The sequence below is a fragment of the Echiichthys vipera genome (assembly GCF_963691815.1).
Source record: "Echiichthys vipera genome assembly, chromosome: X".
Classification (NCBI taxonomy): Eukaryota; Metazoa; Chordata; class Actinopteri; order Perciformes; family Trachinidae; genus Echiichthys; species Echiichthys vipera.
In genome coordinates this window covers 9931607-10003695 of record NC_139825.1, presented here as the reverse complement: position 1 = coordinate 10003695, position 72089 = coordinate 9931607, and the positions used below count along the sequence as shown (strand labels likewise).

At 42.7% G+C, this 72089-nt stretch overlaps 2 protein-coding genes across 3 annotated transcripts in view; both read right to left on the bottom strand.

Moving 5' to 3' along the window:
* LOC310965085 (Krueppel-like factor 15) overlaps nt 1-3167 on the bottom strand; it is a 10680-nt gene extending 7513 nt beyond the window's left edge. For both annotated transcript variants that reach the window (XM_083938493.1, XM_083938494.1), the window contains exons 1-2: nt 3031-3167; nt 1-375 (exon numbers count right to left, since the gene is read on the bottom strand). The exon at nt 1-375 is cut by the window's left edge and continues 778 nt beyond it. In XM_083938493.1, the coding sequence (XP_083794619.1) occupies nt 1-304 (304 nt within the window). In that variant the 5' untranslated portion in view covers nt 305-375; nt 3031-3167. The remainder of the gene's footprint in view (nt 376-3030) is intronic.
* Nucleotides 3168-19350: 16183 nt separating this feature from the next.
* On the bottom strand, nt 19351-45240 carry nucks1a (nuclear casein kinase and cyclin-dependent kinase substrate 1a). The gene is made up of 8 exons (XM_083938746.1): nt 44978-45240; nt 37062-37111; nt 34698-34788; nt 32179-32225; nt 31901-32053; nt 25400-25549; nt 23252-23404; nt 19351-20869 (listed from the first exon to the last, which is right to left on the bottom strand). The coding sequence occupies exons 1-8, from the start codon at nt 44992-44994 to the stop codon at nt 20616-20618; spliced, it is 915 nt and encodes a 304-aa protein (XP_083794872.1). The 5' UTR covers nt 44995-45240; the 3' UTR covers nt 19351-20615.
* Nucleotides 45241-72089: the final 26849 nt, after the last annotated feature.

Sequence of the window (72089 nt, the reverse complement as noted above, 5' to 3'; positions counted from 1 at the left end):
GGAAAGGGAATTCTGGGAGCTTAGGCTCCTGACTCGCAGATTCCTCTTCTCCCTCTGCTCCTAAAAAAATATGCAGGCTGGCCCCCTCATCTTCATCTTCGTCCTCCTCCTCATCTTCATCCTCTTCAGGGCTGCAGCTGTGCATAGCCCCCAGATCCCCAGCATCGGGGCTGTCACAGGAGGCTAAACTTCCCCCCTCACTGCAGGCTCCTTCTCCCAGGCTGAGGGAGAACAGGCTGCTGCTGCTGCTGTCCCTGAAAAGGTCATTGTCCAAACTCAGCGTTCTGCTGCTGAGAGACACCATTGATCCAGGCCCGATGTAGAGGAGAGGATGTGGAGGAAACACTATCCACAAGTGGGATCACCCACAACAACCTGCAAAGGTAACACTGAGATTAGATTTTATTACCCATCAGAAATTAAAATTACACAAACGGCTATTTACTCAATGCCCAGATTTTAAACTTAAACCATAAATGAGGGCTGAGTGATAGGGTTAAAATCACAATATTAAAGAGAAAATGTGGCAATACCATTAAATTCCACCTAGAACACATTATAATGTAGAAATTGTTGGCAATCACATGCAGAACCTGTCAGGATAACAAATTTTGCTCAGCGCTAAATTATCCCAAATTATTACGTTAAGCGATAATATTGCCGTTTTGAGACCATTTTCAACTTATATAATGATAATGGCATAATAATGCAAGTACAACATTTTAAATATCCAAAATAAATAAATAAAACAACCAAAAACAATAAATAAAATGGACTCAAATAAATAAAACAACCAAAAACAATAAATAAAATGGACTCTTAGTTGGCAAGTTTAGTTGCAACTGTTTTAAAACAAATGCAACAACTGCTCGCTCAGGTGAAGTGGTTCACCGCGGTCATTCGGTTTGAACATGAAGTGCTCCCACACAGCAGCTGTGGTGTTTGGCATTGAAACCAACTCCATCTTTGTTTTTCTACCTCCAAATCTCAACTAGCGTGTCCTCTAACCTGCTTCTCACAGGGCTCTCCTGCTGCACTCTGGGTAACTCCAGGGGTCCACCTCCCCACACAGAGACCATGCAGCTGACAAGTGACTGACACGACAAGAGACGAGGGCTAACGCATCATTACACTGAAAAACCAAAGGGGTCAATTGAAACAGATGCACCGGAGTGAAAACTCCAGTCTCTTTGATAGAGGGACACGAGGAAAACGGGAAAATGGAAATTATTGCAGCTGGCAAAGTAATCGAGCTCATTAAAAGTTATCATGTGATCCATGGATTTATTGCTTATTTCGACAGGCCTAGACATGTAAAATATTCATGTCAATGCTCAATGCTGCTAACAGTGTTCCACTGCTATGCGTTACAAAACGAACCCTTCACTCGTGTACAACAAGAACCTAACATTAGCTCTATTTATATGGGGGACCTGGGGCGAAAAGTTGCTGTGGGGCCCCTGCTGAGCAGTCACCTCCAAGATCCGATATAGTTCCGTGCAATGACTACTCCTGCACTGCACTACTTTAGTGGTGCACATTCTTTAAGAAATGTGCAATTTATCGGATACCATCACAAACTGACATGAGAACCAGGAGCTTTTGTGGCCCTGAGAGGCTGGGGGCTAGGGCTGAACAATAATTTTATTTTTACCATCATTGCAATATCAACTTCTGCAATAAACACATCATAGAAGGCACTGAGTTAGTTGAAAGCTTATGAGGAGAAAACGGCATGGTAAAATGTAACTATTATTCTTTTCTTTATTATTCTGCATGTCTCCCCCTCTCTCTCTCACCCCAATCCCTGTTTGTCCTATATGATAAAGGCTTGGAAAACTTCCAACAGGAATCTGGAATCTGGTTAAAACTGAAATTGCGGACATATATTAAAATCAAGCATTACTATGGTCTGAATCTTAATTAGAAGCAAATTTAGCGAGAAATCAGAGATCTTTGGTTGCTCAGCTAAGAACAGAAATCCTTCCTCTGGCACTTGAAGTTGGCAGATTTAAAAACATCCCAGAGGAACACAGACTTTGTGATTTACCGCAAGAGAGGTAGAAAATGAAGCTCAGTTTATACCGTCCCTTTTTCATGAGGTGAGAATAGCTTTTTTTCAGTGAAATATTTGGTCAAAATCCTGGAATGTTTTAAAGCACTGCTGATGACAGGATGGAAGGGTTGTTCACTTGTATTGTTTATAAGTTCGCCTCTTTTGTTGCAAAAGCCTGGAGGAAACATCAGGATGGTTTATTTTGTTAGTATTAGTATTGTTAAGCATCTACTTCTGGTTTCTGGTCAGTCTTTGATTAATAATGGTGCCTTGTAAGCCCTTTTTGGCCGTATTCCCCCTGAACCTTCTTTAATAAACTTTACAAAAAAGAAAAGGCCATCTTCATCTGAGGGACGCAATCATCTATAAAATCTTATGCTCTTGTTCTATTTAGTACCACAAAAATATACATATGTATATTAGGTGAGGCATTGATAAAATATTTAAACTTTTTTTAAAATAATAGGAAAATTTACTTCTCTACTAAATCTACTATTCATTAAATATAATGCATAGTAGCCTAAAAGTTCATATTTAGTTAGCTGGGCGACCCCCTTCAGGTCCGCAGACCCCAATTTGAAACCATAGTCCAAACAGAGTGCTGAACTCCACACTGGCTTATGTAAAGGCTGTTAGCTGCTGCTGTCAGACCGTCAGGCACATGTTGCAGCAGGGCCTCATACTTAACACAGTGCACACTGCTGCTGGGTACACTCGGCCCACTGACGCGCCCATAACCGTGTTACGAGGAAAACCAACCGTGTTTACTCGGGGATCGGAGGCGGAAAAACACCTTTCTAGCCATTTCTAAAGGAAGAGCGGCCGAAAGCACGGCAATCCGCCTCAATGCAACTCCGGTCGATGAGGAATCCACGAGTCTCAAGTTCGACAGGGTCAAAAATGTTCTATTTATACTCCTCCGTCTCTCCGGATGAACCGAGCGGGAGCATCCCGGACATTTTGGCTCGACCTACCGTGTATAGTTCGGAGGAGGCTCGTTGGAGAAAAACAGCGCCGTCGACGGTTCTTCTATTTTCCCCTTTTCCCTTTTCCTTCGTCGTGTTATTGTCGTAGCACACTCACATCCCGTCCTTGCCACGGGTCCATGTTGGCATTCCTTTCCCAAGCGTCACGTGACAGCATTGCTGCACAACTCGGAGGCACGGGTCCTGTTCCGCGCCTTTGATTGGCTGAGTGCGGCGGAGGCTCGCCCTGAAAGGGGCGCTTTGATTGGCTGCCGTTCGATAAATTCTGACTGCCATGTGTTGATGAAGGAATCAGCAGCACAACATGTTACAATGTGACCTATTGATGGTGTGTGCAGAGGGGGTGGACACAATAATGGAAAAAACTATTATGTAACATTTACCCTTATCCTCCTGAATAGCTTCAGGTATCCTGAGAAGAACAATAATACATCATTTATTAATCCCAGAGGGGAAATTCAAATGTTTCATACTGTTGTTATAAAAGGTTACACACACACACTCACACACACACACACACACACACACACACACGCACGCACTCACACACACAAACAGACCTATACACATGCACAAATGGATAGATGTCAGAGTGAGGGGGCTGCCTATGAACAGTTGGCTTGGTTTGGTATCTTGCTCAAGAGTGACCTGGTCCAAGAGGCAAACTCAAGACTAGTGATGGTGGTGCTTTGGGAGTATGACACATGCACAGTAAAATCTGGTCTGCAATTGTCATGATGCTCAATAGGTGGTGCACTATCATAGAAAGAGAACAACGCAGCTCCAGTTCCACTGCGCATGTGTCATACCCCCAAAGCACCACTATCTTTGATTGGTGTCCATGCCTCCTTCCATAGCCTTGGGCGAACTGGCACTTCTTCAGCTACCAGTCCACTTCCATATTTGGTCCTGGAGGCATTTTCCAACTTCAGTTATAACAAGGGGTCATTTGCACCCTGGCACCGGATGTTTGCTATCTATTATGCTGAATAATGATCAGACTTGTTTAATGAGAGACTTCTCAGAAGATTAAATTAGAAGTATAATGGAGCACATAGCCGTAGAACGCCACAGTCTGAAAACATGCATCGGAGCAGTGATGTCTTCTAGTTTGCACAGTTTCAGGAGACCTGCAGCGGATTCAACCCGGTCCACTTGACATTGAGAAGGCTGTAGTCTGTTTTAATGTCTCATTCTGCTGCTGGTGTCTGTGGTGCACTTTCCTATCCTTAACGTAAACATTTACCTACTCAATAGACCTGCCCCGACGTGAAATGAAACCCCTTCAGGGTGATTCAAAACCTGCATCACCCTGTCAGGGTTCCATTCTCAATATGAAATGGTTTTATTGATTTATTGATTACTGGTCCTCCAGCGTCTATGATCACAATTGCATCCAAAGCATCTATATCAGACTGTTATGCCTTAATAGACCAATCAGAGGCTGTGTAATATCAGCATTCAATAATAATTGTGCACAGCTGTAAGAACATGGTTTGTCAACAATTATAACTTCTGGTTTGAAGACATATTTTAAATGATTACACCTGTTTTTTACTATATGGTCATTTATTATTGGTTTATACAACAGCCTCCACTTATCTGTTTCCACAGGAGGAGTTATAGTTAACAAATAGATTCATTAACACTTATATCTTCTTACAAGTACATTAAAGAGCATTTATTAAACATTCAGCTATTTCTTATACATGCTAAATAGGTGGAATTAGAGTAAGGTGTTTGGGGTCAAAATATTCTCATCACCAGGTTCATAAAATATCTTACAAATAGGACATTTTATTTAGCGCTGTGAAACAGTGACTGGTATCTGATGGTTAAGTTTAGCAGCAAAACAACTTGGTTAAAGTCCCTTTCCAGACACATGTTTAAGGGCACACTCACACTGTCCATCCGTACCGTGCCCCGTGCTTTAGGGTACTTGTCCCCCCCTCCCTTTTCCCCGCGCCCCAGGCCCGTTTGTACTCACACTACCTGGGCCTCGGTGAATGCTTCTTGCTGTCTTTGTTTGTATTACATTTTGATATTTATGAATTAAAACATTTTGACAGAGGAGCCCTCTTCAAAAAACCCAGGTAAGCACCTTTAATCAGTTGTCTGCCTGTTCAAAGGAAGTTTTTTTATTGCCACTGTGTGCACAAGATTGCTGGATAAATACTGTATATAGATATTATTATAAATATTATTATAGATATTGCGAAATGCTGCTCATGGGGGAATTGTTGGTAAGTCATAAATAAGTCGCAAAGCATGGTCTTGACCTAATCTATATGTAAAGTGTGTTGATAAGAGTGTGTGTTGTAAGATTTGGCACTGTAAATACAATTGTATTGAATTGAATTAATAAATGATACACAGTGAACCTGAGGTCTTTTGAGGTTTTGAGTGTCTGAGTCCATTAAAGATGAGTCAATGATGATGTTACAGCTATTTGACTAACAACAGCTTCTACAACACACATACAAAAATTGTTTTCTTCTATATAATTTACAGAATGGACAAACCAGTAAACATTATGGTAAGAAATGTCACACAAGATTTTTTCTTTTTTTTTTTCTTGCATAGCACGAAGGAACTACTGCATTTGGTTATTCAACCCAGTGTTGTACAATGACAATAACTGAACCTCTGAGCCTTGGCTTTTAGTTATTTATCCCAGTGGAACAGTTATCGTCTGATAAGTCCTCTGTAATTTACTTTCTGAGATGCAGGGTGAGACTACAGCTACAGCACACTCTGCTCTGTTCACCTTGACAATAGGACAAACAGTGACATGGCAATTCATGTTGGGACAAATGATGTCAGGGTAAAAGCTTATAGATGGATTGTGTGACCTGGAACGAGCAAAGCAATCATCTTCGAAAGAGTGTTCTTCTCCAAACAGGGATTATTATTAAAGAGAGATGTACTCTGGTGGATTGGAGTGTTTATTTTGTGTATACAAAAAGTACTTCATGAGTTGTCTATTGCCGGGACAACACAGAGAAAAATTAACAAGTAGGTGAAGCTTAATTAACCCTTTAATGTTCTCACTAAGAAAAAAAAGCAATGGACCATGTTTTTTATTATTAATAGACCCCACAGTTTTTTTCCAATATGGGCCTCTACCAAACACTTGCGATGTCTGTTCATGCACTATTGTAACGCTAATATGTTATCCCCAAAGCAATATCAGTCAAAAGCAACTGGATTTGTTTATTTGTCTAGGAAGACGTTTCACCTCTCATCCAAGAGGCTTCATCGGTTCATGTACGCATCTGGCCAGGCTGGGACTGCTTTGGGGATAACGATGACCTGGACAAATGAGAATATTCACAGGCTTATATATTAGTATACCAACATATGTCAATTTGTTACCATGGACTTAGTGGCATTACCAGTTCTAGAAGATTAGTATTTCAATATATTTATTCTTGTACTTGTACTCAGGAATGGTGAAGAAACATATTGATGTACTTTTTTTCCTCAAATATATAATGGACCCCTGTTATTAGTGGGAAGAATAGATACTGTGAGATGTGTATCATTGTACCAAATGTATAATTTTAACAATAACGAATGAAGTGGCCTTTCCATTACTCCAACCCATAAACAAAAAGTCACTACTATGGTGGCTGATATATACGATATTGACACGTGTATGGGTGCAATAACACCAATCCAAACCAAAGTCCAATGTTGCTTAAAGTTGATTCTCACCATAAACAAACTTAAATTCCAGCCCTGCATGTCATGCCATGGCACGATAAAAGACGTATAACACCTGTGGCTTGCTCATCTCGTCCAAATAACCCTGTCACATGTAGTGCCTTACATCACTTCCTTTCCCAGAGGAAGTGACCCCACCAACATAACAACTCAACATCAACATAACAACTCAACATCAAAATAAAACCCAAAATTTGCTCCTACAACGAATAATCAGAGGTCTTTTTTCCCAACAAATATTCAATTTTAATGACATTGGCTTAGGTTCACAACTTTAACTGTTAAAAGGACAGGGCAGGTAGACCATGTTTTTAGAAACCATGCTCAACATTATTAGACTTTTTGTTGTTGTATATAGTTACAAAGTAGGTAAGAACCCAGAAACTATAATATGTCAAAAAGATATTCCTATCTTTGTAATTTTCACCCCACAGAGCCCTCATGTCTGAATTGACTTTTTAGTTTCTAACATCCTGCAGAAGACGATCTATTTTACGACACAGCGGCATCTAGGGGATTTCTTTAGCATAACACACCTAAATTGAATGGTAGAGATGCTCAGATTTTAAATGAAATATAGTGACTAAAAATGTTCTCTGCCAAGCAGCTGAGAAAAATGTCAAAGGGGAGGTGAACAATTTTATTTATAGTGCCAATCATAACAAAATTTATCTCAAGACATTCTCCATAAAGGACAGCAACCACAAAAGAGACATCAACAACTATGAGAGTAATAATAGGACTCATAATAATAATGGCAGTGAATACTAGAAAGAAATGAACAGTAGAACTAATAGCTGTACTGATAATATAAATATGAATAATAATCATCATGACAGTAGATATGATAAAATGATATGAATAGTAGCAATATTATCAGTATCTTAAAGCACTATAAGTGTTGAATTTTTACAGTTTGAGAGGTTGTAATTCTTATTTTTCCTGCTCACAATTTGAACCAAGAGTCACACATAGAAAACTATAAAATATCAACAAAAAAAACCAAAAAAACAGTTGATCGGGATTGTCTCCACACAGCTCTCACAGAGAGTTCCTCAATAAGTGAACTAGCGTCATTTTTTTCACGACCACATGCACTGATATGCACACATGGCGGGACAATCTTTTAAAGCAAACAACAGAGAAACTCAGACTCCAACACACACACAGAGGGAGTGGCTTCATTCTCTGCTCAGAACGTCATTAGTCCACCCTATCTGCACATAGAAAATACTTGCAGCTGTTTGCTGCTTTGTTAATGTTCTTAATGTTGAGTGCCAAAAATTAATTATATTTGACAGTCTCCTTAAAATACAGAATGTGGACAAGATAAAAGCTGTAGACTAAAGCTGTGGAGATAGCAGCAGTAATACATCATCAACACTTCGAGCACGAATTGTGGCCCAATTGTTAAAAACCGTGTGCTAAAGTGCCCTCTTCAGTGGCGAGGATGCGCTATATGTGCCCTTTTTTCACCTGCGCCCCTGCGCTTCAAAAAAATCTGTGTACGCCACTGATCATCACCACTTTCATTTGGGGTAATGACCCATAAGCAAGCAAAATCCTTATCTCTATTATTTATACAAGTGCTACTATAATGAACTTTATTAAATACAAAGGTGCTTTAATAAATATCTTCACTAGTCTTGACTTGATGTCAATGCTGCTAATCTGCTGCACGAAGGGGCCCTCTGGTGGTCCAGCAGAGCCACATAGCGTCAGCAGACTCTTCACCAACAGGAGATGGGAAATAGAAAGAATTCAAAAATAACATGCACGTAAAAGTTACAGTTATCCTGAACTACAACGTACATTAACTTTTATGCCACACTTATAATTACGTTTAAACCTACAAGGTTCTGTAATTAAATGTGGGGATAGAATTGCACGTGTGTATCGGATCCAGTGCAATAACATTATTCTAGTGTTTGTATATTGAAACGCTTCAATTAATTTTTTTAAATCTATGCCAAAGTTAAAAAACACATTCATCCATGAATTGTTTTTTTGGGGGATTTTATAATTACTCGTGACACATTACAAGACTGAATATTGGATTATATGTACATTGATATATGCCACATAATATTACTCCTCATGTGAAATGGTTGAAAAAAGTCATCATACGTTTGTTGTCATGTTTTACGTATTGATTGATAAAGTTGCTGGAAATAAACCCTTTTAAAATGATGGATAAATATGTTGGTCAAGCTCAAAAACCAGACTTGGGCTACGTCCTTACAGGCATACATCAACATATTTGGAATATGCTTATTCATTTTAGTTACATAAGATCAAGGATTAGACAAACAAGATACACCTTGTCAAATACTGAGCTTTAGAGGCGTCTGTCAAGTTATTGTTATACAATTGTCTCATCAAATTCCCTGCAAGAAAGCCAAATTACAAACACGTTTCTGAAGTTGGAGCTAGGTTTACAGTTCTTGCTCAGTTTAACAGAAATTACTTACAAAGAATCTTCTGGACTGAAAAAGTGCTCCAATTCAAAAAGACATTTTTGAGTGAAGGTGTAATAAAATCTACTGTCTTGTATTTATTTGTTAATTGTTTTTCTAATAGATGTTGTCTGTATAATATTTGTTGTTTGTATATCTGGTTTTGTAGCAAAAATAATTTATTATTATTATTAAAGTATTTCTGATTTTGATTCTGATTCTGATACTGCCAGACAGTTATGTGATGTCAATAACACTGTTATAATTTGAAATATATAATATTTAAGGTGACACCATGCATGAACAGAACGATGTCTTCTACCATGTCGTTTCAGATTAGCGTGTTTTGGAATTAATTTGAACAGCGACAGCCCTTATATTCACTGAACAGACTTATTCCTCATTGCCCAGCAGAAGAAGAAGACATGCACCAGTACCAGTCTGCTTGTACAGAATATTATAAAACAAATGTCAGGTATTTTTCAGGTGCAGCATTGGCATGTAACTTTAATGAGAAAACATTACACATTTGAGAATCATTGGTTGGTGTCTGAGACTCACTCTAGAGAAGAAAATATCACAGATACATTGCAAACTTCTTTGAAATGTTAATATTGTCCCTGAGATGTTGATATATTATGGTGCCAGAGGTGGAACAATGAGACAGGGTGTGGAGAGATCGTTTTAAAAGGATATCATTGACCTAGATCATTAATCACAGAATAACCAATACAGCATTAAACAGGTGGGACGGCAGTCTGCAAAGGCAGCTTTGTTTTAAAGGTTGATTTCTATTTATGTATTCAGTTATTACATGCTGGCTGTGACTGATCCTCCATAGAAGCCAAACAAAGCACATGGATGAGAAGACTGCAGCATAATGCACCACATGAGGAGCCCAGTGTGGTTACTTAGCAACAGTACACAGCAGGATATCACTCCCTATCATGGCCTATCCAAGAATATTTAGAAAAAAAAGCACTTTTATACATGAACATAGCTTCTGGGTTGGATTTTACCCACTATAAATGGGTCAGACTGCAGTAAAACATTCATCCACAGCTCATTACTGACCCTGAGAATGTGCTGCTGTCTTAAACTGATGCCACATTTCACAAGTGCCATGTGTCTTGACCTTGCAATGACAATGCAACACAAGGATTGTTTTCTATTTGTCCCACAGTAAATCTGTGTCATCGGATTTTGAAATTAAAGAGCCATTTCATTTCTAGCACTGAATATTTATGCATTGAAATTATGTATCTGAATGTTTTGACTCAAATGAAAGGTTACAAAAATTCATGTTAAAATCTTCAATATACCAAATTCAGATGCAAAATAAAATGTATCCAAATCAATATTAAAAATTCAAAGCTAATAAAATTCAATGGTAAAAAACTCAGTGTTGATATCCGGGGAGCTAAGGAAGAGAAATTGATTGTAGATACTACTCACAGAGAGTTGTGACAAGAGTGGCTGCTAGTTGGCTAATTCCACCACGTACTATGAATCAGTGGCAGCTGCTGGTCTTTCAAGAAGGGCAAGCTCATTTTTTGGCCTACACCATAAATGTGTTTGTTTATTTCTATGTAAATTTTACCCTCTGTTCCTTTTCAAGAAAATGATCTGTGATCTTGTCGTACCAACTAGGCGTGTTCTCCTGGGACTTAACCAGTGTCCTCTCAATGGCCAGCAGAGCTAGGCTGCTTAAACGGCCTTGGCCCAGCTGGAGCTGCTGCGCCAGGCTACTGTGAAGTGTGACTGCCTGTGAGTGTGAGTGTGAGTGACGGGGGAGAAGCTCCGCAGCTGCCGCTGCGCGTTGGGGAAAGAAACCGCAGAGTGACAGAACAGAGTCTCCAAACACAACGCTAGTTGTTTTTAACAAGGACAAAGTCTCTGGGGATCGGTAAAGTGTTCGGATCAGTTCAGAACAACGGAGTGAAAAACTTGGAAAATGCTCCGCTGGATGTTTATTCTTCAAGGTCGCTGATTCGCTCATTTAGCTGTCAATCAAATAGGATTCCTCCTCAGACAGCTCATCCAATCATCATGCAGAAGCCAAACGTCCAGGCCAGCCCACTGCCCCATAGACCCCCAGAGACGCTTTGGTTACCTGTGATAAGTAGCTGATTCTGAACAAAAGAGGAAGGTTTTGTAGCGCGGATTTAGCCACTGAAATGTACACACAGCAGTACATGTTTCACCACTTTTTTTGGTGACATTTTAGGGGAAGCTGAGCTTCCCTTGCGATATTACAATCCACCATGCTTTTGTGCTACAATGGTTAGTTTCTGATTCAAAGTTAAGTTTAAAGTCCGAGTCAGTCTAACTGAACTCTGCCTCAAGCAGCCGGCTGTTGGTCTGGGGACCGGGGGAAGCGGGCTGGCGGCACATCGCCGCCAGACGCTCACAGCTGCCTCGGGTACTGTCATCAGTTATACCCCCAACTAACAGCAGCTGTGCTCAGCTTCTCTCATTAGATTCACAAACATCTTACAGATGATTTTCAAGCCACATCCATGTGTGAAAAGGGCTTTGGTCTGGTATAACCAATAGTTTATGACCCAATTTATGACATTCAACACTGTTTATGGACCCCAGTATGCAGAAATATTCAAATAGTCTATTTTAGAATAGATCAAAATAACATGTGTACTACATGAGAAAAACTGTATGTTTTTTTGCCACAAACTGCATTGGATTATCATAAAGTCTTTAAGTCTGTGTCAGAAAAGGGGAGACTTGTGGGTACCCATAGAAACCATTGTCATTCTGATATCTTGAGGTCAGAGGTCAAAGAACCTTCATAACAACCAACACATATTATGCACGTCATACGTTATATTTACTAAGGGTGTAACACTGCTCTATTTTATCTTGTTCACACTGGATTTGTTCAAATCTATTGACAGTGTAACTTGAACACCTCATTACATGACTGGTTTGTGAATGAAAACTAAGTCTTAGATCAGGACAGTAATTCATTCACAACTTTATTGATTGATTTACCTTGGGCACAACTTACAACAATTACATGGTGTAAATGTATGTCCGTCAGACGCACAGCTTCGGCAACCAGTGAGGGTGCTGTGGGGACATGAGCACAGCCAGGTGTAAGGCCTGTTGTATTACTGCAGGCCTAGTTAAACTCCCAGGCTCAGCATCCAGACAAATGACCAGTGACAACCAAAACAGCTTCACCACGAATCTCTAGCTGAGCCAATCATGGGTATAAAGATCCAACCCACATCTCAAAAGATCTTAGGGCTAAAAGTAGCCTTTATTGATAGTAGGAAAGACACATTTATTTCCAGACGTATTTTCCCACACTTCTTTTTTGTCTTTTGCTGCTTTCTTGACTCTGAGTTTTCCTTTAATAATGTCCTTCCTTTTATGCACAAGTTGGGCAAGAAGTAAAAGCTGTTGTTGTTTGCAACTCTCACTATACCCCTTGGTTATTGTAGTCTGATCGTGAGCTTCTTACATGGATACCTGCTAATTGTTAATGAGCTACCAGACATGCAAGAGGCAGCTTATATTACTCTTTGAGTCTGAACGACAGTCGTTGGGGGCCCGGGTGACCCCAACGACTGTCGTTCAGACTCAATAGAGCACTAACGACGTCGAAACCAACTGCCCACCACCGACTGTCACTCTAACGACGGGCGTGGGCACTTGGAGCACAAAGGGTTTCAGTGACATCATCGGCCTTTTGAGAGGTTAAATACCTGGATCTCCACACCAGTTAGTTGGACCAGTCCCAGCCTGGTCAGATGCGTACATGAACTGATGAAGCCTCTTGGATGAGAGGTGAAACGTCTTCCTAGACAAACAACCAGTCCAGTTGTTTTTGACTGAAATTGCTTTGAGGATAACGATGACCTGGACGAATGAGAACATTCACAGGCTCTTTGTTTCATTTAATTTCCAACCCTTTATTTGGATATGGACACATAGTTCCTACAGTATTTCTATCAAGAACTCACTGACAGAGACCCAAAACAGCCAGTCACAGTTTGATGAAACACAACATCGTCATCTCTATAATACAGTGTATGGTTTTGATTGAAAGACCCCTCGCAGTGATTTTCCACCATGGCTCATGGAGCTCTGCAACGGGATACTACTGACATTACATATTGGGGCAGCAAAAGGAGATGATTCTCAGGAAAATGAATAAAACCTTTCAGCTTCAGACAAAAGCAGGTATGAAAAATATATTTGCTGTAAGTGTTATCTAGGTGTTTTTGGCACAGTAACAATGATAGCTGTTAATTATCCTCCTTTATTTTCTGATCTGCTATTAGTTTTCTGTGTGGAAGAGAATATAACAACAACAGTAAGCCAGAGAGTCATTTCACATACTGAACATTACTTTATTACAACCCTCTCATGAGCTCTTGCTCTGACATTGGACAACCATGTGTTGTTAGGTTCAATTACTTATTAAACAAGATCCTGATGTTTCTGTTAAACATTCATTCTGCAATAAACTATAAAGCAATTTACCACAGAGAGGCTTCACTTGCCTCAAAAAAGCTCTCTGATAGCTCCACAAGGAACAAAGTGGTTGAAATGCAGCTCACTTAGGGCAATCACAGCTTCTAAAGCTCAGCAGTGTGTGGCAGTATGTGTGCGTGCTCCAGATGATGATGACGGTACACACTCTGATATTACATTTTTGAGTGGAGGCGATCTAGGGATAACCTGACTCATCAGATGGTTTTCTAAACTGAACCACAGAGAAGCCATCATTAGAAACTGACTGGGAAAGGGCTGTTTCAAAACATACCTGGCAGGTGATTGGATGAATTATCCGTCTATCAAACTCGAGAGAAAACTAGAACAAAAACAAGAGAAAACATCTTTTCAATCGAGAAAAGCTCTCACTGAGAGCCTCTCAATTAAGACAAACTCTGTCGTATCAAGGAGAGCTGTCACCTCTTATGTCGTCACCACCACCTCCTGTTTAAGTTTGATTGATGTTGCTGGATTTTTAAACATTTACACTTTTACCAAGATGCAACTTTATTGTTTTAGGATGATTCTGAAGACTGATCCAAGTCAGTTCCACACAGTGAGGCCTACAGCTTATTCATTAAATACTGCCATCGGATCAGTTCTTGATCAAGGTGGAGAAGGAAAGCCCAGGTAGCAGTATTGGGGTTGAAAAAGTCAGTTCCATGTACAGCCTATAGGGCTTAATGTGCTCCCCCCCTTTATGAACATCTTATACATTAGCTTTGTCTTATTTCACCACAATGAAATTAGATTTTTTGATTCGGATAATGATTTAAGAGGAAAAATTTCACTCATTATCAATATGGCGGCCAATATAATGCATTTTTGGGTTGACCTTTTCTATTTGGATTGTGCAAATATGATTTTGTAAAGGTGTTCAGAAGGCTGCTTTCCTTAACAAATAACATTTTACATTATATATTCAATGTTTTACATTGTCAACCAATTCTAGAAATGAACATTGAAAATAAAGAATAAATAAAAATAAAATAGATAACTAAATAAAGATCAGTACTGTATGTTCAGTATTAGTCAGTTGTTGATGATGCTCTGCCGGGAAAACTACGAAATAAGACCATTTCTAAATCCCCATTATAATCTGCGTTATTTTTCTATACATATCGGACCAGATATATGCTGATATCAAATAACTGTAATATACCAATATACAGTATTTATTGGTCTGGCTTTACTTAATTGATATGAGGCAGGTATACTACTCAACAACTCTGAAAATTGACTTGTCAGCAGCAGGAAGCGAAAGTTCCACCATCAGCTTGATGTGTGAAACACTAAAGGATACACTAAAGAAACCCTAAAACACAAAAGGCACACTCTAGCCATGATGCAATATGTTGTCTAAAGCGAGCACAAACCTTACAGCCATATCCTGCTAATACAAACCTACTGTGGAGGGAGATCATTGCAACCAAGCCAGGCTAAAAAACACAAGCTTTTCAATGAATAGAAGGAGAGAAAGCAGTGTGGTCAACAGGAATGACTGTGTTGGGACTGAACAGCAGATGGTGATGAATACAAAAAATGGGCATGATGACTGTGTTGCTGTCTGGTTTCAGGAAATGTGTCTGTCCTAAAATATAATTTAGCTTTGTGTGTGTGTGTGTGTGTGTGTGTGTGTGTGTGTGTGTGTGTGTGTGTGTGTGTGTGTGTGTGTGTGTGTATGTGAATAATACTCACAGTGAGGTGTTAACAAGCCAGCAATAATAAGTGCTGAGGAGCCGAGATATGCATACACAAGTCGTAGAAAAGGAAGCAGATAGGGCAGACATGTTCACGCCTTCAAACATGGACACATCATTGTTAGAAATGTGTAATTTGTTGGTGAGGTAATTCAAATGTGTTAAACTGCGGATGCCCCCATTTGTGATTCCAGATGGAGTCGTGTTTGCGGCCACCAGACAAGTGTACAGTTATGCTGTGTCTTCATTTGAATACTTCCGTTAGTACACTTGCATGTAGTTCACTGCGTTAAAGTCTCAGGGCCTGTCCACACGAAGAAAACGTTTGTTCTCGTAAACAGTGACCTCGAAACTTTGCAATACAGAATGAAGGCTGAGCAGCTGATATTTGGGGGGTTTTACTACAGAAATAGGAATATACTTATATACATAATATACATGATATTATGTATAAGTATACATAGGTATAGGTGCAGGGCTTGCAAGAACCGGGTCGTCAGAGGATTCGTCAGAGGCCATGGAGTGGACGGGCTGTCCAACAGGGCGGCATGCAACAGCCTCTCGATAGGGGACGTGTCACCGTGGCAACGAATGTTCAGCATCAAGGGTCACTTTCATTGAGAGCCCTAAATCTTCAGCTTTAAGCCAAAAAGAGTCTTTGTGGATCCTTCAGCTTCGGCAGCTCAGAGTTAGGGGGATGAGAGAGTCAGTTGGTCACTTTCAAGCTCCTGGTGAACACTGGACTCTGAAATAAACTTTAAAGGGTAACTTCACGCTGTTGACTAAACTGAACTTCGTTGAAGTTACTTATAAAAATAAATTTAAAAAAAACTAGCTACAGTTGAAACCAGAAGTTTACATACATTATGCAAAACGACACATAACACATTTTTTCTCACCATCCGAAAGTTAAATCAGACTAAACCTCTCCTGTTTCAGTTCATTTAGACAAATTACACAAAAAGTACTATGTCTTTAAACAACATTGGAAAGCCCAGATGATGATGTCACTGTTTAGGAACAACATGTGAGTTAATTGAAGGCACACCTGGGAATGTATTTTTAGGCCACACCTCAAACACTCTGCTTTCTTGTTTGAAATCATGGGCAAATAAAAAAAAAATCAGCCAAGAAATCAGAGAGAGAATTGTGGAACTCCACAAGTCTGGTTCATCCTTGGGTTTCCAGATGCTTGAAGGTGCCACGTTCATCTGTTCAAACAATTATACGTGAGTATAAACATTATGGGAATGTCCAGCCATCACACCGCTCAGGAAAGAGACGCGCTCTGTGTCCCAGAGATGAACGTGCTTTGGTCCGAAAGCTGCGAATCAACCCCAGAACAAAAGCTGAAGAGCTTGTGAAGATGCTCACAGTACCGTATTACCCGACTAGATGATGGTCTCTGCTGATCGTGGTGCTGCCTGCTGCCGTGGTCCTGCATGACGCTTCCTGCTACTATTATAATCTATCACCTTAGCTGTGCTTGTTTCTACTATTCTGCTGTATTAACTGCCATAACATATGAGTCATATTCACATTACTATAGATATTGTTATAGTTACTGGAAGTGTATCTGTCTCTGTGTCTGTCTTTATCTCTCTCTGTCCATCTGTCCGTCTTTTCTCTCTCCTTTTCTTCCTCCCCAACCGGTCAAGACAGATGGCCGTCCTCCACAGAGCTGGGTCTGTCAGACATTCCTGCCTGTAATAGGGAAGGTTTTCGTTGCCACCGTACTCTACGGGGGAATTGTTGGGTCTATGTAAATCATAAAGAAGTCATAGAGTGTGGTCTTTACCTTGTTTGTAAAGTGTCCTGAGATAACTTTTGTTATGATTTGGCACTATAAATAAAATTGAATTGGTGTAGTGGTCAGCACTGTCGCCTCACGGCGAGAAGGTTCCAGGTTCGCATCCCGGCCTGGCCCTTTCTGTGTGGAGTTTGCATGTTCTCCCCGTGTCTGCGTGGGTTTTCTCCGGGTACTTCGGTTTCCTCCCACAATCCAAAGACATGCACGTGTTAGGTTCATTGATGACTCTAAAATTGCCCGTAGGTGTGAATGGTTGTCTGTCTCTATGTGCCCTGCGATAGACTGGCGTCCTGTCCAGGGTGTACCCCACCTCACCCCCGATGTCAGCTGAGATCGGCTCCAGCACCCCCCGCAGCCCCGACCCCGGGATAAGCGGTTGAAGATGAATGAATGAATGAATTGATTTGGGTGTGTTATGCTAGTTGCGGCTAATGTAACCTGGAGCTTCCAGCTGAGCTGAGCTATGTGTAACTCAACACCCCCACATTATTTTCCACTGTCAAACATCCAGTGGAGATTGATTCATCACTTGAGGACATTTATCACACAGCTCCCTTGGAAGACACTAAAGGCGTTTTACCACTTCTGCCACATATGCAGTAGTACTCTATACACATGGAGACATTCTGATGTGTAAAATCCGTGTTCCCTCTAATTTTCGCCTCTTCTTTTTGTTTTAAGCATCTCTACTTTTCTGTCTCCTTATCTTATCATTTCCTTTATTTATACTCTGATGAAGGTGTCAGTAGATGTGTCTGTTCATTGGTTTTAAAATAAAATTCATCAAAATGATCAAGACGTTACAGGATTATTTCACTGTTTTACACCTTTGTAACATTCTTCTTACTGGTCAGGTCGTGCAGTGTATGAGCAATATGGTTTCTGAACAGATATAAAATGAGTGTCAGCAGTCAGAAAGCACAATATGCTGTTGTTGCAGAGCACCACTGAGTGGCAGACACTGAACACTGCAGATCATTATAAAACCAAAGCCACATTACACATTACATCCATATAAAAAGAAGGCTGCCTTTATTAGAAGCTGGGAAACCATAACATTATCAGCATCGTTGTGAATACTTTTTTTGCAAGACCCCAATATTGTCATTACCAGCATCATCACTTCACACTTTTTCCAAAACATGCAAAAGATTCAAGAGTTTGGCGTTTCCACACTACTGACAAAGGCTTCTCCACTTGGTCTCCTTTGGGAATCACAACTTGGCTTATATTAACAATGCCAGTACAACTTAAGGTAGATAGAAGAAAAAAATAACTCATCAAAAACAGTACAACAGAAGAAATCTCAGAATGGATGCAAGAGGAGAAATTCACAGCCTTATGCCATGTGCCTCCTGTGGGGTGATGGAAAGGAACCTTGTTCAAGCCCTCAGCGTTGTGAACTACAGGACACAATCTGATCCTACTGCTAACAGCTCTCTGAGCTTTGGATTTGTATAACAAACTTTTATTCCCTTACTCAGATCCAATTGTCTTGAAATGACATTAAGGATTTGGTGCCAATTGAGGACCTGAATGTAGAAAAACACACTAACCTGCTAAGGGTCTATACTGATTTCTATTGCAGCCTTGGGATCAATCTGAATTCCTCCTGGCAGACACCTAATTATGCTTTTATGATTATTATTTAATATCACAATGGCAACTTTTTCTCTTCTTTATTTATTTGACATCAAAACGCTACTTATCGAAAATCAGGACAATCTCACAAGTGCTACACCTGATCTTGGGAGTCACTAGTTTTGAGATCGTTTATGGCTTCGGATGGTCTGCTGATCATACAAATCGTTGACTTGTTCTACGTAAAATTTGCTGCTTGCAGCAAAGACCTTAAGTATGAAGACAGGTTACATTCTCAGGCATCCAAAAATATCAGAGCCACTAGTGAAACTGAACTCAATGGAAATTAAGGCATAAATAGACAAATGAATGCCTGGTATATACTGAGCTGCCTACTTCATTTCAATCTCTTTTGTACCTCATTACTGTATAACTCAAAAAAATCTATTTGCTAATGGGTAAAAAAAAAAAAGACTAAGAAAAAATGGATACTAACAGTAACTATTAAGCAGATGGGTCTGGGGGGAAGGTGAGTGAAAGGACAGGAGGAAGGAAGCGTCCAACCATCGGGCAGAACAGATTGGATTGATTCAACTTTTTTTCTTTAAAATCAAGATACATTTTATTTCTTTTCTTAAAAAACAAACATTACAAAAAAAATCTGAAGAGAGAATTCGAACAACAGGAGAAAAAACATTCATTTTTTGAACGAAAAAAAACAACAAAAAAAACATCTCTTCTTGCATTTCTTAAAAAAAAAAAAATATATATATATTTAGGGGTGCCTGGCACAAGGGGTTGAATGTTGAGTAGATGCTGAAGCCATGCAGGGAGGCCACAACTGTGTGTTCTGAAAGGGATGGGGTTGGGTCACGTAGCATGGTGCTTTGTTCGAAGGTTGAGCATACAGCAACAGAAGCCGATTAACAAAGGCAGGGGGAAAAAAACAAGCCAGACCCTCTGACAAGCATTTCATTTAAAAGTACATTAAAACATACATGCTGGCTTAAAATGTGTGATAGTGGCAGTTGGGCAGCTACAGACATTTAGCAGTGACCGACCACTTCACCAGTCTACACAACAAACCTTTATAACAGGGCACTAATAAAAAACAGGCAATATTTAAAATTATTAAATTAAAAGCTGCTTTGACTGAAAGAACAGTTTAGGCTTTTGAAACAACTACCTAACTAAACACTGCTCTGTTAAAACATGCTCCTGGTACGAAAGTACCAAAGAGAGGGTAAAGACATCAGCCCTGCGCGTGTTGACTTAGTGTCGTTTTGTAAATGCAGGGCTTCGGTAACTGATACTCTTAGCTCTGAACAATATCTCCAGTAATCGCAGATATCAGTAAAGTAAACTGAAAGAAGTGTGGGGCCAGTCATGTCAGATCACTGATAACAGGGAAGAAAAGAAAAAGTGAATTGTTTTGTTCACCCTCAGGACGGATACTCACTAGCACTGAGCTCTTGGAAAGACTGACACCTTTTGGGATTTTTACACTAAAATGCAGAATATAAATGATAGACAGGATGGTGGGTAAGGCTGAATGCTGTGACACCTTACATACACCGTATGATCACATTAGCACAATGTCTTGGGTGGAGGGGGGAGAAGCAAAACAAAAACAAAAGCACACCAAGTCCAAACCATTGAGCCAGGCCACCAGGAGAAGAAAAAAAACCCCTCTAAACATAGAGCAACAAAAGAAGAAAAACACTTTGAGAAGAGACGGAGAAAGAGACTTGGAGGATGGGCTTCAACGGGTACCATCTTCTAGTCTTCTCCAGAGGGTGCCTCCTCTTCTGAGCCATCCTCTTCCTCTTCATCTTCCTCCTCCTCCTCGTCTCCTCCTGTGGCCTCCTTTGTCGTCTTGGGGGCGGGGGAGGTCTCTTTCTTCTCTGCCTCCTCATCTTCTTCCTCCAGGGGACTCTCAGGGTCCTCCTCCTCCTCCTCTTTGGGTGAGCTCTTCTCCAGGGCCTTGGCGCTAGGACGCCCCTTCCCCTTACCTTTCACTGGGCTGGGGGTGACTGGGGAGATAAAGACAAATCCCTTAGTGTTTCCCTACCATTACTACCATTATATTACTTAATACAATTTCATTTTTATTTTCTATATATTGCCAGATCACAATAGAAGTAATTTAAGGATACCTTTTAAGGGGGGCACCAATCAACCGGACCCAATTGGCTTATTTTGCTGTGATCGAGCTCGGCCGGACTTCTCTACTAACATAGGTAATCCCCATGACAAAGCATTTAACGTGCATACAACTGCAGTTAAGTTACTGCCTATGCAAACTGAACATCATACTGCTGCAGCTTTACATTAAATGCTATTAACTGGCCAAACGTGAGTTAACTTTTATTATTAAGCAGATACAGGAAAGTAACGCGTTACAGTCTGGGTCAGTGAGTCAGCGTGTCTTCCATTGAGGGATTTCTACACCATAAAAGAAGAAAGAAAGAAAGTTTGCAATTTGCAAAACTTGCATAAATAAAATAAGCTGGAGAAAAAAATGCTGAAAAACACACAATACAATCTGACCAGCAGTTACCATTAGCTTGAAGCTGCACTTTTCCACACATCATGGTCACTGCCGTAGTCAGAGATGACAGAGAAACATTTAAGTCCTCCAGCTTCCCTGAAGCCATCGGTGTGGAAACATGTTTGCCTTCTACATTAATTATGTAAAAAACTTTATTCAGGCACACCTTTTGACCTGCTTTAAGCAGATTCCACAACAAGGATAAGCAGAAACAAAAAGGTGAGAAAAAGTCGCCTGTCGGGCAACAGAGCTGCTTCTCTTTGTAAAAAAAAAATCTACAATTAATGTTCAAGTGACTACATTAAGCCTCTGATGAAAACAACAACAACCACCTGTAGGTGCCTTCTTGTTCTACAGTTGCTGCTTTTCCCAGTTGCACCTTTTTTTTTTTGGAAAAGTACTGTAGTACAAATAATTTATTTTATATTTGGAGGTTGTTGTTTTTTCTCAAGAAAATCTGCAGTTCGTATCGGTCATTGGCTTAGGCTGATGGAAAAACACAAAATCAGTATCGGCCTCAGCCCTAAAAAAATCCATATCGGCCGATCCCTGATAGGTGCCTTCAGTTCTGCGTTGTTAATCTGTTATTTATTTTAGACTACCTCACCTGTTACATTTTAAAAACAATCATACTATTTTGTTTTACATATATTCTAGTATATTTAGTTTAAAGTTTGGTTCAATAAAAGAAAGAAAAGTACCACAAATGTTTCTGTATGCTATGCTAATGTAATTATAGATAAAGTAAAGTATAGTAAAAAAAAGTCGGGATCAGTCAGGAAAATTGCTATCCCCTATATTTATCATAATAACACGACAGCATGTCATTTCTGTCATTTTCTGCATTCATCTGATTATATTTTGATCACATGCATTTCCTACTCTCCACCATGACTTTTCCCTCTTCCCAGTTTCCAGCAGCATATACATGAGTTTGAAGTCATTGTTTTGCAATGTACAACTCTCAGAAAAACGTGCTGACATCAATAAAAGGAACTACTAAGCTCAGGGGAAGATGATTCCAGTGGAACTGTAGTGACTTCCTTAAGAGGTACTGTCACGTGACTTTGCCAGGACATTAAAAGAGAAGGTGCACAAAAGTAACACTTCCAAATGCCCTCTTCTTACAGCTAATTAATTTGAGTTTGACAACATTTTTTGCTTTAAAATCCATTTGGATGGAGCCTACAACTAGGGCTGGATGATATAGCCAAAATTTCTATCCTATTCTATAACGGTATATACAGAATATCACAATATAGCATGTTCTCTGGTAATTCAATATATAAATAGTCTATATGAAACAACCACATGATATAGTCTGGTGAGAAAAAGGGTTTGGACTGTACTTTTAAAACCATTCCATGTGAAAACGACAGCTTCAAGAGCTTTTCAAAGATGTGCATCTTTTTAGAATTTTAGAAAAATTAGATAAAAAGTGTAGCTCAAGTTTGACAGATCTCCCTGGCTGAGTAGCATCATGTGAGGTGATTTACAAGGAATGCAATTACTCGTGCCGGTTAAAATAGGAACGCTCTGTCACATTAAAATAATTCTCAGTAAGTTTTCAGCTATGGGTCAGGCTCTAGACAGGACAGTTTGTGGGTCCGGTCCAGGACCACGATCTGCCTATTACAGACCTTGGCATTAGAGCAACAGCTTTAGCCTGCTGGTCTTACACCACTTCTTTGTCACAGGCTCCGCTGCTGGAGCTCAAGATTCAGAACAATTAAGCTACTAAATTGAAATTATTTGCATAGTATTATTTATTTTTAAACTGAAATTATGACAGAAAGTCATCAAAAGTACATAAGCAGATTAACAACTGCAGGGTTTCTTCTTTCAGTCTGACTGGTCCTCTCACCTGTGGCCTTTAGTCGGGGCTTGGGGCTTTTTTTCTCCTTCTTGTCCGGCCGTCCCCGTCGAATCACCTTCTTGCCCTTCTTCTTGGAGCGACCATAGTCACTGTCATCATCATCCTCCACCATGAAGTCCTCATCGCTGCCGGACTCGTCAGCTGAACACAAACATGGGACACACAAAGAGCTTTTCAACACAGGAGCCTGTTTTCCTGTCCAGCAGACTAAAGCTGGTGAGTAACTCATGTGTCTAAAACTTCTTGTTAGACATACGATGATATAATTGACAGGTTCCAGACATGGTGCCTGAAGGGACAAAGTCAAGCATGAGGTAGCCTAAAGAGCCAATTCCAATAAAAACATCAAATGTGTTTGCTTAATACGGGTGGTAATCTTTGGGTCTAGCGATTTAATTACGATACTTGGGTGATTGTTCATGATTTAATTCAGAATCGAATATCGATTCAAAACTATTCTCGGTTCAAAATTGATTCTCTGTTCATAACGATTCAAAATCGATTTTTTAGTATAGGTTTCAGGATCTACTCCAGTTGTCTGTGAGCTAACAAAGGCAGTGTGGCAAATTATGGCATCAAAGCACAAGATTATATTTAAATTTTTAGAAAAGTATAAACTGAACTTATTCATGCTTAACTTGCACATTTTTTTAAGCATATCTCAATTCTCAGTGATTTCAAAATGTTAGTATTACTCAATTTCTCGCTGACTTCAACAATAACGGGTTCAAAAAATAAAAATATATTTTTCACTTTCTCCATCTCTTCAACATTACATCAAGTTGTATAAAAATTGTAGGTTGCTGCAACGGTGTTCTACGAAAGTCGCAAAGTGTGCATAGTGAGACAGGAAAAAGAGTTTGTATAAATTGATTTTTGGAAGTTATGAATCGATTTTGAATCTGTGGGCCTTTAAAATGTGACCTGAGCTGATGCACAACTTGGTTTGTTACACAGGACCATCAAAAGCCATTATTGGAAACTGTTAAAACATACTTGGCAGGTGATTAGATGAGCCATCTGTCTATCACATTTGAACATTTGACGGGCCAGGCACACTGGCCCTCATTTATCAAACGAACGTACGGCAGAAAAACGTGCGTACGACCATTTCCATGCAAACTTCGGCATATATTAATTTGGACGTGGGCTGGAGCTACGATCAAATCTCACGTCAGGTCTGAGATCGTGTACGCAAATTTCAGCCTGTGTATTTGCGGTGTAGCACAGCAAAATCTGGCTGAAAATAATGAACAAACCTCAGCTGCCATTAAGCATAAGCAGTCACATGTTAAGAACAGATCAAAACGGATTCTTAATAAAAAAAATAAATAAATTGTGGTTGGAGCAATTGATTGTACTCATGTGCGTCTGAAGGCACCATCCATGAATGATTACGCATTCATCAATCGCAAAAACTTCCGCTCAATAAATGTATAGGTGATTTGTGATGCAAAGCTATCGCTTTTAAACGTGGGGGGGGGGAGAGAGAGGGAGAGAGAGAGAGAGAGAGAGAGAGAGAGAGAGAGAGAGAGAGAGAACACACGATTCTTTTATATTTCAAAACAGCTCGGCTTCGGCCCCCCGCGACCCCGGCAGAGACAAGTGGTTGAAGATGAATGAATGTGTTGGCGCGCGGCTGCCGGAAAGCGCACTGCAGAGCCAAAGTCATCTCCTCGGTAAGTGGCTACCCTCAATAAATTGCATTAAATCAAACAAGGTATCAGATGATTAACATCTTGGTATGGTTCTTCTAGGTGACAAAGGTTATCCGCTATAGGAATACCTAATAACACGTTTGTCCTGTCGTACGACTAATTCTGAGGATTTATAACTGAGGGCCACTGTGTTTTACAAGAATAATTCAAAGAACATAAAGAAAAGCTGAAAAATAAACAGAATATTGATATTGAAATATATTTTCCTCTCGATTCCTTCAATCATCTGGGGGCCGTTCAGATTTTGGGAGGACCCATTTAGAAAGCTTAACCCCCAGGTTGGGAACCTCTAAATCATCTTTTATTGTGACAAGAATTTTAGACCTTTAATTAATCTTCTTTAAGAATCTGCAAACATGAGCTTACTGTAGCTTTCAGTTTTTATTGTTGTATCAGTGTACAGAACAGGTGTACATACGGTCCATGTAGGGTTCCTCTTGGTCTTCGTGCTCCTCATCCTCACTGCCTCCATCGCCGAGCAGGATCTCTCTCTGTTTGGACACAGCCTTTGAGGCCGCCTGGCGCACTGTACGCTTTCGACTTACTTCCTTTTCATCATCACTGTCATCTATGCAAAGAAGGCACACAATAATACAATAGTTCACAACACAACAGTAAACAGAAATAATAATGTTCCTAGGTATATATTGGGGATGGGCATGAATGCTTGAGTACACGATTTGCAGATCAGTATTTTCTCAACAGAGCATGTACGTTTTTTTGCTTCGTGCCCATATCTTACTATGATTTTTTACTTTGACAAGTGGCATGCGGCTACCAAGCTAATGCCAACAGTAATAAATAGATAATATAATAATGTTACAACAATGTTCAGCTCACTCAAACTTTTTTTAAGTATAATGGTTTTGACCACAGTGTTGGTAGTTGATTCAAGTAATGGTAAGTTAGCAGGTTTGCTAACTAGCACACCACACAGTCCCCCCACATCCCCTGCCGCTGGGAGACTTCGCCCGGAAGTGGGAGCTACTGGCAGGTCCTTAACATATGGACTGCTGGCTGAACATTAGCTAGCTAGCTTGCTTATTGCCCCATGCTTTACACTGGCTACAGAAAATGAGCCAAACAAAGCTGTCACCTATGTGCCTACCTAAAATGTGAAAAGAGTGTGTGAATGAAGCATTAAATGGTTATATTTCACTTATTTATCAGACCCCCTGGTGCTGGAGTTAGGGCACCCATCCCTCTTGGCACACGGTGTCTCACCGTTTAGGACTTTTTGGACTGAAAGCCCACTCTGCAGTAACCAAACCTCTCATCAGAAGAAAAAAAGGCTGAGATGGAGCAAGTTGTGCGGACAGAAACTGGTCCAGAGTGACTTCAGTGATGAGAGTATGTTCAAAGTATTTGGTACTGATGGGAAACATTATGTTGGGGTAGGACTGGGGAAAGACTGAACCCAAAATGTGTAAAGAAGTCAGTTAAATTTGGAGGAGGAAGTGTCATGGTTTGGGGATGTTTTCTTCAGCAGGAGTTGGCCTCTTGTACAGCTACATGGCAGGATGAATGCAAATGTTTATGTGAACTTCCTTCAGCAAAATGCAATACCTCCACTGCAATTTTTCCCAATCAGCTGCAATTTTCATGCAAGCCAATGCCCCCTGTCACACTGCAAAACAGGTGAAGCAGTTCCTTGAAGCTAAAAATATTGAAACAATGAAATGTCCAGCCTAGTCCAAGTCCAGATCTGAACCCCATAGAGAATCTCAGGAAAATCCTTGGCAACAATGTAATGTTTAAGAAACCCACTACAGTTAGTGAACTGTGGAAGAGACTGAAGAAGAATGGTCCAAGATCAAACCAGAGCAGTGTGAGAAACTAGTGATGTCCTGTGGGCGCAGATGTGCTGCTGTCATTCAAAGCTGTGGCTTCTACACTTCCTTTTTAATCCTATAGAAGAAAACATTGTTGAAATCTTCTTTTCTAACACAATGGTTACTGTTACTGATCACAAAAAAGGGTTTCTGCCTTGGTTATTTAAAAAACAACAACATGCCAGTACAGCAGTGGTATAGCCACAGCGGATATTCTATCACATTCTGAACAATAGGACCCATTTAGAAATATATCAGCCCTTTTAAATGGGCTTTTCAGGGCTTTGTATTTTAGTGCCTTTAAAGGAAACGTACACTACCATGATGTGTAATGAAAAGCCACAGTGAAACAGTCGTTTTTGCTGTATATGACATTTTAAGCTCCATACTACTAGGCCCATTGCAACTACGGAAAGCACAACTCCGTGCACAATCTTCATTAAATCGCCTGAAAACAACACCAGTCTGCTGCAGTAACATCCCACAGACCCTATAATGCCACTCCGACAGACATGCTAGTTGCACAGCGCTGCACTGTTTCAGTAGAATTAATAAATTAGCAGCTAATTAGTGCCAATTCTTCCCAACAGTATGGTGAATTTCAGCCTGCATGCACAAGATGCACAAAAACTCAGAGGTCTATGGAAAGATTTGGAAACAAAGCAAAGTCAATCAATGTGTGTGACGTGTTAAGGTGTGATGACGTATAGGCAGCAAGAAGCATTTACCAAGACCCAGGTAGTGTAGAGACGGGCCTGGGCCGCAGGGGGAGAGGGAGGGGGGACAAGTACCCTAAAGCACGGGGCGAGGTACGGATGGACAGTGTGAGTGCGCCCTTACATCGAGATGAAAATGAGTGACACTGTGCTGCAACAACAACAATTTTTTTAGAGGATTGTGTTATTAAAAAATTCAATCTTTGAATACCAAAATTCAAAACCAAATACCTACCCATAACAGATATGTGAATAGTCGGGTGTAGCCCTACCACCGAGCTCAAGTTAATTTAAATCTTCACGTGTCAAAAACATCAATATTGATGGCATCAATTCCACAACTGCGTCACTGTCTGGCCTTCCAAATACTGATTCAGTGGCTCTCTCAGGTAGAATATGTCATCTGGCTCCACAGAAATCCAAAGCCCCACCAGCTCAAACACTAACGTTGACTTCCTTCAGTAGATTTGTGTATATATATACACACACACACACACACACAAGGCGAAAATGGGCGAGATGTGAGAACTGTTGGAATGCTACAACATGCAGAGAATGTGGGATGAATGGTTACTTCAAAACCCACAGTCACGGTTGATCACAAAACAACTAGTAGCTCAGTGTTCCAACATCCTCAAACGGCAACTGCTATCACAACTTGAGATTGCAAGGGGGAGCCAGGGTGCGAGTTCAGAGGGGAGGAAACACCGAATCCCCAAACAGAGATTGGGTACATAGCCCCAATGGAACCAATAACGCTGAGCGAGGCAGCCACTGACCTGAAGGACAGAATCATGGCTAGAATGAGCACAAGGCAACCCCGAAACCGATTACGAGTGAAGTACCACCTGAAAGTCTCATGGAAAGTGGGAATGCACCGGTAAGAGCGATCCCAACCACAACGATCACAGAGACCAATGGGCTGGTTTACTCTTCAGCAGCAGTGATCCTAGAGATGCTGGGCTATAAGAGCAACCATGGGAGCCATGAGAAACAATACCCACCATGGAAAAGACTGTTGGAGGCTAAGATCAAGGTAACTCGGAGAGAAGTGAGTCAGCCTGTTCAGCCTGTTACTTCAGTTACTAGATACTTTACCAAGCTTACAAGTACTTATGAAACATTAGTTTATTCATCAACAACTGGACTGACAAAAATGAACGTAACATAACTGCAGAGTAGCATGATTTTTCTTATCCTCTTTACACACCGATATGGCTGCACAGTAAACACAGGCTTCACAGTGACAGAAACTAAAACGTCTCTGTCCATTCTCTGGTGAACTGGCGGTTTTCTGTGACAACCTCTCCTTTTTTCAGAGTAGAAAGAAACATTAATGTGATGATTTAACCACAGATTTAACCAGACAGAAACAATTGAGAACAACAACAGAGCGAAGCTTAGCGAGCTGTTGCCAAGAGGATTCAGAAACCCACGAAGAAGAGCGTGCGTTGTGGCCACGCGCCTACAGGGAACGCATGGAGCCAGTCTCCCAGCGCGCCGGTATTTGACGCGCTGAGATGAAAGGACAGCAGTCATGAAGGCTTGCACCTCATAAACCGAAAGGTACACAAGCAAATTTTTTGTTCCACCCCTTAAATAGATACAAGAACAAAAATACCTGACTAATGTGCAATAGAACAGATTGTCTTTAGTTAAGGTTTAAATGACAGAGAGGAGGTGACAGACTCTCCAACGGATGCATTGTATAGTTTAATGACCACAGGCAGGAAAGCTTTCCAGTGGTGCTCTGTGTTGCATCTGGGTGCGAGGAGTCCTCTGCTGAAGATGCTCCTCTGCTGGGCCAGTGTGGCGTAGAGAGGGTAGGAGACATTGTCCAGGACAGACCGGAGCCTGGACAGCATCCTCCTCTCTGCCAGGGTTGTCAGGGTGTCCAGCTCCTCCCCCACAACATCACCGGCGCTCCTGATCAGTTTGTTCAGTCTGTTGGTGTCTGCGACCTTTAGCCCACTGCCCCAGCATGTGACAGCGAAGAAGATCGCACTGGACACAACAAACTCATAAAACATCCTCACCATCGTCCGGCAGATGTTAAAGGACCTCAGCCTCCTCAGGAAGAAGAGTCCACTTTGGCCCTTTCTAGTCCAGTTAAACTTATTATTATTAAAGTACACCCCCAGGTACTTATACTCCTCTACAGTGTCACAAGGACCCCCTGCATGGAGACAGGGGTCAAAGGTGTTTTCACCCTCCTCAGATGACCATAGGCCTAAGCTGCTCCCGGACGAGTCTCTCCATGGTCTTCATGTGATATGGGATGTCAGGGCCACCGGTCTGTAGTCCTGAGAGCCACTGTCTTCCACAACACAGGGACTCTCTGGAGGTGCAGGTTTAGGCTGAAGACTTGACTCAGTACTCCACACAGCTGGGGGGCACAGGCTTTCAGCACCCTGGGAAAAACACCATCAGGGCCTGCCACTTTGCCAGAGTGGAGTCTTGTCAGCTGTCTTTTCACCAGGTCAGGCATGAAGGACACTGTAGAGGTGTCCGTTGGGGGAGGGCAGAGGTCATCAGGTTGTGGGGGACATGATGTAGAGCAGGGAGGAGGGATGGAATAGGTAGGTGTGAAATTAGGTGGTGAGTGGCAGACAAAGGGTCTGTATTACCCTGATTTTAAGTCTGAGAACCCCTTGCACTCTCCTCACGGTTGCCATCTCTGAACGCTTTCTTATTTTCATTCAGGATGGCCTTTATGTCCTTGGTGATCCAGGGTTTATTGTTGGCGTAGCAGGTTACAGTCTGAGCAGGGACATTGCAGTCCACACAAAAATGTATGTAGTCCGTGATGCAGCTCACGTACTGTTGGAAGGTAGCCAGAACTCTATCCAAAGTGACGTGGTTAAAGTCTCTCGACATGATGATGAGGGAACTGGGGTGTTGAGTGTGGAGTCTGGAGATAGTGGAGTGTATGATGCCACAGGCAGATGCCAGATTTGCAGAAAGAGGGATGTACAGAACAACAGTGATGGCATGCGGAATCTCTCTAGGCAGGTGGTATGGACGGAGTCCAACAGCCAACAGTTCAACATCGGGGCTACAGAGCTGTTCTATAACGGTGATATGACCATGATTACACCATCTGCTGTTTACTAGAACGGCAAGCCCCCCTCCTTTCTTCTTACTGCTCTCAGTGCAGTCCCAGTCAGCCCGAATGGTGTGGAAGCCATCTACGGAGACCTTCAGACTGCACTCAAGGTACTCCAGGTGGCTCCGCGTCAGCGCCATTAGTTCATCCATATTGTTGTAGAAAGACCTTACATTACCCATAACAACAAGGGGGAGACACGGCTTAAATGTTCTCCTCTCCATAAGCCCGCCCCGTCTCGATCCTCCTCTATTGCCCTTACGTTGCGTCCCACCTCTTCGTCCCCGGTGTGTTTGACTCCAGAGTTTGGGTGTAATATCAACTGGTCTGGCCGCTATGCCAGCCGGCATTAGTGCTATCAGCTGTTCTCCCGGGTAAACAAAGACAGTGTGTCCCGACGGAAGCGGCATTGATAAAAACAGCATGAGAAGAAACACGAAAACTAGCTAAAGTAACCTCATTGTAGAGGGTAGAACTTCACAGAAGTTAGGGCGAAGAAACAGAACGAACAAAGGAGAATAGAATTTGAGAAAGTTTAAAAAAAGTGAACTCAAAGCCTGGAGCACTAACAGGCAGCGTACATCTTTTGTGCATGCGGACTATATCTGTATCTATCATAAAAGCAAAACAAGCCCACAAAAAACAATCTTAAAATAAAAAGCCTGTCTGACAGCAAGGTCAGAAATTAATTGGGCCATTTTTAGGTTGCGGAAAGATGTTAAGCTGCTGCCTTTGTCCACTGCAGTACACTTCTTAACTTCTGGGTCTGTACTCATGTCTGCTTCCCTAAACTGGAAGCATGTTAACCATCATGTACTGTAGGTAACACACTGACTATGGATAAGTACCTCACACAACGCCATTTCAAAATAGACGAACATCCTTTTGATACTCATTTTGCAAGGGAGGTGTTGATCGTTATCCACACACAATTAAGAACAGCCTGCTTTATTAAAGTTTGAATAAATGCTGTTCTTCAAAAGAAATGTCATAAAATGGTTTACAATTGAACAGAAAAATTGATATTAAGATAATGAAGATATTTCACTTACATTGTTCAGCCCTCATTTGCACTTTTAATCATTTGTTGGAATTGTACTAATGGATTCCTATAAAAGTCTGCATGCGCAAATAACGTAACATCCTATATGCTGTGTATCAAAGTAGATGGACATAAACAAACAGAATACACTAAAATTCCTTTCACCAAACTCAAAAACAAAATGATCAGGTTAATATGTAGGAGGAAGAAACTGGATCGTTACCTGCAGCCCGTTTTCTCTTCGGCCCCCTCTTGCTGGGCTTCTCCACCTTGGCTTTCTTTCCCTTTTTGCCTTTTTTTTCTTCGTAGTCACTTCCTCCGTCTTCATCCTCCTCCCCTCCAAAGTCATTGTCTTCCTCATCGCTGCCAAAGTCATCTGCAGCAGAGTTACAGAGGGAAGTCAGTGAGCTGGCTACCAGTCTCCACTAATCAAATTCCACTTGTTTTCACAAAGTGCCTGAGCCAACTGTCTCATCTATATCAGATAATAGACTGACTTACCTGCTGAATCATTTTTGGGTTTAGAGAGCTTTTCATCAGACTCCTCACTGGAACAAAGATTAGGAAAACACAAAGCAATTTAGCAACTGGAGTAGGGATACAGAGGGAGATCATGAACAAGGCAGCTATTTTAATCTGCATGTCATTAGTCAAATAAATACTCAAAGAACAAGTGTAATGGTAAATTTGAATATTCCTTTTTCCTTGAGAAGCCTTTCAGACAGGCAGAACAGAAGGCTTTCCCCCCAAGATATCAGATCTCTTTTTCTTTTCTACCCATTTGTGTATTTTAATGTCTAGACCTTGTAATGGCATTTCAAGTTTCAGAGACAGTCAACCGCTCACTGTCTCATGATGTATTCAAACCCTTTTGCATTCTGAACTGTGTTGATCAGACCTCTTAATTATACGGCAGGATGTCTGTGCAAAGACAAGAGTGTGAACTGTGTTGACTAGACCTGTTGATCATACTACAGCATGGGTGTCAAAGTCAAGGCCCCCAGAATGAATTACCTTGGCCCCCGGGTTGATATTTGATTAGTATTAGATCCGGCCCGCACGCCACAGCCGCCTGCTGGTTTTTTTCACGCACCAAAACTACATTACCCACAATGCAACGGTAGCCTGCGAACTCACTGCAGCCGCCTCGGCTTCATTATTCATCAGCATTCAGGGCAGATGTCAACTTTCAGCAGCCCCCCCAATAATGGCTAAACGGAAGGTGGACGATGAGAACAGGGTGTTTCAAGCTACGTGGGAGGCAGAGCATATGTTCACGGAGGTAAAAGGCAAAGCTGTGCGTCTTTATCTTGATATTAAGGAACACATTTTATTTTTGAAGGACATTTTCTTTTTTGCTGTTTGTCTGTTGAAAATGTTTCCCTTGAAATAACTAAAGTCATAAGAAAATATTGCTTTATTCATTTAATGTACAGGACATGTGTTTTTTCTTTGAAGGAAGTTTGTTTTTGTCTGTGAGCCTGTTGGAAAATGTTTTCACTTGAAATTACTGACAGAGCCATACAAAAATATTGGATTATTCATTTAATTATTAAACAAAATACGGATCACTGTGTTAGGTCTTGGTTCTTGGTTATATGCAATCATTTTAATATTTTTTACTAAACATTGAACCAGTCCGGCCCTCGGCTTGTAGCAAATTTGTTTTTTTGGCCCTCTGATGTATTTGACTTTGACATCCCTGTACTACAGGATGTCTGGGCTGATCAACCCCACAGTAGACAAAGGATGTAATACACATTCAAGGGGTGGGCTTTCCCTCAGGTATAAATGTTCAAAGTTTCTTTATGCTCACTGTCTTTCTTCATTCGAACCGCTCGCATGTCGATTGACCTTTTCTTTGCAAAGAAAATAAAACGTTGTCGGCGGGCAAGAATTTGTTATTTCATTCTTCACCAAGAGCAGAAAATTTCCACGACACAAGCAATAGAGGATGGGTAGTGAACCCTACACATTTAAATATACATTCAAAATGTAATATTAGAAATTAAAAAATTGTAAAAAATTGCGGTTGTCTGCCTCTGCCAACCAGTCATGGTCCAGTTTACATCAAAACTATTCAGGCTTAAATAATATATGAAGTTAAGACTTTGGATAAATTTAATAAAAGGTATTAAGTGTATTTTTTTGTGATTCATACACATCTTCAAATGTCAAATGTGTCCTCTTTTGTTCCTGAGTTATGGTGTTGAATAAAGGCCAGAAACATTATGATGTCACAGTGAAGGTGACCTTTTGAATATAAAATGTTTTTAACTTCATCATTTTATCCTTTTAGATATTTGTGTGAAATGTTGTCATAATTAGTGTAGGAATTCTTGAGGTAGGAACCAATTTTTGCTTTTCACAGCGAATTTGAACTTTGACCTCCAAAATCCTAAAATATCGCATTTACAAGAATGGGCGGACAGATGGATTGTGGGAAGAAGAAAAAAGCATCGCTACAGCGGCTGTCTTCTAACACTCAGTTGGTTCAGCTGATCGTCCAGAGAGTTTATAGAGGATGAGTGGGGTTGTTTATGACGTTTCTAGCATGAGGCCTCAAAGGTTCTTTGTAATACTGGGAACATCTATTCCATTTGTTACTACTATTGTATTTACTAATGGAAGTCAATTCATCAGTTTCTTTCTACTAGGCATCATAATAAACAGTTGGTTTAAGTAGCAAGTAGCCAAAGTGGGAAAAAATAAACCATGCATAGAAATGGGGGAAAAAAAGAAATCATGTACGAAGATGCATTCATAATCGTTTCAGCATAGCATCATAGCCCTCTGACTCGGAATCTAATTTTGCCTAGAGATTCACACCCCTCGCAAAGCCATGAGAATCCTAAATATTTTTGGTCATACTGCCCAGCACTATATCAGTGAAACATAGGTCAAGGTTTAATGTGCCTGAGAAAACCAGAAATGTGAAATAATAATTAAAAAAGGCACAGCATTAAACATACTTAGAGACAATCTATACCAATCGCTACCAATCTATACCGAGAGCTCACCTCTCATCCTGGGAGTTCTTTGAGCGCTTGTGCTTGGGCTCACGAGGGGGTGCACGCACCTTCTTAGGCTTATTCTCACCATACTCCTCATCTACAGAGAAAGAACAAAATTTAAGGATTCCCCCCCCACATACAAGAACAGACAAAAGACATAAAATGATTACCATTAGAGACATTTGTGGGTCCTCTATATGCAAAAACCATCACAGCGGAAATGGCACAATAGTTATGCTGAGACCATAACATTGGATTTGCCAAACATGAAGTCTTGATCCAATTCAGGCTCTCCGTTAGTGTGTTAAGTTGACTCCACTGGGTCAAAGCATCAGGGATTTTTGTTAAACTAAAAATGTTTTATACAAAAGCAATGGTGAGTATACAGTAAAGTGTAGTGTATACGTATTCAGATCAAGAGATCAAAATTAAAGAAAAGATTATTAATAAATGATTGAAATAGATGATAGAATATCCACTGTGGCTATACTACTGCTGTCCTAGCATTTTTTTTAAATAACTAGGGCTGCCCAAACCAAGGATTATCTTGGTTGACCAGTGGTCGTTATTTAAAGCGATTAGTCGACTAATTGCGACATGTACATATCCATATATAGATATATATATACATACATCTATATCTATATATAGATATATCCCCAAGTATAGCCTCAGCGACTGAATAACATAATTCAACATAATTAATTAACAATATTTTACAAGTGCACACAGCTGCTGCTTCAGAATGTGTCAGAAAAAATCAGCAAGGAGACTGTCGGAACGGGCCGCCATGGGCAGGTGGCTAGGCTAACGTCCCTTACATGTTTAAGGTGGAAGGTAATGTTTGGAGTGATGGGCCAAGTTTTTCTTGCAAAGTTTGAATGTGACCTTCTTGGGGGTTATCCTTTCAAAATGATCCTATATTTTAGACGTCTCTCCCAACATGATTGGCTATTAACTGTTTATGGTCTAACCGTGATGTACAGCCAAGGAAGCTGCTGTGATAAAAAAAAACAAAAAAAAAAAACACTGACAATGAGTGAGCGTCACGACTTACTCTATCTGGCCCTTCAAATTAAAAGCCCTCCAGCCTTTTAGGCTGGCCGCTGGTCACAGATTTTCACTTAATTTTGACAAGAAACGGCTAGGCGGGGAGAACATCTGCTAACAATTCTTCGGTCGACTATTTGGGGGCAGCCCTATAAATAACCAAGGCACTTCAACAAAAACCTTTTTTTTGTGAAATAAACAGTATGCAAAATTAGAGAACACTTTCAGATCCCTCTTGGTTATTGGTGTTAATCTGTCACCTGGTGACAATTTACTTCTTTGTTGGACACACCCTATTTATGCACGTGAGGACAGGATTATACAAAGACTCTCACTGGGGAATCGGTTCAACACTGCAGCTGGAGTTGCTCACCAGTTCAGCTCTGAACAGGGCAGGGATCTGTCTCGGTACACAGTGTCTCACCGTTTAAGACTTTTTGGACTGAAAGCCCACTCTGCAGTGTCGTAACCTCTCATCAGCAGAAATAATAAAAAGGGTAGACTTGCCTTTGCTGAGGAGCATGTTGTGTGGACAGAGGAGAACTGGTCGAGAATGACTTTAGTGATGAGAGGACATTCAGTTTATTTGTGTTGTTGTTCAATTTGGAGGAGGAAGTGTCAGGGTTTGGGGGATGTTTCCTGCAGCAGGAGTTGGGCCTCTTGTACAGCTACATGGCAGGATGAATGCAAATGTTTATGTGAACTTCCTTCAGCAAAATGCAATACCTCCAGTGCAATTTTCATGCAAATCAATGCCCTCTATCACACTGCAAAACAGGTGAAGCAGTTCCTTGAAGCTAAGAATATTGAAACAATGAAATGTCCAGCCTAGTCCAAGTCCAGATCTAAACCCCATAGAGAATCTCTGGAAAATCCTTGGCAACAAAGTAACGTTTAAGAAACCCACTACAGTTAGTGAACTGTGGAAGAGACTGAAGAAGAATGGACCAAGATCAAACCAGAGCAGTGTGAGAAACTAGTGATGTCCTGTGGGTGCAGATGTGCTGAAGTCATTCAAACCTGGCTTCTACACTTCCTGTTCATTTTTGAATCCTATAGCCCGAAGAAACATTGTTGAAATCTTCTTTTCTGACACAATGGTTACTGTTCTCTAATTTTGATCACTGTTTTTTTTCACAAAATAAAGGTTTTTGTTGAAGTGCCTTAATTATTTAAAAAAAAACATGCCAGTACAGAGGTGGTATAGACACATTGGATATTCTATCAAATTCTGAACAATAAAAAATAACTGTATTTTAGAATAAATCAAGTATTAATATTTTTTTCTGCGTATATTCAAACACATAAAGGATATCCTACCTGCATCATCAGACTCGTTGAATTGTGAGTAGTTGACCACTTTCCTGTTTCTGTAAAGAAGTATACACATTGTATCACATTACATTTACACAACACACCGTTACTTCACTGCCCACACATGATATGTGTTATGTCTGGATTGTTTAATTTGGTATGAGAAGTCACAGGCTTCCACCTGGGGAAACTGAACTGGACCCTGGTCAGCCTTCTACAGTTCCCAAGGCTAATTTGCCAAAGTGTATGAGGGAAGCCTCAGGTGACAGCACCTCTAGAAGCTGTGTTGGTTCATCCCTATTCCTACTCAAACACAAGTGCTTTACATACTGTACTTCTTCTAAAAGAAAAAGCAAACAGGTCAAATTAAATAATCTTGGGCACTGGTCACAGATCTGAGGATCCTAACCAGGTAAAATAGCACACTGGAGAAACGTGTGTGTGTGTGTATGTGCGTGTGTGTGAGATTGTGGGAAAGGAAGGAGAAGGTTAACTAGGTGTGTTTGCACTATGGTCGACTACCCTGAATGAGGTGGGTCTATCTCGCCAAAACGCCCCTAATTTGAACGTGAGTCGCTCAGGGGGTCGTTTGACCGAGTAGAAAGAGGGCCTCTTTTGTTCCCTGAGATATACCCGATTGCTGATTGCATAACGCTAAGCGGGTTGTGTCGTGTGGTAGACCTTACTTTTTTCACCAGAAATTTTAGGGGCATGCACCCTAAATTAATAATAGATGCAGAAATTACAATGTGCTGTTTCAAATTCAGTGTCACATTTTTATTGTGCTCCTTTGAAGATGCAACATAGAAGGTAAACCGTCAGCACCATCACTGTCATGACAGTACAATATAAAAAATATACCATATATTCAGAATAAGGGTTGTTACAAGACCCTCAGCCCACGAGACAATACACGATAGAGTCCACGGGATGGGACAATGTTTCAAGACAATTTAAAAATTTCAGTATTATCTTTTTGTGAGGGGTTGATTTTAGCAGATAGCTGTGGTGGAGCTGCAGGTGTCTTTGCATAGTACTCGTGTTAGCCGTGGTGTAGCCTACGGGGGGGGGGGGGGGGGGGGGGGGATCTCGTTGTCTAAAAGAGCCCTGTCCCGCCTGACAACATATGGCACTGCTCCACAGAGCCAGACAGGATGCGGTGTGGAAACCGTCACTCGCTCATCTCACTTAATAAGTCGATCGACTCACGACTGAGTTTTCTCCTGCTGTATGCGTGTTTTAAACATATGAACGTGAATGTAGATACGCTACACTGACTGATCAGATCAGTCTGTGTGTCACCTGCTGCCTCACTCGCTACACTGTGAGTGTTGTAGAACGCACTGGCACGCACTTTACTGCATTACTGCTCCCTCTCTCCCATTTACTTACACACACACACACACACACACACACACACACACACACACACACACACACACACACACACACACACACACACACACACACACACACACACACACACACACACACACACACACACACACACACACACACACACACACACACACACACACACACACACACACACACACACACACACACACACACACACACACACACACACACACACACACACACACACACACACACACACACACACACACACACACACAAACGTTATTACTGCACGCGAGGTGATGGCCTCTCTGTCAACAAACACTTTCACAGCACCTCAAATCTTTAAGGTGGAGTGTGTTCTTTCATGTAATTTGTACATACGTTGACATTGTGAATCATACGGGTAAACTAAAATCAAACTACAACTAGTCTGTATTTCTCACTTTGAGGAAGCGGGTGCAGCACTGTATCACTGATCACCGGCGATCTAAACCCACTCAGAGAAATCCCTGTCAGGCTTTTTGTAATGGAAACACGGCGAGTTAACGGCCATTTGAGAGGGCGTGCCCTGAAACTTTCCGAGCAGACACTTCATAGGGCTAATGGAAACACGCCTACTGTGCCAGAAACTTTTAGTACTTATGCCATTGCCATGTAGGCTGGGGCGTAGGGGTTTCAAGATTATTTAAATCAGCAATTCCTTTAGAGCGTGCTCACATTGTCCTTTTGGCCGCGGCCAAAACTGTTTTTTCAGCTAAAGTCTAGTACCTTTAAGCCATGTGAGTGCACCCGCTCCGCGCTCAACTGCGGTCAGCGGACCGTCCACGGCCCGCTTGAAAGAGGTGGGCTTTAGCGGAGCCATTTGCACATGTACAAGCACGAGCCCTACGGCAGTAGCGTTATGTCCGCCTGTTCGGACATGTAAATAGAAGGACGGATCATGCGCGGACATTTAACAACAACAACAATGGCGGTGAAAGATTCATGTTGGTGTGGTGCGGAGGTGGAGTGTTTACTGCAGATTTGGTCGGATGAAAATATTCAAAAACAGTCGACAAGACGCACAAAAACTCCGACGTCTGAGGAAAGATTTGTAAACAAAGCCACACACACGCGATCAATGCGTGTGACGTGTTACGGCGTGATGGCGTATGGACAGCAAGAAGCATTGGCCGGCCCTGGCAGTGTGAGTACAAACGGGGCTGGGGCGCGGGGGGGAGAGGGAGGGGGGACAAGCACCCTAAAGTCCGGGTCTCGGTCCGGGAGGACAGTGTGAGCACGCTCTTAGACTTTGCAGTCCCCTGAGGACAGTCCCTTTACAATTCCATTAAAATTTTGACTTAAACATTTTTATTCCAGCACTGACTCCTATGCCATTGTTCTACTGTGGAGTCTTGATTTATAAAGATCAACAGATCTTTGTTTTTATGCCCTTACAACTCTTTTACATTTTCTAATCTTCTTTAAGGAGTGACATCATGGTATGCAACTCAGAATGGGCAATGACTTTTAAATAGTCATTACGTGATATTAAAAAAAAACTAATAGTAAAAGCGAATATTGTCTGGTCTTCTTTTGTTTTTACTGGCGGTAAAATGTGTGGTGTGTTCAGTTTCTGTTCTTTACAGTACAAAGGCAGCATAGCATTTATTACAGTGCTGCAATTCTGATAGTGGTTGGCCGCTTCTTCACATGTCTACAATAACAGAACGATATTTAATTATGCAGGGCTTGTTATGAATTTGGAGCCATATTCAGTCTCTCTCCCTTTCTTGCCTTCTCTATGCCCCATCATATTGTTGTATTGTATCAAAACAATAGAACAACATGCTAGCATGTCTGAACCCACCCATATAGCCCTAACTCCAGCAGGAAAGCTTGTTCTTATTTTTGTGTTGGCAAAAATAAGTCTGCCACCAACTCCTTCCACAAAGAGCAGCTAGGCTAAAACTCCTACCACGGTGAGCGTTAAACCCACAATCATCAGGGCTTTTTCGAAGGCCACAAGGGCAGTCACCTCTACCTATCTGAAGTAATTATTTCCTCTGACTTAGGGCGCACTCACATTGTCCTTCCGCACTGCGCCCCGGGCTTTAGGGTACTTGTCCCCCCTCCCTCTCCCTCCGTGCCCCAGGCCCGTTTGTACTCACACTGCCTTGGCCTCGCGCAAATGCTTAATGCTGTCCATATGTCATCACGCCGTTACACGTCACACGCATTGATTGACGTCACACACACACACACACACACACACACACACACACACACACACACACACACACACACACACACACACACACACACACACACACACACACACACACACACACACACACACACACACACACACACACACACACACACACACACACACACACACACACACACACACACACACACACACACACACACACACACACACACACACACACACTCTAGCAGATAGGTAACAGCAGTAGAAGACCACACTGGGTGCCACTCCTGTCAGCTAAGAACAGGAAACAGAGGCTACAATTCGCACAGGCTCACCAAAATTGGACAATAGAAGGTTGGAAAAGCTTTGCCTGGTCTGATGAATCTCAGAATTTGGCGTCAATAACATGAAAGCATGGATCCATCCTGCCTTGTATCAACGGTTTAAGCTGGTGGTGTAATGGTGAGGGGGATTTTTTTCTTGGCACACTTTGGGCCCATTAGAACCAATTGAGCATTGTGTCAATGCCACAGCCTACCTGAGTATTGTTGCTGACCATGTCCATCCCTTTATGACCAGTGTACCCATCTTCTGATGGCTTATTCCAGCAGGATGACGCGCCATATGATAAAGCGCAAATTATCTCAGACTGGTTTCTTGAACATGACAATGAGTTCACTGTACTCAAATGGCCTCCACAGTCACCAGATCTCCATCCAATAGAGCAGCTTTGGGATGTGGTGGAATGGGAGATTCGCAGCATGGACGTGCAGCCGACAAATCTGCAGCAACTGTGTGGTGTTATCATGTCAATATGGACCAAACTCTCTGAGGAATGTTTCTAGTACCTTGTTGAAACTATGCCAAGAAGGATTAAAGCAGTTCTGAAGGCAAAGGGGAGTCCAACCCGGTACTAGCAAGGTGTACCCAATAAAGTGGCCGGTGAGTGTGTGTGTGTGTGTGTGTGTGTGTATATATATATATATATATATAATATATATACATACATACACACACACACACACCACGCAATGGCACGGTTGCCTGCTTGCCCCGGGAAAGTAAAAAAATTATTCGGACAAGCTGAGATTGTTTTCGGGTTGCCCGCATGGGCAAATGGACTTTTGAGGGATTATTGATAACATAAAGGCTATTTATTTAATTGTTTCAGAGACTGCAAAACAACTTGTTTTTGGCTAATGCACACAAAATAGATTTACAAACAAGCAGCGTGCTGCAGCCGGCAGGTCTCTCTCTCCCTTTCTTTCACCTCACTGCAGTCTGAGTGTGTGCAACAGTTTGCGGTGTGTGCGCACACAAATATACAGTGTTGGGTAAGTTAATTTTCTACATGAACTAGTTTAAAGTTCAGTTCACAGCTTTTAAAATAAACTTGTTCAGTTCATGGTTCATAATTAAAATTTTTTAACTAAGTTCACAGTTCCGAAAATGAACTAATTCATAGTTCTTTTTTGCAATATGTTGCTGCAAGCTATTTATTTATTTATTTATTTTAATTATTGCCACAGCCCATTTAGAACCACACACAGCAATTATTTTAACAGTTTTAACTTTTAACTGATGGCACATTTTTGGATGGCTGTAACCCCTTCATGAAGTTTATGAAAGCTGGGCTTTCCACTTCACTGAAAGGCTGCCTGACTCAGACGATATACTGCACCACCAGGTCGTCCAGTTGTGGCTGGGAGATGAAAGCGGACCTGCTACTGTACGCAGTGAATGAAATTTGGATTGAGGATCTGTCATGACTGTCTTGATTTTTTATTTGCTTGCACATAGTTTTAAATGCCGGGTGCTTCAGTTCGATGTGCTGTTTCAAGTTTGCTGTGTATATCTGAATCCAAGTATGACTGGAGCACTCTATACTGTCCATTTGTTCCAGCACCAAAACTTAAGGAGCCTCTGTCCTTCCGGTGCCTCAAAAAACAAACAGCGTCTGTGTTTTTTTGTTTGTTTTAGAATCGAAGGGTATGGCAAGTGTCGGTTCTCATGACATCCCTAATCACAACCCAGCATTTTCTTCACTGGTGACTAGCGCCATTGGGACTTGGGAAGCTACGACCTCTGATCTCATTCTCAAGAGAGACCTGTTAAAATAATTAGGAACTCTTTGTGGCCATGGATAATGTCAAACACTGCGGCATGCCCTTTTTTCAGCCTAATGTGTTGAAACAGAGCATCTGTTGGTAGAAAGAGCAACAAGTCAGTGGGCCGCAGAGTGTTGATTGATATAATTAAAAAAATATATTTTGGTTGGTTTATTACTTAATTACACAATAAAATTTAACGCTCTTTACGAATCAAGACCCAAGTCTTAAAACTGAAAGTCAAATTGAACTGTGGATTTAGAGAACGCAACACACCTAGTCTAAACCAATCTCTTAACCCATTGGCTATCTGTCTGATGGCCTTGGAGGGCAACGGCAATTACTTCGAGCTTTCCAGCGGATGTCTGGGCCATGACTTCCTCTTACGAGCAGCCTTTGTTTAGGGTCCGATTAGCAATTAGCAAGAATGGCATTGAAGTTGAAGGCGATGCCTGTATAAACAGATATCTGTATTTATCTATTTTATTCAAGATTCAAGAAGCTTTATTCACCCCGAGGGAAATTATTGTGCAACAGTTTTCAATACAAAGGTGGGAAAGGATCAGAGTGACAATAAGCTAACATAAATCAAATCAAAATAAAGCTAACATAAAATAAATCAAACAATAACTAAATGTGACAGAGGGCAACGGACACTGTGGTTAAACGTAGGTATATACAATATACAACAATATGCACCGTGCAGTTTAGCAGCATATTGAAATAAAATAAGTACAAACTAAATAAGTGATAAGGAGTGATAAGTGATAACAGTGTTAAAAATGTAGCAGCATTTCCTACAGAACTATGTTACAGTAAAGCACAATGAAGTGTAGCAGCATTTCTTACTGAAGTAAGTTACAGTACAACTAAATAAAGTGATGTAGTGATAATATAAAGTGACAAAGTGACATTTGCTCAGGACACAGTCTCTCCACTGTTCCTTACCTGACCGGGGGGAGATGAATTATACGGTTTGATGGCCACAGGAAGAAAAGACTTCCTCCGGACTATGTTTGCAGAGACACTCAGTCAAGTGAACTAGTTGATCTGCTCAACAACCCCAAACTTACCAAATCTATAGTAGAATCTGCATAATTAAAGTACATATCACAACAGGTCATTGACCTCTATGGCTTTGCATGTTGAAGAAACCTTTTTTCAAACGAGGTGCTGCAGAACACATATCCTTGAAAATAAATGAAGAAAGAATTAACACAAAATACAAGACTGTCGTCCAGAAGTGTTTTTTTTTAAAGGTAAAATAAGTGTCTTGCTGATGATTGTGTGGTTATATTAGTTTGAGATATCTGAGGGAAGGGTACACGTTATCATTTAAGTGGAGGTCCAGAAACAGATTTAGGAATTTTCTAAAGCTTGTCCAATTGCAATTAATTCAACTTTAGACCTTAAAATCAACTTAAAATTACAACATTTGATGGCATAATATATACTTCTAATCAAGTCTGGGACGTTAGTGTTAAAAAGGCCTGTGGATACCTCACGCGTGTTAATCACGGAGATCTTGCTTTGGGGGCGTGGTGACTTTTTGTGGTTCTCCGCCTTCCTCTGACATCAGCGTTAATTTACTTCCAGCACTAAAAAGGTAGATCTGCCCTCCCCGATTCTTCCATCTAGACTAGTACGCCATTTTATATTGTTCTGAACCGACATAAATTATCTAAAAGTAACGCAGTGCCTTATAAACGGACTACAACATCGACATGTCGATTCTGCGCGGCAACTCGATCAAATCCCGAGGCCAAACGCCACCTCCTCCGGTCGCTTTTTTCTTTGGTGGTGGGGGTGTTAGCGTCTTGGAGCCCCCGGATGAATGGGTAGCCATATTCTCATTCTCAGTCAGAGAGGGAAAAATATAAGCAAGCCTGTCATAAGTGAGCCGCAAAACGTAGCTGTTTAAATTACACCGCCCAATTTTCCGCTCGGCCTACACGGCGGCCAACAAAACACATCACGGACTCGTCTAAAAGCACGATAGACACGACGCAGCGGCGGGCAGGCGTTATCTCCACGAGACATGGCGAACCGTCCACACCGCTGGGATCCATGTTAGAAAAGAGGGTGCACATGCGAGAAGGGAGGCATACACGCACATATTCCCATTATTTTTTCATGAAATAAACACTCCCAGCTCATAAAACACAGCACGGTCGAGACGTGCATGTTTTCTACGAATCCTGCCAGCACGGTGTCGTTATTAACTGGCGGAGAGCAGAGGACGGATTTAGCACACCTACCTCACTGGTCTTGACATTTTGCAGGAATACTGTAGAGGTTAAGGATGTAAGAAAGGGGGGGAGGAAAAAAAAAAAAGAAATATAGATTCCCGCTCTGCAAAACACCAAGGGGAGCGAGGTTGGCTCAACTCCACCGTCCGAGCTAGCGCGTGAAAATAGCAGTGCGGCAGCGACTTGTCCTCCAAACGCAAATTTTCTTATTTTTTTTACCTTCAGCTACTCAAAATGGTGAATAAAACAAACTGAAACTGCAGTCTGTGTGCAACCGAACTCGCGGCCTTGAGGGGTGGGTCCTCGAGGACAAGCACCGCCCCTACGGGGCTCTGAGTGGAGCAGCGCGACCTCCCGCTCCTCCCATTGGCTGATTCAAACGACAAATATCCTTTGCATTGGATACTTTCGCTGCATGTTTCAACACTTTTAGCATATAGTTCCCCGCCTCCTTTAGCAGGCTCGGTTGAATTAGCACTGTTAAGAAAACAAAAAGAGGCCCTCACGTTGGATGCAAGTTGAATTCAGTGTTGGTCCCAAAATACCATAAAGCAACATTGCAATTCTAAGTTACAACGTGCACAGACATTATGTATATGTAACGATCTACTATAATATATTTCAGGAATCAGGTTGACTGTGGCATTGCTGATACTGAGACTTACCTTCTGCTGCAGCATGAGATGCAGGTTTAAAACAGATGTATCTAACGCGTTACAGGTGTAAAGTGTACTTCAGGGATAAATGTCATACAGTATTTTTTTCTAAATCTTCAGATTTTATGTGTATATGGGTAAATAACCCCTAGGACCAAATTACACAGGTTTCACTAACGTGATTTGGCAAACAACAGTCTTTATTAATCTAATCCCATTGTGGCAACTGTCCCTTTAAATCCTACATCTAAACAAAGAAACCACAGTGCATCTATAAAAGATGGATATCGATGATATCATATAGCTTCCTCTTTTGATAAGTTATTGATACGCTAGCGCCACATATCAATATTTTTATTTAAACAGTTATGCACAGATTCCGGTTTCTTCTTTGTCATGAAAATAACACAATTTCTGTGTCAGTTTACTTTTCCTGATACATGGAGTAGTCAACTAACTGCATAGTCAGACAAATTCAGTGGAGTCAATAAGCTGCGTATGTGACACAAATATAGACATTAGATGCACAATTGCTCTCAGGGACTCTTATAGTAAGTTATACTAACGCTACATTGTCGGATACCCCTGATATTTATCCATGTAAACATTGACAAACTCACCATGTTATTCAGAGATTGTAGTTTTATGGAAAGTGAAAGAGCAAGCTGCAAAGCCACCAGTCAAGCCTACAGCAGATCAGTGCTTGATAGTTAAAGGATGCTTTATTTGTGAAGAAGTGAGTTAAGCTAAATATGACAGCAGTGAACTGAGCCTGGCAGTCTGAGTTGTACCATACAGATGTTAATGCAATAAACTAGTGGTAAGCACTGCTGCTTCACAGCAAAATGGTGTGGAGCCTCTTTGCAAAAGTCCCATTTCCTTTAATTTAGGTAACAATATGGCATTTGTTCTGCAACTTGCATGTTCTCTCTGTTTAATGAGCATCACGTCCCTGCATGGTTGCTAGAATGCAGAAAAACTATGAAAATAATGTCTCTGCACTTTGGCATCCTTTACTTGCTTAGCAACATGACATGAACATATTGCATCAAGGACATTTCATATTTTGCCGATTTGTTGTTTGGCTGTTGCTGCTGTAATATTTTTTGTAAAAACTGCTGATGGAGTGTGATGGGATATGCCTTTTTTCACAAGCATCTAATGGCCCTAAGTAAATATTTATTTTGTGTTATGAGCCTTGTGGCTTTAAAGGTGCAAACAAATTAGATTAAATCAAATGTAAACAAAAATATCACACTTTTTCAAAATGATCTACATGTAGCTTTTGCAAGATGCTGACCTAAAGGGAATAATAAAAACTAATTGAAAAAAAAACATTATTTAAATTGATTGATTGATTAATTCATTCATCAAACCTTCTACACACACACACACACACACACACACACACACACATTAGCACTGAACAGATAGTAAGGAATGTTTCACAAGGTACATTTTCAGGTACAGTTTAACTGTTGAGTACTTCAGTTTCAATATGAACTTACTTGAAATTGTTCCAAAAACATATAGTTGTGCTGCAACAATCTTTTGCTGAAAATTCCAGCTGAGTTTGGAGGCTCTTTTTTTAATATAAATTTCAGGTCCTCCCACTCGTATGGCTGAAGTTCGAGTTGGTTTTGTCAAATTGCAGGCTGTGCTGAGGGCTTATTTGTAATGAGAGTTATTACCACCATGCCATGCTCTGTCTGTGTCTCTTTATGTCAGTGCTGAACTGTTAAAAATGATGGGGCTGCTGGGGTTTTGAGAGCTGATCAGAAGTTGATGTGATGAGAATGTGTTAAAATGCCTGCACTGTCTCTGCCTCTCTGTCTTCTTCCACCTCAGACAGACCAATGCCTCTATGTTCAGGGATGATGCCGGAGTGAGGAGCAGGTATGTTGCCATGACAACCAGGGAAGGGACTCTCGCCTCTCTCTTTATGGCTTCACACTTGCCCCTGGATCATTCTTCAGACCGAGTTCTGCATTCTTCAAGCCTGCAACAATAGAAAATTCCTTGAAAAAGGAAATTCCCCAAAAAGACATGTTTATTTCATGCTTAATGACTGATTCAAAGTGTGTACACTATCACTTTCCAGCAGGTAGGGAACTGTGCTGACATGTAGCTAAAAGCTCAGATTAAACAATGTACATGCAAAAAAAAACCCATTTAGCTCATATCCAACTGTTGGGGTGTGAAAAAGTTAATTTATCTTTCTGATAAAACAGAGTTGCAGCCAGACATGATCAATTGTCAAACTACCATTTCCTCACCTGTGTTGTACTGCCACCTTGTGGTTTGTAAATACAACTGCAATGCAGCAAGGAGAAATGCCTGCAAATACAATCTTATTTAACCCAGATGTGTTGAACTCTAATGGAGGGATGAAGGGCATTCTTCCTATATATCCCCACATTCAGTGTTTCAAAGATGACAGTGGTGCAGAGTTAGTTTGCGAGTACATTCTCTCAAGTGCTGTGCTGTATTAGTACAGAGGAGTGCCCCCATTATTTGTGAGGCCACATTACCAGATGCCTCACACCTTTTCACTCACTCCCATTCTGATGAAGTGTTTCGAAAAACTGGTTCTCCAATACGGCACTGCCAGCCTGACCCCACCAGTTTCCACAGAGCCAACAGATGCACAGAGGATGCCATCTTCACTGTCCTCCATTCAGCCCTGACACATCTTGAACTTAATGCCTACTGTACACCAGGATGCTGTTTGTTGATTTCAGCTCAGAATTGAATAACATCTTCCCCATGTAACTAATTGGCAAAGTTAACACTCTTGGCTTGGCTTAACACTCTTTGCTCTGCTGCTCTGCAGTGGTGGAGGAAGTATTGAGATCCTAGAACCAACACAATCATGTAAACTATTCCAATACAAGTAAAAGTTGTGCTTAGCCGTAAAAAAAGGGTAATAAAATGCCGGAGAGAATGAGAGATGAGAATGAGATGACTACTTTCATCAAACACTGCAGTGCTCCATAACACAGCATCAATTCCTTAAGTGGAAACCCGAAAAATAAAACACACCCTTTCCAAAATTAGAATTATTATCAGCTAAATGTACTTACAACCTACAACTCTGCATCAATATTTAATATGTAAACAGCATTTTACTGTTGTAGCTGCTCAAGGTGGAGTCATTTCTAACTACTTAACACAGTCAGCAGTTTAGTCCAGGGCTTCCCTACCTAAGGGGCCAGGCCCTCTCCGAAGGGTCACAAGATAAATCTGAGGGATCATGAGATGATTAGTGAAAGAGGACAGAATTTAATAGAGTACTGATACACAGAATTCGTGTCTGTGTGGGTTTTCTCCGGGTTCCCTGGTTTGCTCCCACAGTCCAAAGATATGCTCATGTTAGGTTAATTAATGACGCTAAATTGCCCGTAGGTGTGTCTCTGTTCGTCTCTATGTGTCCTGTGATAGACTGGTGTGCTGTCCAGGGTATACCCCGCCTCATGCCCGATGCCAGCTGGGATCGGCTCCAGTCCCCCCACGACCTCGACATGGACAAGCAGTTGAAAATGAATTAATTTAAGGCCTTGCTTTAATATGAGTTTTTCTGTGAAATATTAGAGCGTTTGACCTCTTTGTGCCTTGGACAGTTACTGAAATGACTAATCTGTGAGGTTTGGAGAGGAAATCACTGTTTGGTAGAACTTCTGACAACTTATAAACACACCAGCTTTTTTCACAAGGGCTCAGAAACCAAAAAGGTTGGGTGTGGTCTATTGTCTCACACCTAGGAATTTATTTACATACACTCTTTCAATATTAACACCATCTATCTTAACATTTACGTCATTTTTTAAATTACATTTTCCAAACAGCATGATTTTTGTTTTGCTTAAATTCAAGGATAATTTATTATTGTCAATCCAGCTTTTTAATGTGCTCATTTCAGATGAAATTAACTCCAGAAGCTGCTGCAAATCCTCTCCCATACAAAAAATATTTGTGTCATCTGTAAATAACACAAATTGTAGATTATTTGAGGTTTTACATATAAAATTTATGTAGAGAATAAAAAGAATTGGCCCCAACACTGACATCACAAGCAATGTCCAAACAAGATGACATGTATTCACCCATCTGCGCAAACTGTTGCCTGTTTTGTAGATAGCTCCTCAGCCAGTTTAATACAACCCCCCTGATACCATACAGTTCTAATGTATTAATTAATATGTTATTAATCTGCATAATTCTTTTTGTCCAGGGAACACCATCACTTTGGCCTCCTCTGGTGTTCCGTTCAGCTTTATGAAGATTTTGCAGTTGGTGGTCTACGTGGATTATATTTTATTTTGTTTCTTGATGAATCGTGCTTTCTTGGCAAAATCTGCATTTCGTTTTGTAAGGTTTGCGTTGATTTAGATGTCTGTCCCCTTTAGTTTCAGTGTGGTGACTGCCCATACAAACAAACAAGGTTTGATTTGTAGCCCCATTATAATCAAGTCATTCATTCTCGTGTATTGCTCCAGATCGGCTACTTTGCTCCCCAAGAACATGATTTTCTTGTCCTTCTCCTCGTTCTCCAGCCTCAATGCCTTCACCTCGGCTACCAGGTCCAGGAGAGATTGCTGCTGCAGCCTGACAGCAGTAATCTCCCCCGAGAGAAAGTCGAGTGACGTCTTAATATCCTCGACTTCCTCCATCGTTAGTTGTTTTTCCAGCGGCATAGTGACTCTGTCACTGCCGTACCTGTGTCACTCACAGGTACCTGCTCGATACTGCTCCACCGAGCTTGTTAATCCTTTTGTTCGGACTGATGGGCCATTTTTGAACAACCCCCACACACACCTACAGTAGATTAATATCACTTTAACAACAGATCTCACTGTGTTTTCACTTCATCACACTTCACTGCAACATTTTGGGATTGTGGAAATAACCTAACATTACAGCGTTCAGTTGCAATTTGCAAACAGAGCAACAGTAGCGTTACAGGGTCTGTGTGTGTGGGCAACCGGAGCCCGCCACTCACCCGCCGATTAAAGTAAACTGTCTGACTGGAGTCAACTGGTTGAAAATCATCAAAGTTTCCTCTTCATTGAATTAGAGATAGAGAATAATAATCTTTCCTTCCCTCAAGTCCCCCAAAAGACTCTTCACTATATCCATATATACGGTATATATATATATATATATATAGCTTCAGCTTCAAGGGGTGACAGGGAGACGTCCCTGACACATTTACTCAAACAAAACTATAAAGACTGATCAGGTAGGTAACAATATGTTTAACATTCATTGAAAACTAAACATAGAGACATTCATGAGGACAGCTAACGCTACCCATTCTCTTCCTGTTTATCCGTCATTACAGCAACCGTCCTCCGAAAACCTGAACAGTGGCGCTCGGTGAAGTGAAGTTACAAGGGGCTGCTTTCAGCTCAGGTGCTGAATGTCGTGCTGTTGTGGTATAACAGTTCTAGTTAACAGTGAACACATTGCACCGTTTTGGCTTCTGTTGTGGAAATTATTTCTTCAATAAAGATCAACAAACAGGATCAGCTTTTTCTCCGTGGTTTATTTTGACAAAGTATTTTCCTCTGCAGACAAAAATATGTTCATCCCTGCCTCCTCAAAAGCCAAGAGTCCAGCAGAAATGACACAGATCGAAATCGTGCCCAGTCTTTTAGAGGAAGAGACAGGACGCGCTAAGTCTTGGTTGGGTGACGTCTTTAGACCAAACAAAAACATGCCTCCGACATTCCAATTCTGAACATTCTGAACCTCTCTCATCACAAGGTCTCTAACACAGGGTACAGATGCACACATATGCCATTATACCATTCAAAAGGCAGTTATTTGTGTTATCCATTAAGAAAGTTAGATAGAGGAGACACTGAACTGTGTCTGACCTGACAAAACTATGATTATGAATTTCAAATATCCCAAATTCCCCAGAACAGTCCCCCCTTTGAACATTTTATGTTCACTACAACAGGAAATTTGAAATTTATCTAAGGGCTAACATAGAATGTATCAAAACTAGAGAAAAAGCTTTTTATATTATAGATGAATTAAGGTGATTTGGGTAAAAACAGTGATTGGAATAGTCACAAAAGGTAATTATCATGTAATAAATGAGTGAGGGGGAAAGGGACAAACGATGAATAGCATAATACAGTTAAACCCCTTTCTTTCTTTCCCTACCACAGGGCACAAATTGACCTGATGGTTTGAAACCTCCACCCTGAAGGGGAAAAATGATAAAACATGATTAAAAAAGGAGGTGCGGATACAGCATGTATCTGGCCAAACTTCTAACCACAGGGTCCCCACTCACCGTCACCGCTCAGCTACTTTCTAATTCCTACAGCCCCCTTGACAAAGTCGGTTGTCACTCTTCACCGGGGTTGAGACGAAGGATCTAAACTATCCCCCTTTGTAGCGGTCTGGTCAAGCTGTAGAAAGTAAAGGAGCTAAGGTCAGACAGGCAAGCGTTCCTGAGTGAGACAGTTTGCACACAATTACATGTCATGGTTTGCACAAAAGGGTGAAGATTTGTATTGTTGTCATCACGCATGTGGTTGTAGTGTAATCACCCTCTAACATTCACATTTTGTGTTTACATCAGTTTGACTCAATATCTGAATCCAAAAACGGTGGTACCGACAGATCTTCATCTGGGGTCATGGTGATTTGTGGGTACTTTCCGTGGCAGAGCTCACTAAGAAAACCACCAGAGCTCGGCAGCAAGGCAGCACGCAACAAATTACCAACAACATTACCACCGCCACAATCAGCACAGGGAGTAGGAATCTGACAGCGGTGGTTTTTCATCCCCCCATCGTGAGCCAGGACCAAAGGTCCCAGCCGTCATGAGCTTCTGAGTCTTTGCTTTTCTCTCTGTGCAACAGTTCGTTTAAGTGGGCGACAAAGTGAGTCAAGTTGTCACCTAATGCAGGCATATGGGCGCAGCATTTTGTCCCGATAATGTGGCACACAACCCCTTTAGAGGCCAGGCTGTGGGTGTGTGTGAGGTTCAGCCGGCCCAGGTAAGGGCCCGCGTTCTTGCACCCAGGCTTGGTGTAGGCAGCATTCCATGCGCTGCCGCACGTGGCGCTCACTGTCTGGTTGCAAAAGGACGTGCCCAGATTTTGGTCAAGTGGTCCGGCACTTTCTTACAAGCACACAGCTCCTCGTTGCTGTGTGGGGTTTGTCGTCATACTGAATAATGCACCTGACTCAGAGTAGTTGTGATGTTTCTGATTCTGACTGTCGATCCCTCGTAGTTGACGGCGCTAATGTTCAGAACCCCCAACCAGGGAGCGAGGCCTGCGATGGTTTGGTCCACCGACTGCACTGGCTTGGTAAAGGCAATCATGACCCCCCAGAGTTTCAGAAACATTCAGCAGCCAGGGGGCCACAGGCAGTGCCAGGCCCACACCGTGAGGAAGTTGGGCACAGACATAGCAACTGTCATTCGTCATCAGCCTAGCGGTTAGAGCCACAGCTCGGTACCGGGCATTCTGCTCCGGTCGGGTGACCAGGCGATGTCAACGGTGTGTAGTTCCTGTCCGTTTCAATCTACATTCCCGCGCATCCACATCTGCGTCTAGACACTGTCGCCAACCAGAGTAAATAATAGCGGCCTACATCCCTTTCGTACAGCCGCCCCAAAACAGCGGTCGCTGTTTGCACCAACGAAGGGGTAACCATCCTAGGAGGGTGTCGGTTGATCTGCATCGTCTGGTATGGCTGGAAGGATGACAAGGCGGGCCACAGGCCTGGTGTAGACCTTGTCCTTTATCATCACGTCTGCAGATCTAACATGACCATCTGCACTAGTGTGCAACTTGATTACACGTCCGATAGGCCAGAGTGCCCTGGTAGCTGGGGGTCTACCATCATGACTACATTGTCCTCAGCGAGGTTGACTCAGATGGCGTGCCACTTCTGGCGAGCTTGCATACCAGGGAGATAGTATCTAATGAAACTTGACCAGAAATGGTCTGTCAAGATCTGAGAGTGTCTCCATATGCGTCTGCTTAAGAGCTCAGTAGCTGGATATACTACCTGAGGAAGACACTTATCTCGCCGCCCCATCAATAAGAGACTTGGGGTCACAGGGTCCGGATCTGCAACGCTGGACGATACATAACCAAGCGGCTTAGAGTCGAGAAGGCCCTTCACTTCTATTAACACCGTTCTAAGCACCTCCTCAGACTGTGCCTGGGCCCCCACGGTTGTGTAGAGTGCCTGTTTGACTGAGCGAATCTCCCTCTCCCACACTCCTCCAAAATGAGGAGCGGCAGGTGGGTTGAAAAGAAAGACTATCTTCTCCTTAGCAAGACTCTGTTGTAGTTCCGGCGAAAGTGCTACAAAGGCCTCTCGTAGCTCCTTCTCTCCCCCTCTAAAGTTCATTCCTTGATCTGAGAAAAGCTCTGCTGGAGTCCCTCGGCGGGCAACAAACCTCCTCAGAGCCATCAAAAAGGAGTCTGCGTCAATGTTGGTGAGGAGATCTAAGTGCACAGCCTGTGTGGTGAGGCACTTGAAGATTATCCCCCACCTCTTTTCGAGCCGACGGCCCACCTTCACATGGAACGGCCCAAAGCAGTCCTTACCTGTGGAGTGGAAGGCTGGCTTGAAGAGGCGACGGTGAGCGGCTGGTAGGTCAGCCATCTTGGGGACCACAAGTCTGGACTTCCAGAACTATTGGATGCAGGGTAGCGTAGTCCAGCTCCAGTGATCTCCATGACCTCCCACCAACCCGGATAACTTTATCTTACTCGTAGAACTCTGGAGACAAGGTAAGTAAACGGCTACTAGACCGAACAGGTTTACCAGCTCTCAAGAGGCACAACTCATCTGGAAAGCTGTCCTGTTGGGCTGTTGGACGATGAGGGTCTCGGCTTTCAGGTAATCAGCAGCTGTAGGACTGCTGTGCTGATCTGCCGCCTCGTGAAGCTCCTTCACTGTTAGCTCTATGAGCTCCTTCCATGTGCTACACTTGCTTGCGTCTTGGGTTAGGGGTTCACCAACTGAAGATGTGACTCCACAGAAGGTCGACTTCCTGAGTTCCGATACTTCTTCCTGAGCAGCAAGGGGAGGGTTTTCTGGCCACTCGTCCCGGGCTCGGAAGAGGAATGGTGGGCCCTGACTCCACCTGTTGGGCTCTGCAAGATCTGTCAGGGTCTTTCCTCTTGTGATATCATCTGCAGGATTCCTCGCTGAATCCACATAGCACCACGTCCGGAGATCTGTGAGCTCCTGGATTTCAGCCACCCTAGTACCTACGAAAACCTTAAAGCGGCAGGAATCGGACTGTAGCCACATCAACACAGTTGTGGAATCAGTCCACAAAGTGATCCGTCTGATCTTCAAAGTGAGCTCCTGCTGAATCACTGTGGCTAACTGCGCTCCTACCACTGCTGCACAGAGCTCCAGTCTTGGCATTGACAGGAGACGTTTGGGTGCCACTCTCGATTTTGCCATGAGGAACGCCAGGTAGGTATTGCCCTGATTGTCCCCTGTCCACAAGTATGACACAGCCCCATATGCCTTTTCGGAAGCATCACAGAATATGTGGACCTCACGAGTGACGCTGGCACTGTCCACTGCTTCAGGGGTTTAGCACCTTGGCAGGCTGATGGATGGTAGGACATGTAATTCCTCTACCCACTCATTCCAGGCATCTAGAAGCTTTTGGGGGAGGAGGGGATCATCCCATTCTCTGTTTTTGTCCCAGAGACGCTGGACCAGAACCTTGGTTCTGGTTGTATCAGGCAAGATGTACCCAAGAGGGTCATACTGGCTTGCCCGAACCTTGCACACATTCCGCATGGTCGGTACATCACACTCCACTAGCCGCTGCTTGTACCCTAGGCTGTCTGACTGGAAGCGCCAACTGAGCCCGAGTGTCGATTCAGGGACCTCTGCACTATCTTGGGTTAGCCAGAGCTCCAGGCTATCTGATCGGGACTACTTTGGCAGGTGACCAACGTCGCTGGGCTTGTTGCTGGCCCACTGGCGCAGTTCAAAACCACCAGAGGCTAGGAGGGTCCTCAGCCTGTCCGTGAGTGCCCTGGCCTCCACTATCGTCAGTAGACTCTGAAGGCAGTTATCCACATAGAAACATCGCTCCACTGAGGACCAGACACTGTCTCCAGGCTTACTGTGGTCCCAAACATGCTTCTGCAAGGCATAGGTCGCGCAGCACTGACTACAAGTGGTACTGAATGGTAATACCTGCCACTCAAAGACATCTGGGGGGTCGTCTCTTCTCAGGTTGCGCCACAAAAAACGCAGTAGAGGCCTATCTTCTGGTAAGAGGAGGACCTGGTAGAACATCCCTTTTATGTCACTGCTGATGGCCACGGGATGCTCTCTGAAACAAAGCAGCACCCCAAGGAGTGATGCGCCTAGCGTCGGTCCGGGCAGGAGAGACACGTTGAGGTTCAGGCCTCTAAACTGGTATGTGCAGTTAAACACAATGCCGTTTTTCCCATTATGGGTCACCATGTGGTGCGGAATGTACTACGATTTCCCCTCTTCGCGGAGTGCATTAGGCTCCAGTTTGAGGACTGAACCCGCATTAACCAGCTTCTGTATCTCAACTTTGTAAGCTGTGGTCCGCTCTGGATCTTTGGCCAATCTCCTCTCTGTGCTCCGAAGGCTAGGCATGACTGCCTCCTTGGTGGCATGTCCCTCTTACGGAAAAGTGGTGTGGCATAGCGCAGTACTCCGTTAAGGTCTACACGTGTTGTCTTCATATCTAGTAGATTGACCGCCTCTTGGTCCTGTCTAGTCGGGGTCACTATTTTCTCCTTCCTATATGGCAGTGCATCAAGCTGCCACAGCTTCTCAACGTTCCGGAGGAGCTCCATGTTGGCAGGGACGGTGGACGTCAGGAGACACTGCTGCGGCCATAGTTGTTGCTCCACTAACCGTGCCGGGCCTTGAGGCGTCCAACCCAGTCTAGTCCGGATGGCGACTGGTCCACCCGGGGGACCCAACTTCACTGGCTCAATGGGGGTTGGTGCCTGTACCTATTCTGGAGACTAGCTACAGGATAGGAGTGGTCAGACAATCCCAAGCGAGCAGCTGTAAAGGCTTGGTTTATGCAGAATCTCTTCTTGGGCTGTGAGGCAGGAGATACACTGAATGATACAGCCGCTCCCCTGAGGACCTCGACGTCCTGACGGATGGTTCGAAGAGCAAGATCTTCTGGCGTCCCCTCTAGTCCTAGCTTCTCTGCTGCTGCGGAAAGGAGCATTGTGCGCTCAGACCCATCGTCTAGTATGGCATAAGTGTCCAGGGTGCGCTTACCATTACGGAGGATCACCTTAATCACTTTTAGCAGCATGCGGTTGTGGTCCGTTGGTCGATCTAGGTAGAGCACCTTGGTGGATGTGTTTACAAGGCAACTTGTCTCTGTTGGTTCTTCCTTAGGCGCTCTGCTGTTTATTTCATGGAGTACTTGCAAGTGCTTGCCCTGGCAGAGGCCACAGAGCTTCTTAAGGGTACACTGTGCGGCCTGGTGGGACCTTCCGCAGCGCCAGCATTTGTTGTTGGACTGTATCCACTCAGTGATCTGGGTTTTGGTCAGCTCCTGGATGGCTGAGCACTGATTGAGGTAATGTGCTTCATTATCACAGTAAGGACAATATGCCTTTGCTTTAGGCCTCCTCTTATCCGAAGGGGTGGAGGGGGTGGTTCCCTGTTCCACTGCATCCTTTGCCCCATGGAAGACAGACGTCATACGATTTGCATAATGCCCCTCTGACCTCCGTCCCTGGTTTCCTTTCTGCCCTTTGTTAGTTGAATTGCCATCAAAGTCTTGACACCATGTCTCACACTGGAGCCAAACTGCAATGTCCTTGAGGGTGTATGTAGTTCCTGGACTGCGAAACATACAGCGCCGAAAGTCTGACCTCATTTCCAGCGGCAGCTTACTGAGCAGGCGCGCTACATGGGATCCACATCGCAACTCAATCTCACCCGCTGGACCCAGAGTCTTTAGCATTCCCACCAGCGACTGAACCCGTAGGGCGAACCTCTCAAAGGCGGCGGTGTCACCCCGACAAACATCAGATGAGGTCATAACACTGTCTATCCTCTTTAATGCAACCTGGTACTGCTGCCCAAACTTCTCATTAAGAGCAGCCATGGTGTCTGAATACGGAGTGGGGGAATGAAGGTAGGAATCCGCCACTAGGCACGCCTCTTTCAGCTTCAGGTGATCTGTTAAGATCTGATATTTAAAGAGCTCTGTTGCATCAGCTGGTAACAGGTTCTCTAGAGCAATCTTTAATCGAGCTAACTGACTTGGATCCCGCTGAGTAAAGTCTGGTACAGTGGGCCGGGGTCCCCTGTAAGATGACTCCGCTCGCGGGGGGTCCCTGTAGGACTGCCTTTAGGAAGGCTCTGCGGGCCTTAGCTGAGGTTCAGGTGCACCATGCATGAGGAGCGCTGGTTGAAAAGGGGCCCGTTGTGCCGCTGGTGTATCAGCCTGCAGGCCAGGCTGGTACTGGAATGGTGTGGATCTGGACTGTGGATTAGGCTGCTGGGGGTCTCCATAACCCGGCTGCTTAGGGAGCTGACCCACCTGGTATGGATGTCCCCTGCCTGGAGGAAGAGCACTCACTGCTGCTGGCCTGTTGTGGGCCTTGGCAATAGGGGGGTTATTCAACCTGATTTCCTGGAGCTTGTGCATCACCTGGTCCAGGAGGCCTGCCACCTTATTCCTCTGTGGCTGCTCTTCGGGCTCCAGCCATTGTGGTGGGGGTTCTGGGCATTCCTCTTCTTCATATGGTTCTCCTGCTGAGGGCGGAGTTTCAGCAGGTGGGGCTATGTAGTCAGGCCACTCACCTGCATCTGGCTGTTGATCCAGGGACCTCAATGGGGTGTGGCTAACTGTTGCTGCCTGTGCTTCTTGTAGGCTGCGTACTGAGTCAACGAGCAACCTCATGTCCTTTCTGAGTGAGTGAAGCTGCCCGAAATCCCTATGAATGGCTAACTGAGCTTCACAGAGCCGTTCGTTCTCCTCCCTTATTGTGTCCAGATCCTGATAGGAGCCAAAGGAGCTATACTGCTCTTCCTGAGTTCTCTTACCTTGGAGGCGATAAGGTGAGAGGTTAGGGGGGAGTGAGAGAGGTCATCTTGGCTGCTCCCTTCAGGTGATGATACTCATCCTCTTCACGCCCATGTTCATATGGTACTGTGCTTGAGTAATTTGTATTCTGTGGTTTACCCCTTGGATAGTCCAGTACGTAATCATCTAGATAACGTGGTGGATGTCTATCCCTCTTAGGTCGGGCTCCACTGTTGTACTGTTGCATCCTTATCCTAGAGTAAAGGTCAGAGATCCGGCTCGAAGGACCTCAATGTTAATGAGGGTTTTAATAAAGGACTGTATAATAGTTGTTCGCTGATCCTGATCTCTAGCTTCGCCCCAGGTGTGTCTGCCAAAACACAGATGCTGGCAACTCTTCTTAGTTTGACTGTTAAATAAACTCAAGCAACAGTACAGAACATGGGCATAGCTTTGTGTGAGTGGTTCTAACCAAAAAAAGGAAAACCTATTATCATGCCCACATTAAATACACAAACATATATTGGCATGTGCACCTTAATAGTTGTAATAAACACACAGCTTTCTATAGATTATATACAGTGTAACTAATTAGTATAAACAGCACACTCAGTAGCTTAAATACAGAACAAATATGTAGCTACACATCCACTTCTAGCTGACCAATTAACTATCATGTGCTGTGAAGTTGGCAAGTAGCCCCAAGCTAAGTGGCTATAATTATTAACTTATGAAAACAAAGGGTAATGAATTAGCAACATACATAATAGGACTTACAGGTCTCATGGACGCACGCACACTAATAAAATGTAACAGATTAGTCTCTGACTGGCAGCCTCCGCTCTCTCTCTCTCCTCTCTGCACTTTCTGCCGTCTTCAGGCTCGCGTGTGCTCGCTCCCGATGCACCGTTCGCATTCCCGGGCATCCGTGTGTATCCGCGCGCATACGCATCTGCTTCTAAACACTGTCCCCAACCAGAGTAAATAATAGCGACCTACATCCCTTTCGTACAATCATAGAGACTGCATGTGGTACTAGCAAGGTTAGTGCAGAATAGCCAACAATATCGAGAATAGCGAGACGGTATGACTGCCTTCTCCGCAGCTGCCACAGCTCTAAGGCAGGCTGGGAGACCGGCTGCCACAGGGTCTAGTTTGGATGAGAAGTATGCAACCGGCCTTTTTTGCCCCCGTTATCCTGCAGTAGGGAGGAGGTCATGTAGTGTCCCTTTTCATCAATGGTTTGTGTAAATGGCCGGCTGCAATCTGGGAGGCCCTGAGTGGGTGGTGTCTGTAGAGCTAGATTTAGATCGTGGAATGCTTTTTCCGCATCAGGTGTCCAAGCGACTTTGTCCCATGCCGCTAGACCCTAACCATGAGCAATGGCCGCCAAAGGTGCCTCAATGCTTGAATAGTCAGGGATCCACTGTCTACAGTGTGATTGATTTTGGGAACAACACACACATAGACTTACAACAAACTCCTTAGCATACTGTCCGGAATCACCTCTTACTTTGCTCATGAGCTTACCAGAAACGTTGCTTTAATTCACCTCAAACAGACTTGAACTGTGAGACAACGTTTTCACAAACCATTACTACTAATCAGACTCAAACTGAAAAGAGAGCAGCTGATCAAACTGCTGGCCGGCCCTTGCACAGACTCTCACTGTACGTCAAAAAACAGAAAGACTTGAACTTACTGCAGAGGAGGGTCCCGCACCCTTGTCTTCTAGGGCCCTACTGTACCACAACAAACAAATAAATGGACTTGAATCATTTGCGGAAGAGGGACTTTTTGGATGGGAGAGATGCGTGTTTGGGAAAGTATTTTCCCCTCTTGCGATATAATGTGTCCCAGAAAGGTGACCTGATTACACGCAAACTGCAACTTGGGCGCGCTGACCTTGTGGCCGTTGTTGGCGAGGTGTGTTAGCAAGGCCAGCGTGTCCGTGACGCAAGCCTCCTGTGTAGGAGAGCAAATCATTAGATAATCCACATATGCCAGCAAGGCGCTGTTTTGTGGCAGACTTAAGGACTGTAAATTGTCACGCAGATGTATGCTTTACCTTCAAATGTGAATGCAAACCAATATTGGTTGTCGGGGTGTATGGGGACGCTGAAGAAAGCGTTAGCCAAATCTATAACAGAAAACCACTTACTTTCAGGTGGAAGTTGTGTAAGAATTGTATGAGGATTTGGTACCGTAGGGGCAAGTGCGTGGATTGCCGCATTTACCCCCTGCAAGTTGTCTGGTGTACCTGGAGGCCGGATTTTTTTTCACCGGACATATTGGCGTGCGGACGGGTGAGTTTTCACAGGGGCCGATGATGCCTGCCCTGAGGAGGGCCTCCACAGCCTCTTTCCGTAATGGATACCATCACTGGCAGGCCCTGTAAGAGGATTTTGGGGGGATTACAACAGGTTTGGCATTTTTTATCAAGCCTACATCGTGCCAGTTTTGCGCCCACACTTGCGGTGGCACTCGTTTTAGTTCTGGTATGTCAGTGACATTATTGATCATTATCTTTCCGCGTGGTGCAGTGTAGTGTGGGGTAGAGGATACCTCTGGGTTTTGAAGTTTAATCTCGACCGTGGTGAAATGTTGGCAAAAAGTCAGGAGCTCCGCTGCATATTTCTGTCCTCCACCCTTGACCTTGGGGAACAGGGCGGCAGCCTCTTTCATGTTCGTCACGCCGTTCAGGTTTTTGCTCCTGGTGTAGTGGGAGCCAGGCTTGTGCACGTAGGCGGGGGGTTGTCTAGATGATCGCGATCACCAGGGGTTGAGTCCTCTGCCTCTTCCCCTGGATCTGCCTGTCGTCCCCCCTCCCCAGTGCAGCCAGGTCGTCGAGGGGGTAGAGTGGTTGGCGGGGTTGTGGTGTGGGCTTGGCAGCCTCTTGGATCTGGGGCTGAGCCCGCTGCTGCCTGCTGCTGGTTGGCTGGTTGGGGAGCCGGCCTGGTCGGAGGAGCTGAGTCGAGGTCGAGGATCGCATCTAGTTTAAGACACAGAGAAGAAGGAGGGGGAGGAAAGGTTACCCTTACCCTTAAAAGTGGGTCAGTCAGGGGTTAACCCGTTCAGTCAAAGATTTTCTAGAATCTAGTTTATGGATCTACATATATATTTATGGGTTATAGATAGATTTTTACAGATCTATATATTTATTTATTTTCCGACAGAAACTTTACCTTATTAATTGGTGCTTTACATATCGTACATGCAGTGGTTATATGAGTATATATATTTATATATATTTCTGTTGGAGTTTTCACAAGTGGTGTTTTTCACTCTACCGACTGAATTTCTTTATTTTGTTTCTAGTTATTATTGCTGTTAAAAACAATCTCTCCCTATATTATCTTATGCTTCCTGTTCCCTCAGTGTGAAGGAAAAGGGAGGATAGTACTGTTGATGGGACCTTGAGCTATCACAAAGCCTTTACACACACTCCTCTTTCCACAGCTGTCGAACACGCACACACACACACACACACACACACACACACACACACACACACACACACACACACACACACACACACACACACAGATGAGGTAGAGAGGGAAAGAGAAAAGGGGCGCATATGGGAACAACACACACATAGACTTACAACAAACTCCTTAGCATACTGTCCGGAATCACCTCTTACTTTGCTCATGAGCTTACCAGAAACGTTGCTTTAATTCACCTCAAACAGACTTGAACTGTGAGACAACGTTTTCACAAACCATTACTACTAATCAGACTCAAACTGAAAAGAGAGCAGCTGATCAAACTGCTGGCCGGCCCTTGCACAGACTCTCACTGTACGTCAAAAAACAGAAAGACTTGAACTTACTGCAGAGGAGGGTCCCGCACCCTTGTCTTCTAGGGCCCTACTGTACCACAACAAACAAATAAATGGACTAGAATCATTTGCGGAAGAGGGACTGGCAACCTCGTCCTCTAGATGTCAACAACAATCAAAAGAAACTCATCGGAGATTATTGAAGAGATCCTCCACCGAGTTCAGTAGGCACCAGCAGTGAGAGGACACGCCTGCTGTTGGACGTTAGCTTCTCACCTTGATTTGTGGCAAGGTTGAGGAAGGAGCTTCACTCCACTGTGCACAGGTTTCACCGTCAGTCCTGTCCAGCCCAGGGACCCACCCAGGGACGCCAAATTGTTGTGGATCATTTCCACAACAATTTGGCGTCCCTGGGTGGGTTCTTCAATAAAGATCAACAAACAGGATCAGCTTTTTCTCTGTGGTTTATTTTGACAAAGTATTTTCCTCTGCAGACAAAAATATGTTCAACCCTGCCTCTTCAAATGACACAGAGTAAGAGACAGGACGCGCTAAGCCTTGGTTGGGTGACGTCTTTAGACCAAACAAAACATGCCTCAGACATTCCAATTCTGAAGATTCTGAACCTCTCTCATCACAAGGTCTCTAACACAGAATGCAGATGCACACATATGCCATTATACCATTCAAAAGGCAGTTATTTGTGTTATCCATTAAGAAAGTTAGACAGAGAAGACACTGAACTGTGTCTGACCTGACAAAACTATGATTATGAATTACAAATATCCAAAATTCCCACAACACTTCTTGAGTGTGAAATGATCCTCCACCTTTTGTAGTGGTACATCCGCAAAACGGCCTGTTTGGAACAATGATGCCTGCGCTGAACAGGCCACATAACGCTCAAGATAGGAATTAACGAATAATCGAGGCAGAGATTTTACCTCGATGCATTTTTGTAATCGAGTCACTCGATTAATTTTTCAGCCCTATACTGTACATATAGTACATATACTGTATATACACAGTAAATATTCAGTAAACAGAATTGAAATGGCACTAGAAATTATGTGTAAAAAGCTGTCAAGTCGTAGCTACAAGCTTTTTTTCTGACCGGCCTGCGTAGCTGTGCATTGTGGTGCAGTATGGGAGTTGTTTTCAATCCACAAGCGCCACAAAGTCACTTTCTGCCTTTTCTCGGTCATGAAGGCACCGAATTAGAAATGTATGTTACACTTTCAGTACATATAAATGTTTCCACCGGTGAAGTAGCCCTTTAATACTTTAACATTTTTTCATTCTGAGTCTCTCGAAAAGCTGTTTATCACCATGTTTTGTATTGTGATGTTTTTGTTTTTTATTAGTGGATTGAAGCTGTGCTAAGAGACAAGTCTGGAGGTGAAGAAGTACTACAGGAGTACGAAACAACAGAAATCCTAACAGATGCTGCAAGAAGAGAAATGGTTAACATCTTGGTGGCTCACATGATTGACAATCATGGGTATGCTTGTTTTATATTGTTTTTATTTGTACCAAATAACTGCATTGTTTAATACTTATATACTAATTTAATATCTCCTCTCAGGCACCTCCCCATTCCCTCAAGGAACCATACTCCAAGAAGGGCTATGTAATAGCCATTATTATTGTTCACACTTTTATGTTATGTTGTGACACCAAACTGTGTGGACGACATTGATATTTGAATTCAGTGAGATTTCTCATGAGCCTGGTATGACAATGTATTTAATTTTTTTTTTTTTTATTTCAGGAACAAATGACAAATGCAAGCAGCACAGGATACATTTCTTGGTGTCTGAAAACAGTCCAGAGGAACATTCGTTAAGGGTCTGCACTGCCACCAAATAACCAAATTGACATTTCTCAAGGAGACCCACATTTCCAAAGGACTGTTAATGTTAAAAGGCAGCTTGATGGTGATGCTTGTGTAACAGCCACATTTCTGCGTTGTGTCTTAATGAGCGAGACACACACTGGAGTTGAGTCGAGTGGATTTATTTCCCTTTTCAAAGGAACAGAGAGTAAAAAGGGCGTCACACTCGGTCCCATGCACAGTATTTCACTCCACACAGCTCTGAGCGTCAGTGCTCACTCAAACTTTATAAATTCAAAGCAAATTATGCACACATAGAAATGTCCAAATGTAAATAAAGCATAAAACAATCTCAAAGCAACTAATAAAATAAAACCAGTATGTAAAATATATACATTAGCCAATAACAAAAATATATATTAATTAAAGGATCTTTAATAAAGTGTAACAATTTACCATTTTTTTCCTCTCACATCAACTCATTTTATATTATTTTCCGATAATCTATATAGAACAAACCTCAATAACAGACATAACTTTTCAAAAGAACAGAGACCAAAAAGGGCACACAGTCCCATGCACAGTATCTCTCTCCACACTACAGAATGAAGAAAAGAAATTGTACACACAATCATACAGCAGTATTCAAGATGTTCACACATACACACAGTGGAGTTTTTAACCCGTGCTTTAACTCACGGGGCTCGGAAAACCCGTAGCAACTGCCGTTTTTTTCAACAATTTAACAACTGAAAGTTCTATGAACAATGGGAGTGTGACATGCATACTTAGCAGCATGTCAAAAGGCAGTGTGCATTATGATAACGCTATTGAAGAGCGACAAACAAAAACTTCAAAGGGAGGGAGATACGACTTGCTCTGAGCGTCAGTGCTCACTGAAGCTGGACACACAGGTGCAATGCCAAATTACTCCCCAGGGAAACAAAAAGGTATGGTATGAATATACTATATACTATATATACTATATACTATATAATATAATGTGGAACCCATTTACAATAGAAAACGATTTGGGGGGAGTTCATTATAGAAAATACTGTGAATATATGACCAAAAAAAATGTCCTGATTTTCCAGAAGATGAGAGAGACCTTTCAGCACCGTCAGAAGCTTGTTGATGACTCAGGCAGAAGTGCTGATACACTCTCCAGCTTCCCAAGATTCCTGGATACAAAGGGATTGGTAAATTTGGGATGAAATGTTGAGAATAGCTTGAAATTTGAATTTTCCTGTAGTAGTTTAACATCTTCTCTCTTTAAGACTTCACTCTTTTATCTAATGACGAAACACCGGGGATGAAGAGGTGGGAAGCAACCTTTAGAGGAGGGTCAAGACGGGACGGGCTTATGTCGAAGAGAAAATTTAAGCCGTGTCTCCCCTCTGTTGTTATGGGTAATGTACGGCCTCTGTACAACAAAATGGATGAACTGACGGTACTAACGCGGAGCCACCCGGACTTCTGTGAGTGCAGTCTGATGTGTTTCCCATCAGCTACATGCAGACATGACTGCACAGGGACATCACGGACCAGAACGTCTCCGTGGACGGCTTCCACAACGTTCGGGCTGACTGGGACTGCACCGAGAGCATTAAGGGGAAAGAAGGGGGGCTTGCTGTTCTAGTAAACAGCAGATGGTGTAATCCTGGTCATATCACCATTAAAGAACAGCTCTGTAGCCCGGATGTTGAACTACTGGCCGTTGGACTCCGTCCATACCGTCTGCTTAGAGAGATCCCACTTCATCACCGTTGTTCTGTACATCCCTCCCTTTGCAAACCTGACTTCTGCCTGTTGCATCATACACGCCACCATCTCCAGGCTCCATACTCAACAGCCCAGTGCCCTCATCATCGGGAGACTTTAACCAGGTCACCTTGGATAGAGTTCTGCCGACCTTCTTACAGTATGTGAGCTGTCCTACCAGAGAGGAGAGGACTCTGGACCTGATGTATGCTAACATTAAGGATGCATACAAACCCTGCTATGTGCCTCTGGTGAAGAGGAAGCCTACAACCACAAGGACTGTGAGTAGGTGGTCTGAGGAGGCTTATGAGAAACTGCAGGGCTGCTTTGAAGTGACTGACTGGTCTGCACTTTGTGAACTGCACGGGGAGGACATGGGCTCACTGAGTGGACTGCAATGTCCCAGCTCGGACTGTAACCTGATACGCCAACAATAAACCTTGGATCTCCAAGCACATTAAGGCCATCCTGAATGAAAAGAAGAGAGCATTAAGAGATGGCAATCGTGAAGAGGTGAGGTGAGGCGAGTTCTCAGACTTAAAATCAGGGACGCTAAAGACAATTATAGGAGAAAGATGGAGAATAAACTTAACATAAGGGACGTGTGGAGTCGCATGAGAACCATCACCGGGTTCCAGAAGACTGGTAGCACGAGGTTGGAAGACCGTGTGGACCAGGCCAAGAACTGAACCTATTTTTCAATAGGTTTGATACTGCGGCCCATCCCCCACATGACTCTGCTCCTCACTTCACACCTACCTATTCTACCCCTCCCCCCTGCTCTACATCATGTCCTCCATAACCGGACGACCTCAGCACTCCTCCAACGAACACCTCTACAGTGTCCTTCATGCTTGACCTGGTGAGAAGACAGTTGACAAGACTCCACTCTGGCAAAGCTGCAGGCCCCAATGGCGTATTTCCCGGGTGCTTAAAGCCTGTGCCCCCCAGCTGTGTGGAGTACTGAGTCAAGTCTTCAGCCAGAGCTTGCACCTCCAGAGGGTCCCTGTGCAAGACGTCCTGCCTCATGCCTGTGCCAAAGACGCCACATCCCAGTGGCCCTCAGGACTGCAGACTGGTGGCCCTGATGTCCCACATCATGAAGACCATGGAGAGACTCGTCCTGGAGCAGCTATGGCCAATGGTCAGGCCCTTCACCGATCCACTACAGTTTGCTTACCAGCCCCGCTTGGGAGTTGAGGATATGGTAGAACAATGTATTATAAAAATAGAAAGGTCTACAAGAAGGAGTCAGCAGAGAGGTCTCACAGCAATCAAGGAGAATTTATTGAATCAAGGTTTAACACACTCATCACAGAGTTCCAAGATCCACAATACCAAAATTCCAATTCCAAGTGTCTCTTAACAGAACTTCCCGTCCTATACCGAGGTCCGTGTGCTGACAAAGTTCACATGCCCCATCAGGTCTTTCCAATACACACTCAGTACATTTACAATCAGTGGCGTCTACTTTGTGTCCAGACGTCATCATGCCCAAATACAGTTCTAATGTTTTCTAAACAGAATGTGTGCTTATCAAGCCTATTTCCCCAGTACTCAGTGACCTAGCCCTGTTATTCACTTTCTCAATCATGTTTTCTTCCACAAGGACTGCATCACCTACCTGCTGAACAGAGTCTACAGTCATCTGGACAAGCCTGCGAGCACTGTGAGAGTCATGTTCTTTGCCTTCTCCAGTGCATTTATCACCATCTGTCCGGCTCTACTGGGTGAGAAGATGGCTGCGAGGCAGGTGGAGGCCCCCATCGTGTCCTGGATTGTGAATTACCTGATGTGCAGACCACAGTATGTACGCCTACAGAACTATGTATCTGACAGGGTGGTCAGCAACACTGGGGCCCCACAGGGAAATGTCCTCTCTCCCTTTCTCTTTACCCTCTTTACCTCAGACTTCAACTATTGCATTGAGTCCTGCTACCTTCAGAAGTTTTCTGATGACTCAGCAATAGTTGGCTGCATTGGAAAGGGGGATGAAAATGACTAGAGGACTATTGTGGGCAACTTTGTCACTTGAGTGTGAAAACACCTGTAACCCCTGTCTCCATCCAGGGGGTCCCTGTGGACACTGTAGAGGAGTATAAGTACCTGGGGTGTACTTCAATAATAAGTTGAACTGGACTAGGAAGGACCAAAGTCAACTCTTCTTCCTGAGTAGGCTGAGGTCCTTTAACATCTGCAGGACGATGCTGAGGATGTTTTATGAGTCTGTTGTGGCCAGTGCGATCTTCTTCGCTGTCACATGCTGGGGCAGTGGGCTGAAGGTCACAGACACCAACAGACAGCACAAACTGATCAGGAGGGCCGGTGATGTCGTGGGGGGAGGAGCTGGACACCCTGGCGACCATGGCAGAGAGGAAGATGCTGTCCAGGCTCCGGCCTATCTTGGACAATGTCTCCCACCCTCTCTGCGACACACTGGCCCAGCAGAGGAGCACCTTCAGCAGAAGACTCCTCGCACCCAGATGCACCACATAGCACCAAAGGAAATCTTTCCTGCCTGAGGTCATTAAACTATACAACACATCCTTTGGAGAGTCTGTCACCCCCTCTCTTTAATACAGACTCAGTAATAAAAAATCTGTTCTTTGCACATTTTTACGGTACTTTGCACATTATTACAGTACTTTTGATCTGTTTATATTACCTTTGTAATTTTGACATTATATATATAAAGTTATATATATATACTGTTTTATATTTCTGTTATTACAAATATATGTTATCTGTATAATATTGTTGTTATTGTTAAATATGTTGTTTGTATAGCTTGAGTTTGAAACAAAAACAATTTCTCCCTGGGATTATTTAAGTAATTCTGATTCTGATTTTGATTCAGATGGATGACAGTTTAAAACTTTCTCACAATGCCTCCCTGTTCTCATACATAGAGTTTTCAGTTAATTCTTGTCTTTCTTTGTCCTCAGCCTACGGCCAAGAAATAGCCTCCCTGTTGTTGCTGTTACATCTCCTTCCACCTCCAAAAAATAGTGCATGTGATAAGGTTGAGAGACTTCTTGTCTTTCATAAGGTAATTATATTATTAAGGTGATTAAAATAATTTGTCACGTCACCTTCTTAGCAACATATGTAAATGAAGGTTTTCAAAAAGGGGACAGAATTGTAATTAAGTCTTCATCCCCATCTTGCACTAGCCAATGAGAAGATGTTTGAATAATCACTTCTGTAATGTACTTTTCTCTGTGGCTGCATATTATTCTTGTGTCTCAAGTTCAGTTTTCTGATCTCAACCCTAGTCATGCTGCAGTTTGGAGGAACAAGCGGGGTCTGCAGCCGTACCTCCTTGCTGTTGGGAGTCAGAAGAGCAAGATTGACAGCCTCTACATCACCATGGATAAGTGTCTCATCCCATGCAAGGCAAACAGCTCTCTCGGGGCATGGGATGAACTTTTCAAAGCACATTTTGTCACATCACCGCAGACAACAGTGTATAACATTGATGTTGGGAATATGAAGGAGTCACCCAGAATTAGAGACTTGAGAGCAAGACTGCTTAAGCAGCCAGTGGCACTCTCATCCTGTGAGTAAGAAGCTATAACAATGCTGACCTGTTTCATATGTCAGAAAAATTCTCCCAGCAGTCAGCAGTTGATTTCACAGGAATTAACAAGTGAGCTTCGCTCACAAGCAAAGCATACAGCTATTTCTGCTTTACCTATAACTGACCCCCAACATATCTGTGATAAATTAATCTTTTAAAAATTATGAAAACGTGTTCACAAATCTGAATACAGAATGAAAACGAAATAAATACTTCAACCAAAAATGGGGAGTTGTCGAGCCAGTAGAAATAACACTTGGAGTGAGATATGATAACAGGCGAAATCAGAAATCCGGTACTTATGATCAAGTACCTGTGAAGGATACTTTTTAAAATGTGCAGATTTTAGAAACATTGAAGTTCATGTGCAGAAATCCAGACATTTGTATATTGCTAAAGAAAATGTGTGAATCAAAGCTGACACTTACACTGACTTTTTTGATGAATGTTATTTTAAAACCAACCCTTTGTTTACAGCTAATAGACATGCATTACAAATTCAACTATACTATGATGATTTTGAAACATCCAATCCCCTTGGTTCCAAACCTGGAACTCACAAAATTGGCTATCTTTATTTTGTTGTAAGAAATTTGACCTCAAAATTTAATTCCGTTTTGATTAACATTCATTTGGAATCACTTTTTCACATATAAGATCTTCCATTTTCAGATGAGCAGTTAAATGGTACAATCTGTCACTGGAGATAATCTAGGAATGCACACAATTATTGGTTTTAATGAGTCATTTGGTAGCCGTCATTTCTGTCGCCTTTGTTTGATTGAGAAGAATGATTGTCAAATGGTATACAGTGATGATGATCCTAAGGTGATCCTTCGTGGAAAAAGATATATTTGAAATGCATTGCCAGTCTCTCCAGGAAAACCCACAATTAAAGTCACTATATGGTTTGAAAAAACTATTTAATTCATTAAAGTATTTCCATGTTTAGAATAATTACTCATTTGATATCATGCATGATCTTCTTGAGGATGTGGTTCAGTATGAGATAAAATTTATTTTTGGATATCTCACACAACACTTTGTCAGAACAGGACTTGCTTTCCAGGATTTATGGTTTTGATTATAGATGTTTAAAATGAAAAAATTAAAGATTATTTTGGAGAGTGCTGGCAACTGCATTGGTTTGAGCTCTATTCAGACATTGTGTCTTGTGAAAAACATCCCACTGTTGTTTGATGACATTATTACTGCAGGAAACAAAAACAGGAATTTTGTTACTGTTGTTACTTTAAATAATGAACATAGTTTTTTCACCTTCTCTCACTCTAGGTATGACAATATTTTTGAAGCATTTGATTGTTGACCACCGCAAACTATTTAAGCACTTGTTTCCACATAGAAACTTGATACCTAAGCATCATTTTATGATTCATTACCCATCTTCTATAAGGAAAAAATGGCCCCTGGCCATACATGTGGTGTATGAGGTTTTAGACCAAAAACAAGCTGTTTAAAGATTATTTAAAAAAATTCAAAAACATAACCATATAACTTCCTGAAAAGCATCAGACATTGCTTATCACTGGGAAACCTTCACCCTCAAACAAAATGAGTATGGGCCAATTAAATCTCTCTCACTTTAGAGATGAGAATGTGGGCAACAATGAAATGCTTGAAACAAACTTTTTTCAACTGGTTGGGTTAAAGTTGATGGTGTAGAGCAGTGGTTCTCAACCTTTTTTCAGTGAGGTACCCCCTTTGAAATATTTTTTCAGCCAAGTACCCCCTAACCAGTGCAAAACATTTTTGGTTGAAGAAAAAAAGACTTAAAATACACTCCCTCACATAGTCTCTAAAGCGAGCAGGGGGTCGTGACAACCTACCAGCCCGAAAGAAGCTCGGCGGGGCAACTGCCTGGTCAGGACCACCTGCAGCTTCTTAGCCTGTGCCACGACCGCAATCCAGCCTTCATCAAAGAGAGACCCATCCGCAGGGCTACCAGGCGTGGCAGCATCCTCCAGCAGAGCAGTGAGTGGGGAAGGGGCGAGGAGGTTCCTAGAGGGGCCCTCCAAGGGAAAAGCCACCGGCAGATTGTAGCCTGTCATAATGGACAGTCTGAAGGGGAGGCTAATCCCCGAATGGGCTACTAATCTGATAGGTGACCCCAACCTTATCATCCCTGTCCATTCGCCGTTGCACCAAGTATGGTCCCTTCCAGTGGGGGGCCAGTTTACCACGGCTCTCCGTGGGGTCATTCAACCACACAAGGTCCCCAACCTCATATGGTTCATGCCTCAACCTGGTATCATAGTAAGTCTTTTGCCTTCTGCTTGCCGCCATATTGTTTCCCCTTGTCTGACTAAAAGCAGTGTCCAAGCGCTTGAGAAGAGAACCAGCAAAGTCCTCTGGGGACCCATCTTCTGGCCTGCCTTGCACCAGTGGACCCAGCACCACATCCACCGGCATCCCGGCCTCCTTGCCG

Excerpts from the sequence above, each read along its gene's own strand:
- nucks1a (XM_083938746.1), bottom strand. Across the intron at positions 32,054-32,178 it reads ACCCAAAAATGATTCAGCAG|ATGACTTTGGCAGCGATGAG; the intron begins GTAAGTCAGTCT and ends ACTCTGCTGCAG. Across the intron at positions 20,870-23,251 it reads GCCCCGACTAAAGGCCACAG|TCACCCCCAGCCCAGTGAAA; the intron begins GTGAGAGGACCA and ends TTATCTCCCCAG.